We start from the raw sequence: 67,091 nt of genomic DNA on the forward strand, positions 1-67,091 counted from the left end.
GTTTTCCCTGCGGGCCTCTTTGGAGCAAACTTCCTGCAGCTCTGTGGCCTGAGAATATTTTCTTTCCCCTCGAGTTTGGGTGTGGTTTGACTACAGGCTCCCGGGTCCAACTCCGCCAACACTGTTCCACTTCTCGCATCCAGAATTGTTGCTGAGACCCTGGGTATCAGCCTGATTTGTGCTCTTTGGTGGGGAATCTTCTTCTCTTTTTTTTGGAAACATCTAGAATTTTCTTTTTGTCTCCAATATTTGGAAACAAAAACATGCCTGGACACCCCTTCCTCTCCCATCCACGTCTGAGCCCATGAATTCTCCCAACACAGATTCTGAAAAGGTCTCCTCTTTACGTTTTCAAATGCCCCCCCCCACCTCCCAGCCCAGAACTCCTATGTCCCAGGGTTGGCATCTCCACTCTGTCCTCTGTGTCCCTCAGCTTTTCTTGTATACTTTCAATCTCATCTCGCCATGGTTTCCTGCTGCCCCTCGGATGCTTTCTTAGCCCTACAGCCCGCCCGTGGGTTCAGCTGTATCCATCCTGCTATTTGTCTTATCTGTCGTGTGATTTATTTCCACAATCACAGTTGTCAAACCCAACATTTCCGCGAGGTTCTTTCTTTCTCAATTTGCTGCTCGCTTCTTTCTTTCTCAATTTGCTGCTCGCTTCGTATCGTTGCTCTCCTCCTTTATCCACTTGAGTAGATCTATCCCATTCGCTCCACTTTAATCTTATGCTTATGTCACACTCTTGGTCCACCTGTTCCAATCATAGTGCCTGACACCGCGGACGTTGCTGGGTAGCCGGCGTCCCTTCCCGGTGAGAACTCGTGTTCTGGTTCTGGTTCTGCAGGGCTGCACCCGCTGCTTGTAATTCCCAGCGCCCAAGGAGGACAAGTGACGTGCCTCCCTGGGACGCTGTGATTTACAATAGAAACATATACATATTTAATCTTAATCCCCATTTCCGGCATTTCTAGAGCTCCTAAAACCCTTGGCATTTCCTAAGTGAAGAGCGTGGTCAAGGTGTCTTCTGTTGTGTGAATGAGGTGACCTTGGAAACGCCTGAGGGTGGGGACTGGTTGCCAGGAGAACCAATCACGTGATGACAGGGCTGGAACTGTCGGTCCCACCCACCCGACCTCTGGGGAGGAGAGAGGGGCTGGAGGTGGAGCCAACAATCAGTGGCCAATGTTTTAATCAATTGCACCCATGCAAGAAGCCTCCATGAGACCACAGAAGGAAAAGGTTTGGAGGGCTTCCTGGCTGGTGAACCCGTGGAGAATCGGGGAGAGGGGCTCATTCGGAGGAAGCCTGGAGCTCCTCGTACTTTCCCCACGCCTCGCCCCAGGCATCTCGTGCACCTGGCTCTTCCTGAGTTATATCCTTTTATAACAAACTGGTGATCTAGTGAGTAAACTGTTTCCCTGAGTTCTATGAGCAGCTCTAGCAAATTAATGGAACCCAAGGAGGGGGTCGTGGGAACCGCTGGTCTAGCCAGTCGGTCACAACCTGGACTCAAGACTGGGGTCTGAAGTGGGGGGAGGGGGCAGTCCTGTGGGGCTGAACTTTAACCTGTAGGATCTGACACTGTTTCCAGGTCTTGTCAGAATCGAGTTGAATTGTAGGACACCTGGCTGGTGTGGAGAAGTTGTTTGGTGTGGGGAAAAAACTCACAAGGGAATTGATGTCAGAATCATACTCCCCCCGTACCTGTTCTTCCAGGAAGCCCTCTGTCAGCGCCTGGTCTTCCCCCACCCCCCACCCAAGTGCTCATCAATCCCTCCCACCAGCATGTGTGCACCTGCCACGCCCACCCTGCAGCCTGGCCGTGGCTGCCCCCTACCGCGTCCACCCCATTGAAGATGACCTCCATCTCAGGGGTTTCCCTGGGGTCTTGCTGGGTTTTTACGGTTCCATAGAGCCATCATTGCCTGCCCTCTGTGGTTTCCTGAGCTTGATTGGGGAGGAGCCCATACGAACCACGAATCCAGACAGGATGGGGAAGACAGGCCCCAGGGGGGACCTGCATGGGAAGACTGTGGACCCCCAAATCCCTGCTCCCCCTCTTGTGCTGTATGAAGCTTCGCCAGGTGACGATGTCTTAGCCTCTGCAGAGCAGGCACCTGTGGCTGGTTAAAGGGAGACCTGCCCGGACAGGATAGCGTGGATGAGGTCATCCCCCCCACCCTGGGGCAGGGCACCCAGGGGAGAGAGAAGGGGGCCCACTGAGGGGGTCTAATGCCCAGGGGGGCTGGGACCACCCCCTCCCAACACACACGTGTGCAGAGACACACACACACACACACACACACATACACATGCACTCACAACCTTCACACCCTCCTCCTGCTCCCATCGCTGGGCATTTTCCACAGTGGGATTAATGGGGAGATCTGCGAGGGAATCCAGGGCAGGGAGGGGCCAAGGTACTCATTAGCCTCAATAAATAAATAAGAGCCCAAGTGCTTAACAGAAGGCGTTTTCACTTCTCAGCCTGACCACAGCAGCAAGCCTGCTGCAGGCAGGTGCGTTCGCTCTCAGGTTCTCCAGCGGCTGGCACACAGGCCCGGTTCCGGGCTCCCCCCAGAATCAGGCCCCGCCTCCGAGGCCAGCACTGCTCGGGGGGCTGTGCAGGAGAGAAGCCTGGGCTTGGAAGGACTGAGCTGGCAGAACTGCGCGGGTTGCACCTGGGGACACCTGGGGAGGGAGGTGAGAAGGAGCTCAGGACTCCCCTGCAGGAACCCCCACCACCAGGGCAGGGGAGCAGGGCCGCCCGCCTCGCGGGCCCTGGCCCGGTGCCTGAGTGTTGTGGGCTGAATCGTGTGCCCCCCAACTTCACTGGTGAAGCCCCGCCCCCAGTGTGACTGTATTTGGAGATGGGGCCTATGAGGTCGGAAGGGTGGGTCCCGATTCCACAGGGCTGGTGTCCTCATAAAAGGAGCAAACACCAAGCTCGAAATCTCTCCCCCGTGTGCGCGGTGAGAAGGCGGCCGCCTGCCGCCCAAGGAAAGAGGCCTTCCCAGAGAAATAAACGGCTGTGGACTAAGCCACGCAGTCCGTGAGGTTTTGGCAGACACGTCCCTGAGGCCAGCAGCAGCCCCCGGGACTCGGCACTGCGCTCGCCCCCAGACTAAGCTCCTCTCCCCCGAGTCGGCCCACCCTGCCTGCCACAGGCCGTGAGGCCGGTTAGAGGTGCCGCCAGCCCGGAAGCCGTGCAGCCCCAGCTGGATCCTGGGAGCAGCTGACACTTGGCCGGCAGCTCAGAAGGAAGTGCCCCGCCCCCCCCCCAGGAATGCAGCCTTTCTCCCCTCCCGCCTCCACTGCAGGGCAGAAGATGCCTCTGGTGCAAAGGTCTTCTGTCCCTCTGGCCAGGTGACCCCAAGCTGACACGGGAGCCGACGGGGGGGGGGGGGGGGGGGGGGGTAGCCTCGGGCCGGGCGGGCCCCTCCCGCTGCAGAGCCCCTCCCGCTCCCCAGGCCAGGCCGCAGGGCCCAGAGGCGGGGATGATGTGGACACGCCTCCCTGAGGACCCGGCTGCAAACACAGCTTCTCTGAGCCATGTTTACCCACAGTTCACCTTAGGCCAGAACGAGGCACCGGGGATTCTGAGGAGGTGGAAACATTCCTTGTTCTGGGTGAGGGTTACACGGGCTATTTATTCTCATACTTCATCAAACTGCACACTTTGGGTCTACACATTCTACTGTATGTAACTCACACTTCAAAAACACAGAATCAAAAAATAGTCATTATTCAAAAAATCAGAAAACACAGACAACCAGAAGATACTAAATAACTGCACCCTGAGTCCACGGCTGTGAGAGCAGGTGCGCGGGCCCCGCCAGACACCCCTCCTTCAACCCCGTGGCGACGTGTCACGAAGCCTTCAGACCACACACGGACTTGGATCCTGCAAACGTCTATCACTAGTAAAGCCCCAGCGTGTTTCCACTACATCTGCCACCATACTTTTAACGACTACACGACTTCACACTCTGCATAAACCAAAATTTTTTTTCAACAAGTTACCTATTGTTCTACAGTTTTTCTTTCAACATCCGAAGTAGTACTGCCGTAAACATCCTGGCAGCTTGATCTCTGAGCACATTCTAAATTCTTGCCTTGAGATAAAGTCCCAGGATTGGTATTGCTGGGACAAAAGGCACTCGCATTTTTTTTTTTTAATATTTATTTTATTGGGACTTCCCTGATGAAGCAATGGTTAAGAGTCCGCCTACCAATGCAGGGGACACGGGTTCAAGCCCTGGTCCGGGAAGATCCCACATGTCGCGGAGCAACTAAGCCCGTGTGCCACAACTACTGAGCCTGCGCTCTAGAGCCTGTGAACCACAACTACGGAGCCCATGTGCTACAACTACTGAAGCCCGCACACCTAGAGCCCGTGCTCTGCAACAAGAGAAGCCACCGCACTAAGTAGCCCGCACACCTCAACGAAGAGTAGCCCCTGCTTGCAGCAACTAGAGAAAGCCCATGCGCAGCAACAAAGACCCAATGCAGCCAAAAATAAATAAATAAATAAATCTATTTTAAAATATTTATTTATTTAGGTGCGCTGGGTCTTAGTTGAGGCAGGCAGGCTCCCAAGTTGCGGCATGCATGTGGGATCTAGTTCCCTGACCAGGGATTGAACCTGGGCCCCCTGCATTGGGAGAACCACTGCGCCACCCGGGAAGTCCCAGCACTTGCATTTTAAAGGTTTCTTTTTTGGTTAAATACCAACTGGAAAGCAGAGGTTTGGACAGCGCTTTTTTGTGTTGTTGTTTTTTTTTTTTTTGGTCTGATCTCTCATTTGATCTTTACAAACCGAAGGAGGCTGAGCCTAGAGGGAGCATCGGAAACACTCCACTTTGGATTTGAGGCTAAATGACAGGAAGCAGACCAGAACGGAAATAACAAGTGTAAAAATAATTATTGGACGTCCACTTCTGAGGAGGAAAGGGTGGATCCCACACGGAAGGCCATCAGTCCTGAAGACAGCCACTGAGAGCGGCCGGACACATTACCAAAATCCTGCTGCGGAGGTCAGAGAGCTGTGGTGCCCTGAGGACTTAGGGAGCTGAAACTCTGGGGACGGGAGAGCTGTCCAGATGGGCAGATGGTCACAGCCGTCTTGTCCCCTGGGGACACTTGTCGGTCTGGGCGCTGGGCCGAGGACTGGGCTTGGCCCCAGCAGCTGCAGAGAAGAGGAATCAGCAAAGTTTTGCACAGTCCCAGGAGCAAAAGTGGCCAAATTAGAGAATTCAGAGGCCTTAAATACACCGCTGGCCTCCCACCCCCACTACAAAACATTTGTAAGGTCGTGGTGCTGTATTCGGCCGGAGGCTGACCTGCAAGCTCTCAGGTGAATCTCTGAAGAGACCGGTCCCCAAACCAGACAAGCCCCTTCCAGCCCCAGGTCATTCCTGATCGGGCTGTGGGATCTGCCCTCCTCCAGCCCTGTAACTGCCTGAGGGTTTGCTCCCAGTAATGGCCAGGCGGCTCCAACTGGACCAACTCTTGCACAGGTAACAACTACGATTGCTGGATACAAAGACAACTGTCTGACAGCACCGGAGAGCAGCCAGGACCAGACAGAGGCTGTAGGGGATGGACACAGGGGAGAAGGGAACAGCTGGGGTTCCCGTGTTCCGAGGGCAGCCCCGTCTGGGCCGCACAGGGTAGCTAAAACCATGATGGAACATGCGGTCTTACTGACGTGAAGAACCAGAGGACAGAGTTTGGGGTGACCAGAGCAGCTAGAAAGTGAGGGGAAATCCCAGAAAAGAGAGAGCCACAGGACTTCCCTGGTGGCGCAGTGGTTAAGAGTCTGCTTGCCAATGCAGGGGACACGGGTCCGAGCCCTGGTCTGGGAAGATCCCACATGCCACAGAGCAACTAAGCCCACACGCCACAACTACTGAGCCTGCGCTCGAGAGCCCGCGAGCCACAACTACTGAACCCATGTGCCACAACTACTGAAGCCTGCGCACCTAGAGCCCGTGCTCTGCAACAAGTAAGAAGCCCGTGCACCGCAACAAAGAGTAGCCCCCGCTCTCCCGCGCTCGGCAACAAAGACCCAACGCAGCCAAAAATTAATTAATTAATTAATTAATTAATTAATTTTTTTAAAAAAGAGAGAGAGAGCCACAGACAGGAAGCCCCAAATACTCCATAATAAACTCATCTCAAACCTCTGGCTGGTCTGTGAGCTGTGCTTGCACAGGACGGATTCCAAACAGCTCTGCGAACAGAACAGAGATCTTACCCACCAACCACCACGGGGGAGGCGGTGTGTACGGTTTGAGTTCAGTTGAGTTAACCACGGAATAGAACAAACAAAAAAATTAATAATCCTAAAGAGAACACAGCAGAATCCAGAGTCCCTAAAACAATGCGCAGGGGAGGAAACCATAAAACCAATACACATGCAAAGAAGCAGGACAGTGTGACTGAGACTCAAGAAAAAGAACTGATGGAAGTCAGGAGACAAAGGAATATATCATTAAGGTGCTGAAAGGAAAGAAAACAGCCAACCTAAAATTCTGCACCCTTCAAAAATATCCTTCCAAGATGAAAATGAAACCAAGACTTCAGAGAAACAGAGACTTCCCTGGTGGCACAGTGGTTAAGACTCCGCGCTCCCAAAGCAGGGGGTCCGGGTTCAATCCCTGGTCAGGCAACTAGATTCCACATGCTGCAACTAAGAGTTCGCATGCCACAACTAAGGAGTCCACGTGCCGCAACTGAGACCTGGCGCAGCCAAATAAAAATAAATAAAAACTAAGTATTTAAAAAAAAAAAAAACCTGAGAAGATTTTTTTTTAAAAAAAGACTTCAGAGAAACAAAAACTAAAACTATTCATCTTTGCCAGATCTGCATTAAAAGGAATATTAAAGGAAATTTACTTAGGCAAAAGGAAAAGGATCCCAGATGTAAACATGAAAATGTAGGAAAAAAATAAAGAATACCAAAAAGGATAAAATTTGTGGGCAAATTGAAATGACTATAGACTGCAAAACAATACTCATAATGTCTTTTTTTTTTAAATACATTTGTTTGTTTATTTATTTATTTGGCTGCGTTGGGTTTTCGTTGCTGCGCGCGGGCTTTTCTCCAGTTGCAGCAAGTGTTGTTGAGGTGCACGGGCTTCTCATTGCGGTGGCTTCTCTTGTTGTGGAGTATGGGCTGTAGGCGCGTGGGCTTCAGTAGTCGTGGCATGCTGTCTCAGTAGTTGTGGCTCGTGGGTTCTAGAGTGCAGGCTCAGTAGTTGTGGGCCACGGGCTTAGTTGCTCTGTGGCATGTGGGGTCTTCCCGGAGCAGGGCTCGAACCCGTGTCCCCTGCATTGGCAGGCAGATTCTTAACCACTGCACCACCAGGGAAGTCCCTCATAATATCTTATAGAATTTAAAAATATAAGTAAAGCTACATGCATAACAATAAAGGTGGGGGATATTTGCAATAATGTGCAGCAAACCACCAAAGACTTAATGTCCAGAACATATACATACATAAAGAACATGTACAAAGCAACAAGTAAAGGACAGACAACTCCATAGAAAAATAGGTGAAAAGACCTGAACGAACACTTCACAGAAGAGGAGAGTCAAGAGATCAGTAAACATATAAAAAGTGACCCAATTTCATTAACCGTCATGGAAATGCAAATTAAAATCACAATGGAATATCACAAACCTGCAGAGTGGTCAACGTGATATAGATGAAAACTTCCAATTACAGTAAGTCCCCTACATACAAACAAGTTCCTTTCCGAGAGCGCATTCATAAGTCCAATTTGTTCGTAAGTCCAACAAAGTTAGCTTGGGTACCCAACTAACACAATCGGCTATATAGTACTGTACTGCAGTAGGTTTATAATACTTTTCACACAAATAATACCTAAAAAACAAACAAAAAATAACAAAAACATTTTTAATCTTACAGTAGAGTACCTTGAAAAGTACAGTAGTACAGCACCACAGCGGGCATACTGGGGCACGTTTGCATCTTTGAAAGTTCTCAACTTGAAGGTTCGTATGGAGGGGACTTACTGTATGGGCAAGGATGTGGAGTAAGCAGAACTCATGATCACTGGTGACAGTAAAAGCCGGTGTGGCCACTTAGGAAAACTGCACCTACACAGACACACACCTAAGATTTACCCAGCAGAAGGGTCCGGACTAAAGACAGGTGCTTGAGTGTTCAGAGCAACAAAAGAGGCCGAAGCTGGAACCCCTGCAGTGCCCATCAGCCTTAAAACGGGACAGGTGGACAAATCCGGGGCCATGCACGGGGGAAATGGCATTCATCAAGGGGGCCAAGAGCGACCCTCCCACACCTGGTTCTGAGTCCAGTAAAGGGAAAGCAACCAAACCCAGTAACTCATGGCCCTCCCTGGGTGGGGTGCTGATGGGAGGAGGGGTGAGGGGCGCTTTGAGGGGGGCTGGGATGGTCCCCTTGATCTGCATGTGGTTATGGGTGAGTTCAGGGTGTGTGAAAATTCATCGAGCCCTGCTTACGTTGGAGCACTTTCCTGTGCGTCTATTACACACGGAAGTAGAGAGAGGAGTGGGTGTGGGCAGAAGCCGGGGAGGTGCCTCCCCGTGTGTTCCTAGGGGCTCAGTACCTCTGGATCGCTGTCAATTTCGTGGTTACGTAAACATAAGGACGCCCAGATTTTAAAGCATGACTATGGAAAACATGCAGATCTTTTAGGAACCAGTCTCTTTTGTTGTCATAAAATATATATTTGAAATTCAGCAACTCCTTCCATTTAAATCCAAATAAAGTTTGACATTTTATTTTAGAGTAAAGCACTATAGTATTAGCTCAAGCTGCTTTTCAGCTATTTCCAACCCTCTTCCCTCTATGTATTTGTGAAGCAAGATGTCTGGGTTAGGGTGGGGCAATTGAACGATGGTTACCTCTTAGTGATGGGATTTCAACTGACTTTTACAGACTTCCTTTTCCGTCATTTTTTGCATTAATAGATATTTTAATAATAAGCATTTTTCAAGATGATAAAACTGCTCTTTTGTGCCCCTGGTTTAGCCACTCCTAGCTGGGTAACCTTGAGGAGGTTTCTTAACCTCTCTGAGCCTCTCTATTTACAACTTTAAAATGTAGATAATAATATTACCAAGTTCATAGGTTTTTGTAAGAATTATATTAGATCATTTTTCAAAGCACCCATAGGGTAGGAGAGGCCCGTAAGACACAGCAGCTGCTGCTGTTGTCACCAGGCGTGAATAGGGGATGAAACAACAAACAGACTTGGCCTTTCCTGCAAGGAGATTATAGACCAGCAGCACGAGATGAGGCAAACACCCAAGCCCAGCCCAATTCACCACCTGCTGCCCTGGGGGTGGCCAGCGAGCAGGTGTGAAGGGCAGAGAAACAGGGCCAGGAGGGAATGGAGGGGTGGGCCAGGGCCGGGGTGGGGTTGAGGGGCGGCAGGCCTCCTGAGGGCCCCGTGACCACACGGAGACAGCATCCGACCCCAGGGGCACGGAGCACTCAGTGCCGGGCGGGGCCCCAAGACCAGAAAGTCAGGAATACCTGGAGCCAGATTCTCCCAGCCTGAAAGACAGGTGGGTGTCCTGTGTTTCTCTTTACAGTAGCTGGCAACACTACTCAAGGGTGATGCTGTGCTTTTGCTCCCCTGGTATCACCAGTACTAACCCCATGCCCAGCAGATGGCAGGCTTTCAATACATGTTCGGTAGATGGATGGATGGTGGGTGGATGGATGGATGAAGAGATAGAAGAACAGATGGATGGATGGATAGATGGATGGGTGTTGGATTCTGTGAAGGTTTTAACACTCATCAGCCTTAGGTATCTCACGACAGAGCCAGGACAGGAGCAAAGGAAGTGCTTGCTGACGCGCAGACCCCCAGCTCCAGCACATCTCACTATCTCTGGTACCGTCCTTCTCAGCTTCTGTATGTGTAAATGGGAAGGCTCTGTCGTGCCCCAGACAAGAAGAAGCCAGTGTGCCAGGGCATAGGCTGCGTGTTCCTGACACGGGGAGGTGGGTAACATGACTTGCCGGCCGGCTTCAAAGCCCTGCTGAGATCCCCGACTTCCCAGCCTCGACCTTCACACAAAGGTGACCAGGACCAAGGAGCTGCTCCCAGACGGCCGACCACGCCCATGGCCATGGCCAAGCCCGCCTGTGTCTCCCGGCAGCCCTCCAGAGGCCCCCTCAGTCCTGGTGTCCGGGAGGATACACCTCTCCCGCCTCGGGGTCGGGAACCGAGTCGAGAGACCCACCTCCTCCTGTCGGGAAGGACCCGCGCCAGGTGTGTCTTGCTAACCAGCTACGCCTCCCCTCTTTTGGAGAGCTGCCCCCCGTAAACCCAGGCACTGGAGAAAAGGCCTCCCATTCACAGCACCTTGTCTCCCCTCCCCCCAGCCCACCCCAGACTGTCCATCCCCAGGATTCTTCCTCCAAGGGCCCCAGGCAAGGACTAGTGGGCGGCAGCTACCGGAGGACTGTCACCAGCCTGGGGGGGACAAGGCTGGCGGGGCAAAGCTGAGCCAGCGGATGGAGAGGCGCTCCTGACCCGCGCACCCCTGCCCTTGTGGCTCCCGTCCGTCAACTCCTCTTTCTCTCCTCCACCAGCTTGGGGTTCTGACCCTGGCAACCAAAAGGCTCTTGACCACTTCCGCATCCCTGGACACGGACCACAACAGGCCCCGGCGCTGCCCCTCCCCAGGACGGGGCCCAGCCCAGCAGCGCCTCTCCCGGCCTTTGGGGTCGAGGACACCATTCCCATCTGGTGGCTTCCTGCTGACTGTGACCCGCGTCAGGCGCAGCAAGGACCGTAATGAACATCCTCTGCCCTGCCAGTCCCATTCCAGACAGGAAACCCGAAGCTCAGAGAGGTGAATGCCTCTAGGAAGGGGTGCCGCACCCGTGTCTGCTCGAGGGGGCGCACAGCGCAAGGCAGGCTGAAGCTCAGCTCTCAGGCGTTAGCATCTAGGTAAGCTCTCACGGGACAGGTTTCACTGCTAAGATACGCCTAATGCTCCACACCTTAGAACCCACTGATCCAGCCCAGCTCCTGTTTTTGCAGCTGCAGAGAGACCTGCAGTGAGACCAGGGCTCCAGGAGCCCCTTCCCCTCTCAGGCCTCAGCTGCCCCATCTGCACGGAACATGACAAGGGGAATCTGTCATAATTCCAGGAGGGCGGGAAGGCAGTGCGGCCTAAGGGGGTGCCCCAGTCAGAAAGGGCATCCCCTCCACCCACCCAGCCCCAGGGGGAGGGGCTGCCACAGAGGCCAGAGGAGAGGCTGCAGAGCCACCCCACTCACACCCAGCCCCCACCTGCAGAGCTGCCAGGGCGGTGGTCCCAGGGATGTGTGGAGTGGGAGGCTTGGGGCTGCTCAAAGGCTCTGAGCCAAGGCTTCCCAGCCTGGGGGACGGGGGACATCTGGTCAGGGGTGGGGGCAGGGCACTTGGCGCCCTGCACCGGGCTGTGCTCAGGAGAGCCCTGCAGGCTCTGGGGTCCCTGAACTGGGGTGAGGGAGTCCCCGAAAAGACCCTTCACGGGAGCGCCTGGTGTGGCCTGGGTTTGCTATGCTGAGCATCAGACGCCCCTCCCTGTTGACTTGCGGGGTCCCTCTGGGGGTTGAGGCAGAGCTGCTTTGGGAAAGAGCCTCCACCTCCACCCCAGTCCTCCCCAGGGACAGACAGGGAAGAAGGGTCCAGGTGCGGCCCCCCTCCCCCTCCCCCTGCAGCCCTGCCCCCTGCCCTCTCCTCTCCGCCCCACCCCCACCCCTACCCCCACCCCGCATCTCCTCCTCCTCCTCCTGAGGAGCCAGATGGTGGTGGAAGCAGCCTCTCATTTTCCGGAGCATGACTCAGATGCAGTTGCCTTCTCAGCCCCACACAGCAGCCTGCAGCCTGCCCTCCCCCACCCCAGCAGGGGCCCAGGGGCTCCCAGGCCCCCCCCAGACTCCACCTGGGGGCTGCAGGGCGGAGGAGCTGGAAAATCTCTGCCAGGGCCCCCACCCCAGGCCCAGGGGCGGGGAAGAGCTGCGTGTCCCCCCAACCTGGGCTGACCCTGCGGAGGCCTCTCCCGCCCCCCTCACCCTCTGGCACCCGCACCCTACGCCCAGGCAGTAGGGAGACCGGCGTGTTCCGGGCCCCCCTAGGTGTCTGAGGCGGGGGGAAGCTTGGGGGGAGTGGGGCAGTGGAGGGGCCTGGACTGGACCAGGTGCCTGGGCCGAGCTCCGGTACTCAGGGACACTGCCCTGGCCCAGCGGATGGCTGAGGGGAGGGGGAGGGGAGGGCCGGCAGGGAGTCCCAAGCGAGGACTAGAGAAGTCTCCAGATGCAAGAAGTCTGACCTGCAGGGGTCCACGCGGAAGCAGGCAGGCTGGCCTCCTCCGGGAGAATGTGGGTCAGAGGGGAGCAGACGTCACCCAGGAATCCCCTTGGGACATTAACTGCTCTGAGCGCGGGACAGCATCCCCCTCCCCCCACCAAGTCCTCCCCCTGGAAGCCCCCAAAGACACTCTTGGGTGGGAGCCCGGAAACCTCTGGGCCACCACTGGGACCCCCGCCAGCTCAGGGCCCTTCCAGGGCAGGGCTGGGCCTCCTCGTCTCATCTGCCCACCTGGCTGCCCACTGCACGTTCTGGGGCCCTGGGTACTGGCCCGCATCCACCAATGAGTGAACCACGAATCCAGGCCACACTGAGCCACCCAGAGAAAGCCAGAGGGAAACCCAGCTCCCAGGGTCCCGGGCCTGGTGTGTTTCTGTCGCTCTGATGGTTTTAAGTCCAGGACCTGCCAAGGGCTGTGGGAGAGCCGGCCACCCCTGCAGGGGTTTCTGGCCTTTCTCTAGGCGGTCACGGGGTGAGCGGGGACTGAGGCCCCGGGGGAAGGCAGCACCATAGTCGAGACAGGCTCCCAAGTGTCCCCAACCTTTGTAAATTGCCAGCTGTCCCCATAGGCCTAAGCTTACATCATCCTCAGTGAATACCAAGGGCCTGGCAGCCTTCACCACTGGGCACCTGCGTCCGTTCCTCGCCCCCCCACCCCGGAAAACTGACCTCTCAACAGGCTCCCACATGCGCACTCATGTCTAACCCCCACCAGACCTGCCAGTGCGGCCCCTGCGTCACAGCCTCGCCTGGCCCTGCCCCCCACCGTCTGTCCCTACACCAGGGGGATCTTTCACGCCATAAGTCAGGGTGCCCCACGCCCACCCCTGCTTAAACCCCTTTGACTTCTTCCCCGATCTCAGAGTAAAACCTACTCTCCTCGCCCTGCATAATATTCGCACTGATTCTTGCCCCTCCCTCCTCCTGGTGTGTCCGAAGGAACTTTCCCTGCCCCCAACAAAGTGGCCCAGCACCACCACCCCTGGACTTTGGCCAGGTCACTGAAGGGCTGCCGGCAGCTCAGCCCCATCTCCCACCCACACCTCATGACACTCAGCTCCATGCGCAGACGGTAGGGGGACAGCTCAGAGGACCCCATTCAAGCCTCCGTAGCCCCAGGCGGGGGACCCCCAGCTCCAAGCAGCAGAAACAGGATCTGGGCCCAGGCTGTCTGGCTACAGGGTCCCTGGGCTGGACCACTGGGCCACACTGCCCACAGGGGTGTACCTGGCCTCCAGCAGGATCCTCCCTACACGGGCCACAACAGGCTCAGAGCTCTGGAATTTGGCCTGTGGGCGGCGCACAGGGCCCTGCTGGGCAGTGGCGAGGCTGCACCCATCCCCCAGGGCCTCTGCACGCCCCCAACCTAGGCGGAGCCTGCCCCTCCCCCAACTCGCCCCTCCCCCCTCAGCTGCTGTTCCAGGTGATGCAGGCCTGAGGCAGCGGCTTCAGGAGAAGGGCGTGGCCACTTCTTTGCCAACACGAGGTGGCGGGGTGGGCGGGCGGGGGCTGAAGCGCCCAGGCTCTGTTAGCTGGCATCAGCAGGGACCCCTGGCCAGGACTGAACCAACCACACCGTTGCCCCTTCCCAGAGCCCTGGAGGCCTCTCCCGGGGAAAACGTACATACATACAAAGCCCACCCTGGGCGGCAGGTGGGGCCGGACCAGCGACAGCCCAGCCCGTGGAAGAGGAGCCAGAGACAGTGAGGTGGGTTCTCCCAGGGAGGAGCTCTCTGGGCTCATCGGCCACATGACCCCCAACCCATACCCAGCTACCTGCCCATCACCCAGCGCCCTCCGAGCCAGGCCCCGTGCTGGGCACAGGAGCAAATGAGGAAACGGAGCTGTGCCTTGGGGGGTGCGGGGTGGGAGGGCAGCAGGTGGGGGCGGGGATCCACAGACGCATCGCGGGAAAAAATAGCGCCGGGGTTAGGGCCTCCCAAAAGCTAAAGCAGGCAGGGGGCATCTCGCTGCCTCTCCTCCGCCCCTTACCGGCTGGTGACTCTGGATCTTAAGAATGTATTCAGTGTTCAATAAGGAAACTGATCCAATTTAAAAAGAAAGAAAAGAAAATCCCTAGAGAGCCATCAAGAGAAAGCTTGTCCCTCGCCTTCGTGGCACCAGATGCGGTGCTGGTTGCGCCCCAGCTGGGCTCGCGTGGCCTGGGGAGGGTCGGGTAGGACTCATTGTGGAGGGGCCCCGGCTTAGCACCCGGCACCCCGCGCGCCCCGACGTGCGCGCCCACGGAGCCTCCCACCCCAGGGCGCTCAAGGAGCAATCCGCCGTCCCTAACCGCGGTGCAGTTACCACCCGCTAGAGGCGGTGCTGAGTCCCCGCGCCGCTCCTCAAATTAGAACTTGATTTCTAGTTAATTTCAAGAAAAAAAAATATGGCCAAAGTAATTAAGGTACTGATGGATGAAAGGAAACGGTGACGCCGCCTGGGACGGCCACAGAGGGCCTCCCTGGGGAGGGGCGGGGTGCCGAGCCCCGGGAGGCTGGAGGACGCGCAGGGCACGGAGAGCCTGGCGGGGTCCTGAGCTGCACCGCGGAGTGGGGCCCGTCTGGGGCCCATTCTGAGGCACGCCGCAGAGACAGGGCGGGCGGAGCTGGCGGTGGGGTAGGGGCTGGAGCTCACTCGTACCTCCCACATGCCCACACACCGGGCACTCCAGGGCCGCCGGCACCCTGACTCTCAGCCACGCCCCGCCTGGAACTCACAATCCAATCAGGGACACGGATGACGCCCACACGGGCCTGTGCAAGGGGAGCAGAGGTCAAAGCTTCCTGGGAGAGAGGGGAACGCAGTGATTCTTCCTGGGGCCGGAAGGGCGTGGAGAGGTGGAGCGTCCCCGTGGAGGGGGTCCTTGTGCGGGGCCAGGGGAAGTGCCCGGGGAGTGGGGGTGGGGGACGAGGGCAATGGGCGGCAGCCCGTGCAGAGCCCACGGCCTGTGCAGAGGGACGGGAAAGACCGCGAGGTCTTGGGCTAGGAATTGGCAAGCCAGACCGGTGTATGCGGAAGAACCGTATTCGGGTTTTGGTTTTGGGGTTATTTTTAACCCTTAAACCTCCCCACCGGGCTGGAGGAGAAAAGGAGAGTTGTGATGTGGTCAGGAAGGTGCTGAGCAGCAGACAGCTAGGGGGTGGGGGCGGGAGGGGCTGGGGCAGAGCCCTGTCCTGGGGGCTGAGGGAGTGGAGCCCCGCCGCTGGGGGGTGGGGGGCCACAGGAGCCCCTTCCTCCATCCCCGCCTGAAATCTGTGAACTCTTCCTCCCCGGGAAAGCTCAGATGCCAGCGGGTTCTTTTCCACACAGGAGAGGCTGGGAGCCTAATTCAAGGATGGCTGGGAGCCGAATGGAGCCGGTTTTCCTGGGAGAAGCAGGGGACTGCCGCGTGGGGGTGCCTGGAGGCCGGAGCCCTGGGGGGTGGGACACAGTGAGGCAGGTGCGCCAGGACAAAACCTCCAAGACCTGGAAGGCCCAGGCTTGGCGCTGTGCCTCTGAGAAACACAGCCCAGTGGCCAAAACCAGCAGCAAGGATTCCAGCCTTGATTTCCATCTCTCAGCAAACACCAGGGGGGACCCAATTCTTCAGCCTAAATGCCCTGTCCCCTCCCTTCCCAAGTCACCTCTGCCCCTCAGAGCCCTGCCTCTTTAGAGGGGAGAAGGGAGACCCGCCTTCTGAGTTTGCAGCTTCAAGGCCAAGGGCAAGGTGAGTCGAAAACTGCTACCTGGACGGAGACACTGGGTTTGGGGCAGGGTGGGTCTCAGGCACCTCCTCACCGTCGAAGCCCTAAGGAGGCCCCTGGGATTCCCGCGGGTGTGCCCGCCGGCAGCCTCCCTCTGCAGCACTCCCAGAGCCAGGGCTGCACGGCCCAGTGGTCTCTTGCCTCTTTCCCTGAAGAACCTTTATCCTGAGTTAAAGATGCTTTCCCCCCGCCCCATATAAAGAAGTCAGCGCTGAGCTGCTGTGTGCCCCCGTCACACTGGGTTATCTCTGCAGAACCAAGGAGAAAACCACTGTCCCAGCTAGACCTTCACTGGGTAGCTGAGGCAACGAAGGGAGTCCAGGAGGCGAGGGACAGTCCAAGTCTTGGTGGGTCAGCAGAGGCCCCAGGCCCGCCCCTCTCCGCTCTGCAGGCTGCATCTCTGGGCATGGCCCCGGCACTCCCCAGGGATGGCCACTCACTGCCCTAGGGGACTGCAGGACCACTGGCCCAGCTGCTCAGAGAGGCACCAGAGGGGAGGTGGCTACGGACAGAGAGACCAGGAGCCCGGAGGTCGGCCAGCTCCGCCGACACCTCCGCCCCTCTGCATCGTGGCTTCCTTGGCTGGACGGGCCTGCAGACGCGGGGAGGTCCGTGCGGGAGCCCATGGGCCTCTTGCCCCGATGCGGAAGCCACACGCCGTCTCGGCCAGCCCCAGGACGCAGCGGTTCTGGTCTGTAGAGTCGCCACAAACACTGAATATTGGAGAACTGAGCCATCACCCCAGGCGGAGCCCAGGGTCAGGGTCCCACCAGCCTCGGGCCACATTCTTTCAGCCAGCTGATACATAATCTTGTTCTACGTATTCTTGCATTCCTGTTTAAAGACACCGTACTTGGTACGACTGTATTGTTGGTTCACGAGCGTTGAACCCGCTGCGCTGCCCTGTAGCTCACGTGGACGGTGTGGTCCTCAGACACAGGCGGTTTCTCTGTGAGGCACGTCCAACCTCCCTGTGCTAAGGGCCACTGGACGCACTTCAGGGCTGTGCTGGGGGCCGCTTTAAACGGGAATCTCCTCCCGAAAAAGCACAAAAATGTGGAAAACTGAACACTAAATTGGCCGTGTTTGCAGCAGGCGATTAAACGAGAAGGCACAGAGCATCACCTCGTCCGACCTCAGCTGGGGACTCACAGTTTTTGCCGGTCTACACATGTCAGCAAAAGACTGCAAAACAAGTAGTGATTTTAGGGTCACAAATAGATTTTAGCGAGTAGGCAAGTTCCCAAATACAGATCTGCAAATGATGAGATCTCCTGAGCGTGTGACCGCTACTCAGAGGAAGAGGCTAGAGGTTACTAACCCACCCGAGCCTCTGACTGACCGGCCCGCCCACTGTCCCTTCTGAGAATCTGGTCCCGAGTCCCACCTCCCCTCCCCAGACCAGGGATGGGCCCTGACTGACGTCACCTTCTGCCACGAGGGGGTGTTGAGGCTACAGTGGCCAAAGCTGCCAGGCTACAGAGGAAAGGCGCTGAAGGAGAGGCAGGGGTGCTGAGGGGAGCGGGGCCCAGGGCCGGAGCCTGCAGCTGCTGCCGCATTACAGCCCACCTTTCTGGAGGTGGCCAGAGTGGTCAGGTTCCTGTCAACAAGCACAGGGGCAGAACGGTTGCCCGAGGAGCCATAGCTGCTCTGTAGCAGAGCTAGGTACCCCAGGTCTTACTCACCAGGTAGACCTAGTCCTGCAGTGGATGAGTGGATGGATGGATGAGTGAGTGAGTGGGTGCATGGGTGGGTGGGTGGAAGGAAGGATGGGAAGATGGATGGATGGGTGGGTGGGTGTAATGGATGGATGGTGGGTGAGTGGATGGGTAGATGGATGGATGGGTGGTAGATGGGTAGGTGGACGGGTGAATAGGTAGATGGGTGGTTAGGTAGGTAGGTGGGTGGGTGGGTGAATGGATGGGGGGCACACTTCTGCTGACTTTATTCTGTAGCAGTATCAGGGGTCACATCAGGGCACCCCAACAGGATAAAAAAGGAAAAACATTTCAAAAGGCAAATGGTAAAAAGCATTTTGGGTGCTGAACTGACACAGGAAATGAAACCCAAGGCCAGGCAGCTGCTTGGGGTCCCCGGGTGGGCCCCAGGCTCCCCTCTTGGCCCACAAGTGCCCGCTCACTACACTCAGGTCTGTCCTGGCATCAAACATAGGGCTGGAAGACCTGTCTCTGAGAAATTCCCGTGCCCGCCCGGCTGCTCCCAGAGCTCACGTGTCAGCGCCCAAAGCCTGTTCTGCCCCCTCATCCCAAGCTCTGTTTTCTGCATCCCAGCAGGAGGCAGTGCCAGGCTCTCCACAGGCCCAGGCACGGTGCCGTGGGTGCGGGCTCTTTGCGGGTCAGTCTCAGGCCTGCGCGAGTGCCACTGTGGGTGTATGCTGGAGGGGGCCGGGTGCGGTGAACGGACCTGACCCTCGGGTAGGGCCTCTACCATTGGCGCCATCCAGGACACCCGCCAGACCGGGAGAGTCGGGACTGTGCCCACCTGCCCCAGGCTGGAGCACAAGGGAGAAAGCCCTGGGCAGGAGCCAGCTCTGGGGGCAAGAGAGCTTCCCTCTCTTCCGTCAGGGGAGGGGTCCTCATGCCTGAGTGCGCCACAGAAGGGCTGACCCAGTGGCCGAGCCGTAGATCCCTGGCCAAAGCCAGGCCTCCCGCTTCAGCCGCTGGGAGAGGCTCAGGATTCTGCCTGCTCCCCGCCCCAGCTGGTAAGAGCTGGGGGTCCAGGGCACGGGAGGCCCCGCCCGACGCTGCTCTCCCAGCTGGGTCACCCTCGCCAGCCCAGCCTGAAGGCTGGAAAGTCACTCCCCACCTTCCTCCCCTGCGCTTCTCCATCCACTGGATCCACAGACACACCCACTGACCACAGCCGGCTGCAGCCAGGAGCCAGGTTCGGGAAGCGGTGAGTCAGCGACTGGTGTCACCCCCAGAGGTGCCAACTGCTGGGATCCAGGAGGGCATGGAGGGGCCTGAAATCCAGCTCAGGGAGGATAGGAAGGCTTCCAGGAGGAAGCCACACCTGCTCTATGGGAGGGTCAAGGAGAGGGGCTGGGAGCCAGTCGGGGCGCTGGCCGGCCCTCGGAGCAAGGACTCGCGCATTACAAGAACAGCAGAGTCCGGGCAGCTTCCCGTCAGGGAGTGGCCTCCACGGTCACACGTCCCTTGGCTGGAGGGCGTCCAGGAGCCAGCGCGCCCTCCTTGGCGGCTCACCTGGGCACGCCCAGCCCTCAGAGGCCTTCGTTCCACACCGGCGTGTTGCCAGAAGCTGCTCCCTCACTGGGGCCGAGCCAAGGAGACTTCCAGGGGCTGTACACGCTGCTCTTATCCCCACCCGACGGGGGCAGGCTGGGCGCCAGAGGGCGTGTGGTTGGCCCCAGGGAGAAGCAGGAGCGAGGTTGTGAAGCCGCCTGGACCCGGCGCTGTTCCCTCTGCCCTGAGCGGCCCGTCATGAGCCCTCTCCACCCACACTGCCCCCACCATGGCCCAGACACGGCAGGTCTCGGGAGAGATTTGGCAAGATAAAACCAACAGTGGAGACACGTCACCACGTGTGCTCATCTCACCTGGTAACCTTTAGACGTAATTGTCAATGTTTTACAGATGGGGGAACTGCGGCTCGGCAGTGCACGTCAAGCCCGAGCCTGAGGTTCAAGCCCGAGCCTGAGGTCACACCCTAACCGTGCAGGACCCTCAGGCCTGCTGCCTGCACCACCCAGCAGGGTCCAGGCTGCCCAGAGACCACCCAGACCCCGTCTCTGCTGGGGATCAGGGAGCACTGCTGGAAGGGGTCCACACCGTCCGGCCCGGTTGATCGGGACACTCTCCATCCCGGAAGACCCGGAAGACCAGTCTCCCATGAGGGAGCCTCAGGCGTCAGGACGTGCGATCGGCGGGCCCAAGGGGGGCTCCCACTCGGGGCGCAGTGAGTGGACCTGCAGGGGGTTTGTGGGGGGAGGAGGAGCAGTGGAGCCCAGGGAGGGGGCGGGCAGTGAGGGCTGAGGCGGGGAGACCACTTCCAGATGTTTCCCAGGACGCCCCCACCCCTTCCCCGCTCTGTGTGTCTCACCCCCCAGCGCCACCCCGGCCCACGAACAGCGACACTGGCAGGGCCGGGAACGAGTCGAGCCGCGGCGGAGGCGGGCCGGGTATTTATAGACGCGGGGAGATTCCCTCGGCGCCCCAGCCCGCCGGGCAGGAGTGGGCGGGGCCTCTCCCGGGACCCCCACCGCAGACTCCGCCCCCGGCTGCCGCCCGCTCCCCACGTGGCCGCCGGCGGGCGGGGCTGGGCGGTGCCTCTTCTTCCTCCCGCGCGCCCAGCGGAGCCGGAGCTCGAGCTGTGCGGAGCCCCGCTGTGCGCCGGCGGTCCGCGGTTCCTGACCCGGCTCCTGACCCGCCGCGGACCGAGCGCTGGCCTAATATACCCGCCCTCCGCCGCCGTCCCCTCCCGGTAAGTCCGCGCCCTCTGGGCCGGCCAGGAGCCGCGGGGAAACTGAGTCCGGGCCGTGGGGGCGCTTGGGGCCGGGGAGTGGGGTTGGGGGAGCGGCGCGTGCGCCCGGGGTGGCGGCCAGCAGCCCCGCGGCGCAGGGCGGCGGGATCCCGGCGCCCGGGCGGGGACCCCGCGGCGCCCCGGCCCCGCCGGCTCGCGCCCCACCCCGGACTGCCGGCCCCGGCGCGGAGACGCCGCCCGAGCGCGCGCTGCCCTCGAGTGGTGGGCCGAGGGTCGGCCGGGCCTCCGCCGTGCCCGGTGCCGGCAGAATTTACCCGCCTCACGGCTACTACACCCTGATTATGAATCAGCCACAGTTGGGGAAATAAACTTCAACTTCGCGTCCGCCGCCCCGGTGGCACCACAAGGCATGCGGCGGCCTGCGGCCCCGCCTGGGCTGCTGGGTCTGTAGCCGCCTGGATGCGGGTGGGCGCACACGGGGCCCTGGCACCCCCATAGGCAGGCCTTGGGGGAGCGAGCCCCGTCACCGCTCTGGGTTTCTCCAGAATGGGGCTGGCAGTCTGGCCCTGTGCTCCTCCGGTCCCACTTCTGGGCCCCTTTCCTGGGGAGGAACCCGAGGGTGGCCATAGCCTCAGGAGGGACTCCGTGCTTCCACCAACCCTGGGGGCTCCTGGGGAGACACGAAGGGAGACTGTCTGCCTGGCCTCCTGAGCCTCTGTGACCCAGGGCCCCAGGCTGCGTGGTGGCCGGCCTCAGTTGTGACCGCAGCTTTAGTGCCCCACCCCAGCTGGACACACACACCAGGAGTCAGAGCACCTAAGGTGGCCATGACCCTGCCCCAGCTGGGAATCAGGAACAAGGCCAGAGGTCAGGCGCACCCATGAAGGAGCTGGAGTTGGGAAGTCCCCTCCCCACCAGCCCCGCCCCCTTCTCCCTCTGGCAGTGGGAACGGGCCAGGACTCTGGCCTTCTCTGGGCCTCTGTCTCCCCACCTGCACCCTGAAGGGTGGGGACAGTTGCTCAGGCGTGAACCTCCTCTGTCGCCCAGCAGTGAAGGAGCTGGGGACCCAGAACAAAGCCCCAGACCCCGTCATGGTGCTTCCCAGGGTGGCGGGCTTTGGGTAGTGCACGCCGCAGCTCTCTCGTAGCAGCTGTGGATGGGCGTTTGGTTCCAGGTCTGGAGTCTGAGACTTCACACTGTCCCCACCCCTTTGCAGGCCGGCATCAACTTTCTGCTCAAAGAGCCAGGTTGGTGCGGTAGGCCCGTCCCGACCGCTGCCCAGGCCCACCCTCCCGTCTCTTCCACAAGAGTTCCCGGCCCCCAGCTCAGGGCTGACAGGTCATCGGGGCGGGTGGGCAGGTGGGGGGGGGCACTGCCAGGGGACGTGAACCCAGGTGACCGGGTGGGGCTGCCCGTCCCGTGACCCATCCAGGCCGCAAGTCCGTTGAGGCTCTGCTCCTTGGCGGCAAAGAGTTAACCGTCAGGTGGGGGCCCCCGCTTTGTGGAGGTGCTGACAGGCTGTCGCAGCTAATTGCACACACTTCACATTTGGGACCTGGAAGCTGTACCCTGAATAGATTCCGTTTGCCTTTCATCAAAGTGCAGTTGTTTTCCAGGTTGGAAAAGTTAGTGGTTTGTGGGACTGCAGGAGGGATGGATGGTAACTGGATGACGATGGGGCACCGCCCTGGGTGCAGGTGTGACCAGCTGGCCCGGCTTGGACCCTGGCGGGGGGCTTTCCCTGAGGTGAGCTCGAGCCCCTGGCTTTTGAGGGCACCCAGAGGCCAAGTCCCCCCACGGTCTGAGGGTCTGTGGGCTGAATGAATGAAGGAGAGGAGGACCGAGTGAACTAGCCCGCCACGTTCCCACCGTGATCTCTGACCCTCACGCCGTCCCTGGGTAAGGGTGGGTCCTGGGATTCATGTCTGTTTCACGGGAAGAGGAGACTGAGACACGGGGTGGTTGGGTGACAGAACCAGTGCTGCCCTCCTGGCAAGAGATGTCTGTAAAGCCCCTACTGTGTGCGTCAGCGCTCATGCTCCCCTCACCGCTGTGGTGGCCAGAGCGTGGCATCCACCACTCTGGGCACGCGGGAGGTGCTGCCCCGGGGGCCGGGGGAGAACTGGCCGGCCCCCGGGGAGCACTTGGAGGCCAGGGCTGTCCCCCTGCCCCTCATCACCGCCGCAGTTCCCACGGGAAGAGCAAGCACGTGGGTGCAGCAGCCTCTGGGTTCCAGGCCTGATGCCCTAGGAGTTAGGAGAGCTTTGTCCTGGCCAAGCAGCGCCCCCTGCCCCTGGCCCCCAATGCGGGGAGGGGGTGCCGGCGCACCCTCAGGGCGCCCACCTGTGTGAGTGCAGAGCAGAGCAGCCAGCACAGACAGACAGCTGCCCGGGAGCCCGGGAGCCGCCGGCCCATCAGGGCAGTGGACCCTCCTGGCAGTGGCCGGGGGTGGGAGGGGCGGAAGCAGTCGCGGGTGCGTGAGTGACGAAAAAGCCCCTCTCCCTGAGCTGTCTAAAACAGAAGGGCAAAGGGCCGAGGCCGCTTTCCTCTTCCGCCTGCCCTTCCTGCCCCATCGCAGCCCCCTCCCCCGCTGCAGCTTTCCCAGCTGCGCCTCCTGGGTGCCCTGGGCAGGGGCCCCTGCTCACGGGCTGCCAGAGCACCCTCCGCCCCCCCCATCCTGTGAGCTGGGCCCAGTGGGAAGGGAGGGGGAGGGAGGGGCAGGGCGGACTGGAGGACCGCCGGCTCCCACGAGGTCGTGCCTGGGCCCACCCGATCGGGAAGGCGGAGGCCTCCCTGGGAAGGGGGGCAAGGCCAGCGCTGCTGGAGGCCCGGCCGGCCGGGGCCATTGAGCGTGGCCCTCCATGGGCGGGAGGCACACGCCTGGGGAGGTGCAGGCTGTTTCTGCTTCCTGTTCTGCAGCTGGTGCCACCGAGGCCTAGCATCGAAGGGGGCACTGCGGCGGGAGGGGGCACTGCGGCGGGAGGGGGCCAGGGCGGGGGCGGGCCGGGCGGCCCACTCGGGCCGCACCACAGCGCTGGGCCGTGGTTTCCCCGCGTTACCTCTGAGACCCCGCTCGGCTGTGTGAGCAGAGGCCGGCCCCGGCCCCCCGCTGTGCCAGACACTGCCGGTCCCCCCACCCCACACGCGTGCACGCAGTCCCAGCAGACCCGGCTGGTGGGGCGGGGCTTCTCCGTCCCTGAGCCTGGCCTTGGTCCTCGCCGAGCGCTGGTGGGTGTGGGCGTGCGTGCCAGCACGGGCCCTGCGCAGCTGGGTGAGAGCGCCTCAGTCTCCCCGTCCGGCCTGCTCCCGGCCCTCTGGGGCCCTGGGGTGTGGCCTCAGTGTGCAGCCTGCCTCTGCCACCATCCATGTCCCCGAGCCCACGTCCCCATTTCTGCTCCAAGTATGTACAGCTCGGCACTGCCGCCGGCACGCCGCAGCCGGGAAGCAGACATCTGCCCTTCACCCAGCCCCAGGGTGGGGAGGGGGTGCTGCCCGCCCCCCTTCCCGGCCTGGCTCCGCCGCCCCCCACGCACAGGCGCGAGCGGCCTGAGAACGCCAGCCCCGCGTGCCCAGATCGGATGCTGCGCTCTGGGGACATCCATGGCCCCTGCCTGGTGTTTCCGGCCTATCCACCCAGGGGCTGGGCCAGGCCGTGCAGATGGAGGCAGAGCAGTCGGGGCTGCCTGTGGAAGGTGGCAGAGTGATGGGAGGGACGGCCGGGACACAGGCCCAGGGGTAGGACCTAGGAGGTCACCTCTGAGAGGAGGAGGGGAGCCGCCTGGGAGGGGCCTTAATGGCCAGGCAGGGCTGGCGCCTGTGCAGATGGTACTGGCCCAGCCAACCCACGGTCCCTGGACGACATTCTGGCCGTTTTGCAGATGAGAAAACCAAGTCCAGGATGGGCCTGGCCCCTCGGTGCCTGGCAAGGAACAGCACACAGCATCTGTGCCCGATGCCCAGGATCCCACTTGCCCGGTAGCGCCAGGCTCCTGGCGCCGGCCCTCCGGGGCGGGTGGCCCGGGGATGCTGAGCCGGGGCTGCAGAAGAGGCACGCTCCGTTCCAGCTCGGTGTCGGCCACGGCAGCCTGGCCGAGGCGACGTCACGCGCAGTGGACTGTTAGGCAGCGGGGCACAACACTGCCTGGCAGTAATGGGCCCGCTTTGCAGATGGCATCCGTGGCTCTGTCGGCAGACTGGGGTGGGGAGGTGGCACCGACATGCTCATGCCTGTGAGAGGACAGAATCCAGGGCCCAGCAAGTCCTGTGTGTTGCCCAAGGGGCACGGCCGGTCAGCAGCAGAGCCTGGTCTCAGCTAGAACCTGAGCGGTCCCCTGCCCCCAGGCCCCGGCTGCAGCCCTTGGCAGTGCCAGGCTGCGCAGGCTGGGCCCCTCCCCGCCACAATCTGCTGCTTTGTTCTCCCTACTCTGGGCAGGCAGCCTGGAATGGGGATGCAAGACAGGCGGGGGTGGGTGGGGGTGGGGGCCCCCTGGGGCAGGCGGTGGGTGGCCTTCACGTCCCACCCCAAGGCCCTGAGGCCTAGACAAGTACAGGGCGATCAGGGCCTGAAGCTGGCCTACCCCTTCCCTTCCCTGGACACCGAGGGTCCTCCTCCCTGCTGGGAGAGGCCTTTCCTGAGGGCAGCAGGGGGCCGGGGGGAGGGACACGGGGCTTCCTGGAGGAGGCTGCTTGGGGCTCTGTCTGCTCTTGGGGGAGAGAACCCACGCGGAGGGGACGCTGGTGGCGAGCCTGAGGGCTGCGTGCGGCCCAGCGGAGCCCTACGGGTGGAAGCTGTGGCCAGACGCCCCCTTGCCACCCGCGGGGCCACCAAGTTCCTCGCCCTCGCTCACTCCCTAACCGCGGGTCTGCACGCATCACTTCCCTCAAGTGTTCGTTGTCAGAGCTGACTCAGCTCCAGAAGGCGGCAGTGGCCTCTGTCACCGTTGGCCCCTGAGCCGCTCCCCTCCCTCCCGGCCTGGGATCCCCCAGAACCTGGACCAGAGCCCTGAGACTGGCAGATGTGGCCCGGCCCTCTGGGAGCTCCCCATTGGCTCTGCTTGTGTGCAACTGGGGAGGCCGAGGCCCAGCGACCAGGTGACAGCGGGAGGCGAGGACAGACCCGGTTCCTGTGAGCCTGCAGGGCAGGTGGAAGCGAAAGCCTGGCTTCCTGGTGTGGGCGCCTCCACCCTTCCTGTCCTCTCCCTGCACCCGAGCTGGCCCATCCCCAGGGAATGGGGCTCCCAGATCACCCCCAGCCCCTTCCCAGAAGCCCAGACACCCACAGTGCCCAGCTCAGGGCTGCACTGCGGGGACCCTCCTCCCAGTGAGCCCGGGGTAGGGCAGCACCACCCACCCCCCTCCGGCAGGCGTTCCCTGTTCACCGGAGTCAGTTCCCTGCACCAGGGCCCCCCTGTGTGGCTCCCACCAGCTTCTACTCCTAGCGAGGAGGGTGTGAGCAGGCCATGTCGGTCGTGACTCCAACCTGCTCCAGATCCTTGGGCACAGTGGGCCGCCCGGGCCCCCGGCCCTTCTCCACTAGCTAACCGTACAGGAGACCCAGCTCCCAGGTCCGTCCCTTCACCCCTGGTGACCTGAGCTGGGGGTGGACCTGCTCTAAGCCCAGCTCCCTCTGTGAGATGCTGCTGGTCTCCTGCCGTCTTGCTTGCTCTGTCCCTTTATGATTATGAAAATGACCACATTCGCCGTGGGTGCATCACCTCTTGGTGTTCGGCGCGTGTCTTGCGCGACACGTCACAGTTCACGTGGTCGGGATGCCACACAGTGCGCCTGGCATCCTGGTTGTCATCTCTGGGTTTTAATTTGGTGCTGCTGCGAATGTCTTGGCGCGCACCCACCTCCCAGCGGGCCCCTCTGTCCCGCCGCTGGATGCAGTGAGGGCTCCGGAGGCAGGGGCCTCACACCCCATCCTGGAGACGGCAGGTGGGGCGGGCAGGAGGGCTCCTTGGACGGGAGACGGGCCAGGGAACCGTGAGGACCCTGCGCACTCCACGCCCAGGGACGGGCAGGCGATGGGTGGACACCCAGTCCCTTCCCCGAGGCCCACTGTGCACAGGACCCCCTACCTGGGATGAGCCCACACGAGGTCACCCACACAGTTGAGTCGAGGCACCCTGAGGGCTCGGGGCCTGGCGAAGATGACACAGAGGCGCCAAGATTCTGGAAAGGAGGGGTAACGAGGTCATGGCAGGGCAGCCTCAGCTCCCCCTCCTACCCAGCAGGGCCCGGGCTGCCCCTGAGCTCCAGGGAGCTGCCGGGAATGTAATCCAAGAGTTGCCAGGCAGTGGAAAAATTTGGGTTCTTGTAGGAGCTAAAAATACAGTGTGGCAGCCCCTGCCTCCCAGTTCCGGAACCCCCCTCCTGCCGTTTTACGCCCACCCCGGGGGAAGACAAGCTAACTCTTTGCACCCGCCCCCGCCCTCGCTGGCTCTGGGCCCAGAAGCACCCCAGCCCCTTTGCTGATGCTGGCAGGGCTACCCCAAAGCTGTCTCCCCAGCCTCAGGCAGCCGGTCCCCCTCACCGGCGCCTTCCTTAGCCCTGGCCCCCGCCCCGGCCCCAGAGTCCCTCCGCCTGCCCTTGCAGGGATTGAGGAACAGAAGGCCTCACCCACCTCCACGAGGTGCCAAGTGCTTAGCCCGGAGTCTGGGCTTCCCCACCCTACCACGCTGCTCAAAGCCCGATGGACCCGTGCAGGGCCTCCCAGCAGCCGTGCCCAGGACACAGCTCAGTGCCCAGTGCCTGCCTGGACCGGCTCGCCCTCTCTGGCTCAGTTTCTCCATCTGCAGGGGCTGGTCTGGGAGGTCTGGGAGGCCAGCTTTGACCCTACCCCCGCCATACGCACACACTCAGTTTGACGACTGCCAAGCAGGGGCGGTGGCTTCCCGAGAGTCTGCACAGCTGCCCAGGCATGAGGGTGCCCAGGTGGAGGTGCCAGCGTCACCGTGTCAGGCTGGCCAGGTGCAGGAGGAGAGCCAGATGGCATCTGCGTGGGCTGGGCGAGTGCCCATGAGCAGGACACCCAGATCGGTGGGCTGACCCTAGGAAAGCTCAGAGGAGACCCTACCTTCTGGAGTTCCCGTCCTAAGGGGAAGGCGTGACCCCGTCCAAGTGGAAACCCCACGTTAATGGAAGAAAAAAGGTGAACGTTAAAGATCCACGGGCAACATCTCACTAATGTCAGAGCCTCAGGGTCTCCCTCTGCAAAGGGTCACTGCCCCTGTAGTTTTGGTGCAGGGGTGGGGTGAACTGCTTGGAGGACAGATGGGGGTGCTTCAGCGCCCCGACCCTTCAGTTGCCAAGGGACGGGGGCTGGCCTGAGCCACTTGAACTTGGACCCCTGGGAGCCCCAGGTGGTCGTGCTCTTCTTAAGTCTGCCGTGCTGGCTGCAAAAAAAGGTCTGCCATTCCAAATTCCTGTGCAGGCCCTGCCCTGGGCAGGCTGGCCACACCCCTCATCTGGGGGGGCCTGCAGAACTGGGAACACCTTCCTGAGCTTGGGGCCCTGCCCCCGCCCAGAGCAGGCCGGCCCCGCCCCGCCCTGGCGAGACTAAGCTGGGGTGGGCCAGGGCTGAGCAGAGCCTGAGGGCAGAGAGGCAGGCAGCCACGGACAGGGTGACAAGAGCCGGGAGAGCCCTGCGCGCTCGCTCTGCCCACTGGGTCCAGCTTCTGCACGGAAACCCACTGCAGCCCCCTGAGACACTTGACAGACGGAGAACAGAGGGGCAGAGTAACTTCCCTGGGCGCACAGCCGGTGAGCCCGGGAAGCGGGCACCAGCCTCCCACCACGCTCCCTCCCGCGCAGTGTCCCGGGTGTTGTCAGGAAGGGCCGTCCCCGCAGCCTGTGCTCCTGAGAGCAGTAGAGGTTGATTTCCTGCGGTGCTCCCTTTGGAAGTGCTCGGCCACCACCCAGACGGGAGCAGGCAAAGGCTGTTTATTCCAGGCTGCTGCAGCCAGGGAGTCTGCGGGCTGCTTACTACAGATGTGGAACGTTACATACGCACATACCCGTCTGCATACGTGTTATGTAATATATGTTAACATGGTAAAATATTTTCTGTGTACAGAAAGCTTCTTTACAGGAAAAAGGGGGCCTTGGTCATGATGGGGGCTGCGGGACTGGGGAAGCTGGACGGCCCGTAAGACGCGGGGCGCCCACGTGATGGCTGGGAGCACATCTGGTTTTCCCCAGCTGGTCCTCAGTTGGAAGCGAGGACAAAAACAATGGAAGGCATGGGTTACTGATCAAGTCCCGGCTGTGGGGTGATGTCACAGGGCGGTTGTAGAGCTTCCTGGGCTGTCACTAGAGCTAGAGGCCTGACTTCCTGCAGGTCTGGCGCAGAGGGCGCGGGCTGCTTCCTGTGATGGTGGCTGGGTGTCCAGGGCTGGTGGCCGCAGCTGTGGCTCAGAGCTCCGTGTTTGTAGATGATCTGGTCGTGGTCCATTTACGTCGTCAGTCTTTATCCTGAAAAGCAGTTGGAACATTTCTAGGAAGATGTCCTTGGCCCAGGGCCTGCCGGCCCCGGATGATGTTGGGCAGCCTGGTGGGTGTCACAGAGGGAGAAAAGCCGCCCCACCTAAGCCTCTGGGTCCCTAGCCAAGCTCGCTCTCCCAGCTGGATGCCCTGTGCTCACTGGGCCGCAGCCAGCCGAGCCCTGAGCACCTTCGCTGCCCCGCACGGCGCCTGGGGCAGAGCTCGGTGCCAGGGCACATGGCATAGGATCCTTCGTGGACCGGTGGCGGGCAGGGCTGGTCGCCTGCTGTGCTTCCCCTCCCGCAGACCCAGGGCTCCCACGTGGGGGGTCTTTCAGGACAGCAAGCCGGTGGGCCCGGGAACTGGGTGTGTACTGGGAGGACGGGGCAGCACCAGGAAGGGTGGTGCTGGTGACGTGGGCTGCCTCCGCATCCAGGGACCCCTGGGGCTCTTGGCTGGCGAGGACACGTGGAGGCCAGAGTGCTGGCCTGGGAGAGTTCGCACTCTGTCCACTCAGCCTGTGCCAAGCAGCCCGGGACTCGGGCCAGTGGAGGCGGGGCGGGAAGGGAGGGTCGGTTCTGGGTCCTCCTCAAGCAGCAGCACCCACGGCGGGTGGCAGTGTGTGCGGAGGTCCGTCTGCCGTGCTCTTCACGATGCTGGTGGGAGTGGCCCCCTCCCCTCCACTGAGAGGCTGCCTGGGAGGGACCAGGGCCACGGCTGGTACCGGGCAGTTCAGTGGTCAGCAGCGATGAGACGCCAGGAGAGTGTGAGGGGCAGCCGGTGGCAGGGCCCGGAATCGATGGGCCAAGGCAGCCGGAAGGTCCTGCGAATCTGGGTGAGTGCCTGGGCGCCTGAGGCGGCCGGGCCTGGGAGGGTGCAGTCCCGGGGAGGGCTCCGGGTTCTCCACCCGGCCTGGCCCAGCACAGGACCCAGGCTGCGGGGGCCCCTGGGGGAGGGCCGAGGAGCACCCCGCAGGCCCCTCGCCTCCCACCCCTCAGGATGCTGCCGGCAGCCCGACGCTGGTCCAGGTGAGGAAACAGGCTCGGCCGGGGTCTGCTGGGGAGGGTCCGAGCTGGGGGCGCTGCGGGTCAGCCCTCTCTCCCCCCAGCCAGACTGCTTCCCGGAAGGACCCCATGGGCCCCGCCGGGCAGGTGGGCAGGTGGAGGGTGAAGGGTGGGGGGAGGGTGCTGGACTCCTGGTGCAGACCCACTGCAGACAGAGGAGGGGCTGCTGAAACTCCAGGAGGCCTCTGGCTGTTCTCTGTGCTCCGGGCAGGCGGGGGCGAGGGGGGTGGTTCCGGAAGCTTGAGGGAGGATGCCCAAGACCCTCACCCAGGCGGAGGGGGAGCGGGACCTCCGAGAGTGACAGCAGCGAGCGCTGGGGACCGCGAGCCCCGCCGGGGACAGGCACCTGGGCTCTTGGCCCCCTTCAGCCTGTCTCCTGTGACCTCAGGCGGCCCCGCGGGTCTCCCCGCTAAATTGCCAGGGCAGCCCTTAGGGTGACGCTGCCCTGGCCATCCAGCATCTCGAGGGCCTCAGGCCGCCCTCTGGGGTCCAACCTCAGCTCTGCCGTTTCCATCCATGGGGCCATGGGCACGTCATCTGCTTTCCCTGGGTGCCGCCTCCGTGTCCCCTCCTGTGAAGTGGGGGCGTAGGAGGCCAGGGTCGGGGCGGGCAGTGCTGACACCAGGCCCTGGGCATGAGGCACAGTGGTGTTGCCGTGCCCTGCCCCTGAGGCCTCCCTCCACGCTGCCCTTCTCACACGCTAAATATAAGACCAAGCCATACATGGTGGCAGAAGAGCCTGGACTGCCCCTGACCTCTGGGGGCCGGTCCCAGGGTCTGTGGTTGGGGACAGCGTCACAGCCCGGGGCCCCAGGGAGGGGGCTCGCTGGGTGTGATGACGACACAGAGGCACAGCCCGCCTGTCCCGCTGTTCTGCTTTGGGAAGGGCACGTCTGGGGGTCATTCTGGGCTGGGCCACACCCTCGGCCTCCGGGGGATGTTCTCTGGGCAGCGATCATACCTCCTGCGGCATCCGGGTCAGTCTCCGAGAGCCACAGGCCTGGGGGACACTGGTCCTCCACTGCACGCAGGTTGACAGAGTGAGGCCCACAGAAACTGGGGCCTGGCAGGGCTGCTCCCCACAGGGCCCTGGTCTTGCCCAGAATTGGGTGGGCGGTGGACATGACCCTCGAGTCAGCCCCCCTCCCCAGGCACATTCCCGATGCTGTGGGCAGGCTAGAAATGACCAGGGTCTGGAGTTGTCCCCGCCCACCCTATTGTCCGCATCTGATTCTGTCCGCTGGGCAGGGGAAGCACCCTGGGGGACAAGGGAGCCCCGGAGACGCCGTTTCTGCCGCCTGATCACCGCTGGGTCAGTGGTATTCCTGCCAGTGTAGCCTTCTGGGGTCCTGGTGCCTTCAGCGAGGACAGCGGTGCTGCCTCCTCGGTTGCCATGATGATTGAGACAGGGGTGGGTGTAAGCAGAGCCTGGCACAGGGGAAGCCAGGGGGCAGTGGCAGCCCTGGTGGGACGAGGGTTTGCCAGTAGTGTGTCCCCCGGGCAGGCCTGGGCATCAGCAAGAAACGCAGTGAGTCCCCAGTTGGCAGGTGGAGGCTCGGAGCAGGGGACGTTGCCTCCACTGAGCAGCCAGGGGCCAAGCTGGGCCGTGGCTCCCCTCCGGGCTGACACCCCTCTCCTCTGGCCCCGCAGTTCAGCAAGATGTCGGTGAAGGAGGGCACGCAGCGCAAGTGGGCAGCGCTGAAGGAGAAGCTGGGGCCTCAGGACTCGGACCCCACGGAGGCCAACCTGGAGAGCGCTGAGCCCGAGCTGTGCATCCGGCTCCTGCAGATGCCCTCCGTGGTCAACTACTCGGGGCTGCGCAAGCGGCTGGAGAGCAGCGACGGTGGCTGGATGGTGCAGTTCCTGGAGCTGAGCGGCTTGGACCTCCTGCTCGAGGCCCTGGCGCGCCTGTCGGGCCGCGGCGTGGCCCGCATCGCCGACGCCCTGCTGCAGCTCACCTGCATCAGTTGCGTGCGCGCCGTCATGAACTCCCAGGAGGGCATCCAGTACATCCTCAGCAACCAGGCCTACGTGCGCCAGCTCTCCCAGGGTGAGGCTCCGGGCTGGGAAAGGCGGTGGGAGGGCTGGGGCACAGGAAGAGAGAGCTTGGCCTGGCAGCCAGGGAGGACTTCCTGGAGGAGGAACCAGTTTCCCATCTTCCCAAGTCTGAAGCCTCCAGGTCACCTTGGAGCTGTGAACTTCTACCAGCTGCACCTAGTTGCCCCCTCTGTTCTGTGACTTTGCCCGGCTTTTCCACCTAGCCCTGTGCTCGTTTGGGCCCTGCCCCCTCCCCAGTCTCTGGCCTCCGGGCCCCTGTCCACACCGTGGCAGCTGGAGTCACCTGGGTCAGAAACACACGTGCACCTGAGGGGCCCGCTTCCACTCCGCCTGGCTCCGAGCTCCTCGGCCGTAGCCAGGCCTCAGCCCTTCAGGTCTGCGGCCCCTGCCAGTGACACCATCCTCCACCTCCACGCCCCCTCCCTGCCCCCATCCCTGCTCTGGCCACCTGGGGCTTTTCCTTCCCCAGCTGCCGGCCCCCAGTCTCCACCCCCTGCTCAGGCTGCTGTGCCCTCGTGTGCCTGCCAAGTCCTGCCCGCCCTTCAAGTTCTGGCTCACTGTCACCTCTTTTAGGAAGTCTCCCCGGACTGCAGCCAGACTTAGTCCTCAACCCTCGGGTGCGACCGCAAGTGGCCCTTGGTGGACAGTGGCCCCTGCGTGCTCTTTGCCTGCCAGGCTGTGCTGCTCCCACTGATGCGTGGGGCTCCGGGGCGGGCAGGGCCCGTGAGGGGGAGCGAACCAGAGGCCACCCGGCCCAGGCCCGGCTGTTGCCGTCTGTGGAGTCCTTTGTGCCTTAGTCTCAGCAGGGCCGGCCGAGAGACACCCCCAAAACTTTCCCAGCTCCGGGAATGCAGTGGGAGGCAGGGGTGCATGGGGACAAGGAGGCATCGCAGGCTGTGTCTGCCGTAAACACAGTTGGTCTAAGTTTGGAGAAAACACGGGCTCAGCCCTGGGAGGGCTGCCAATGTTGGCCTTGGGCCCGGAGCCCTCAGAGACCCCCCCCTTAGACCTGAGGGCCAGCGGGAGTCGACCCCGGGTGACTGGAGCTGTGCCTGCCCCCACACCTCTCCCCGTGGCCCTGGGGACGGTCAGCGCGTCTGGAGAGGCCAGCGCCTGATGTGGGCGGTGGGCCAATACAGGGCGCCCCCTGGCCTCTGCCAGCCAGGCACTTGGCAGCTAAAGTGTGGGAGCCCGGGGTGGGCGGTGGGCACAGGCGGGGGAAGGGCGGGACTGGGAGGAGGAGGACCCCGGGCTGGGGGGTCGGTGGGCCCCCCTGAGAGGCCCCCTGCCCTTGGCAGCTCTGGACACATCCAACGTGATGGTCAAGAAGCAGGTGCTGGAGCTGCTAGCGGCCCTGTGCGTCTACTCACCGGAGGGCCACGCCCTGACCCTGGACGCCCTGGACCATTACAAGGTGAGCGCTGGGTGGCTGGCGCCTGGGTGGGGCCTGGGGGCGCACTGACCCCTGCCCACCCTGCAGACGGTGTGCAGCCAGCAGTACCGCTTCAGCATCATCATGAACGAGCTCTCGGACAGCGACAACGTGCCCTACGTGGCCACCCTGCTCAGCGTGGTCAACGCCATCATCCTGGGCCCCGAGGACGTCCGTGCCCGCGCCCAGCTGCGCAGCGAGTTCATTGGTAACCCTGCCCGGACCTCCACCACTGGGCCCCTGGCCACCCAGCCCGCGCTGCCCCCTTCTGGGGAGACGCCCCATGCCCTCCACTCCAGGGCCCCAGAGACAGGCTCTGCATGGGCCTGGGAAGCCTCCTGCCCCCACCTGCTCCCTTCGGTGGGCCCAGGGCCTCAGGACCCCTGGGTGTTAGCCCTGGAGGGCTCTCTGGGCAAGGCTGCTGGGCAGTGGAGGGAGGTGGGTCCTCTGACGTCCAGTTCCAGCCCTGCTGGCTGTGCCAGTGACCGTTTACTGGGGACCACTGTGCGTCCAGTGTGGTCTCCCCCGAGAGCCCTGTATCCCCGGTGTCCCGAGGGAACGGGCCGGGTGCTTCGGGTGGTAGGAGTGAGCCCAGGGAAAGGGTGGAGGTGAAGGTGTCAAAGATGCGAGTGGCCCAGGGTGGGCGGCCCGGGCAGCGCCTGTGAGGCTCACCCGCCTGTCCGCTCCCAGGGCTGCAGCTGCTGGACGCTCTGACGCGGCTACGGTGAGTCCCCACTCTGCTCCCCGGAGCCAGGGCCCCCTCCCCCCGGGCCCCAGGCAGCACCTCCAGATGGGCAGGGAGGGGGCTTCCTGGAGTAGCCCCACCCCTCCTGGGGCCAGGTCCCAGGGAGGACCCAGCTTGCCATCCCTAGCGCTGCTGGACAGGCCACTCTGCAGAATTTCCCGCCCAGGGTCTCGGGAGCTGCCCCGAGAAACTAAGTTACCAGGTAGGGTACAGGACGCCCACTTAAACTGGATTGTAGGTAGACAACAGATCGCTTTGTTAGTGTAAGTGTGTCCCACTTATTGCACGGACGTACTTGTGCTAAATACCGTCCAGCGTTTATCTGAAATTCAAATTTAAATGCATATCTAGAAACCCGTGTAGCTGAGAACCCCGTCCCAGGCCTTATCAGGACCACTCTCCAGGGTGGGGCCTCCGCCCCCAGGGAAGTGGGCAAGGGGCAACCCCAGGAGCAGGAGCCCTAGCTGGTGCGACTGGTGCTGCGCTGGCCTCGGGCAGAGGTCTGCTGGGCGCTGAGGGTGCGGCTCGTTGGCCAGGCTGAGGACAGGCCTGTGCTGGGCTCAGTGAACGCACAGCCCCCCGCTCAGGCCAGAGCCCCGCGCCTGATCGCAGAGGCCGGGTGGACCCCTCGGGGGCGGCCTTGGTGCCGCTCTCCAGCACCCAGAGGAGGGCCTGCCCTCCCTACTGTGCCCGCCGCAGCACGGCCCCTCCATCTCTCCCTGCGAGTGTGAGAACACGCGCTTGCCGGCCCGACAGACCACGCTGCCCCCGGCCACGGCGGCCACCTACAGGCCGCGGGCCCTGCTTGGGGTTGTCTGCACGCCTGTCCCGGGGGGGAAGCTGGGGGAGCAGCCCGCTGAGCCCGCCCGTGCCCCACCCACCCTCCCGCCTCAGAGACCTGGAGGACGAGGACCTGCTAATCCAGCTGGAGGCCTTCAGGGAGGCCAAGGCCGAGGACGAGGAGGAACTGCTGCGGGTCTTCGGGGGCATCGACATCAACAGCCACCAGGAGGTCTTCGCCTCCCTCTTCCACAAGGTGGGCCGGGGCCGGGGCAGCCCCTCCCGGGACTGTCTTGGGGGAGGGGCCGGTGGGCTCAGGGCTCGGAAGTGGCCTCCTGTCCTGCCCTGGGCACACCCTGCCCTGCTGGGGCCGGGGGGCGCCACATCTGTAGCTGAGGGGGCTGGGGGGCTGGAGCCCGCTGCCTGGGGCCGGCTCTGGTCTGTCCCCCGCCAGAGCCAGGGCCCCAGGACGCAGGAGGACAGGCTAGGCTGCGCTGTCCTGGGCCCAGCCGCCCGGCCACCGTGAGGGGTACCCAGGGGACTTTGGGACCAGCGAGAGTCGGGGGGCCGGGTTCTGGTCCAGCTCAGCCCCTCCCTTCACCGAACCCAGCAGCTCTCAGCCAGGGGCCAGTGTCCCCAGGGGCGTCCAGAAACATCTGGAGACGTCTGGGGTGGTCACAACTGAGCAGGGGTGCTGCTGGCTTCGAGTGGGTGGAGACCAGGGATGCGGCTGAACGTCCCGCGGGGCACGGACCGCCCGCACACGGTGCCCCGACCCCAGGTGTCACAGCGTGCCCGTCAGGGAACCCTGACTCAGGCGCCTCGCCAGGGCCCCCGTGGGGCGTAGAGGGGTGACCGGGTGGGCACTCCTGGCGAGGCGATGGCTGTGACCCCTGCTCCTCGCCCACCCCGCCCAGGTGAGCTGCTCCCCAGCGTCTGCCCACCTGCTGTCTGTGCTGCAGGGCCTCCTGCATCTGGAGCCCACCGTCCGCTCCAGCCAGCTGCTCTGGGAGGCCCTGGAGAGCCTGGTGAACCGGGCTGTGCTCCTGGCCAGTGACAGTGAGTGGGTGGGATGGGGCGGGGGAGGGGGAGGGGGCCCCGTGCCCTTAGCCCCCGCCCGCGTCCCCCTCCCTGACCCCAGCCTGGTGGGCAGACACTGGGTTCTTAGCCTGTGGGGGGAGGGGGCCAGCCTCGGTCCTTAACCCGCCCCTGCCCGAGGGCGGGGCTGCACCTTTCCGGATGCCCCTACCCTGACCTGGATGTCCCCACCCCAGCCCAGGAGTGCGCCCTGGAGGAGATGGTCGAGCGGCTCCTGTCCTTCAAGGGGTGGCCCCGCCCGCGCTCCCTGGACAAGGCCCACAAGGGCGTCCAGGTCAACCTGGGCCAGAGTCAAAGGGGCAGCTCCCCCCAGAACGCCGGTGCCCCGCCGGTGGGGGTCGGGGGCCAGCAGCCAGCGGCAGCCCTCGCTGGCCGGCACGTCGCCAGCGTCCAGGGCGAGAGTGGCAGGATGGCCCCACAGCCCACAGCTCCGGAGCAGCTGGAGCCCACCCCGCCCCCAGCTGCACCCCCCCTCCCTGGCACCGCAACCTGGCCCCCGCCCCCGCCCCCGCCCCCGCCGCCTCCTCCACCCCCGCCCCTGCCAAGCCTGGGGGCCGCGTTCCCCTCACCCCCACCTCCCCCACTGCCTGGCCCTAGTGGGACCATACCCCCCCCGCCTCCACTCCCAGGCCTGGGGTGCCCGCCCCCGCCCCCGCCCCCGCCCCCGCCCCCGCCGGACACCTCCAGGCCCCCTGCAGCGGGCGGCGCGGAGGAGATCATCGTGGCCCACGTGGGCCACAGCCTGGGCTCCGCCTGGGTCCCCAGCCACCGGCGGGTGCAGCCCCCCACCCTGCGCATGAAGAAGCTGAATTGGCAGAAGCTGCCGTCCACCGTGGTCCGAGGTGAGTCCAAGCCCCCAGGTGGCTTCCCTCTGAGGGCAGGGGCTCGGCTGCCATGGGGGGCAGCCGGGGCAGGAACAGGTCAGGGGGCACCTCTAAGGCCCCTCTCCTCCCACAGCTGCAGGCCAGTGTGTGTCTCTGATGCTGCCCAGGGGCTGAGGGTGCTGATGGCTCAGAGAAGGTCAAGGCTAAGGCTGGCTGGCGGCCAGGTCACCTGCCAGCCTGGACGCAGGCCCCCCATGCAGCCACACCCACATACGTGGCATGACAGCAGCTGGAGGGTTTCCTTTGCCAGGCATTTATTAAGTGCCTGCTGTATGCTTGCCCTGGGCTGGGCCCCAGGCAGGGCATCCCTGCCAGCCCTCCAAGGCCCGGGCCAGCTGCACCCCAGACTCCCGGGGTGGGTGTGAGCCTGACCAGCGGCCCCTTGCCCGCAGAGCGCAGCTCCATGTGGGCGTCACTGAGCAGCCCGGACGCTGAGGTGGTGGAGCCTGACTTCTCCAGCCTCGAGCGGCTCTTCTCCTTCCCCGTGGCCAAGCCCAAGGAACAAGCAGTGGCCCCAGCCAGGAAGGAGCCCAAGGAGGTAGGGAGGGGACCGGGGCTTAGACAGGGCTCCGTGGCCGCCCTCCAGGTACTGACGGGTCACGGATCACTTTTCCAGATCACTTTTCTGGACTCCAAGAAGAGCCTGAGCCTCAACATCTTCCTGAAGCAGTTTAAATGGTGAGCTGCGGGGATCTGAGAGCAGCTGGTGTCGCAGAGCCGGCCCCTCCCGCACAGCCCCGGTCAGACTCCCAGGCCCCGCCTGACCCGGCCCCCCATCTTGGGCTCAGCAGTGCCCTCTGCAGGCCACCCTGGGAAGTTCACATCCCATCCCTGGGGCTAGAGACAGCGGGGGTAATAGCCACAGAGGACCCCAGCTGGGGGCTCTGGAGACCACCAGTCCAGACTCCCTGGGGAAAATGAGACCCAGAGAGTGGTGGGGACCCCATAAGTCACAGACAGGCGGTGGCCAAGCCAGGCCGAGGACCTGGCCCAGGCTCCCAGCCCTTGAGTCCTTCCCTGCAGCAGGTGTCCTGCCCGGGAGCTCACTGAGTACCGCTGAGCCATCCCGCCTGTGTCCTGAGCAGCCCCCTGGAAGGAGGAGGAAGAGGGTGCTCTGGCAGATGGGGAGTGTTCTATTCAGCCCCCAGCCTCATTACTGTGTGACCCCGGGCAGGTGGCTTGCCTTCTCTGTGCCCCGCAGCCCTGGCCCCTGCGATCTCCTAGGTGTGGGAGGCAACCCGGGTATGACCAGCAGAGGTGTCGTGGGCCAAAGGCCGTCCCAGGCTGGCAGGGTCCCGAGGAGGCCAAGTGGGGTGCCTCGTGTGACCACCCCCATCCTCTCACCCCGCCAGCTCCAACGAGGAGCTCACCGCTATGATCCGGGCTGGGGACACCAGCAAGTTTGACGTGGAGGTCCTCAGGCAGCTCCTCAAGCTCCTCCCCGAGAAGCACGAGGTAAGTGGGCCCGAGAGGTGTGTGTCGGGGCACCCAAGGGGCCTGCAGCTCCACCCAGAGCTGCGCCCGGGGAGCGGGCGCCTCAGCGAGCCGCCGCAGGGCTCCTGGGTGAGCACGCGTGGGCCTCCTATTGCAGATTGAAAACCTGCGCTCCTTCACAGAGGATCGGGCCAGGCTGGCCAGCGCTGACCAGTTCTACCTACTCCTGCTGGGCATCCCCTGGTGAGCTCGGCAGCCCCGGACCCGAGGGCCTGCCCGCGGGGGGTGGGGGTGGGGATTGAGGGCGGGAGCTGGGCCCAGACCCAGAGGAGAGAGCAGGGCTGTGTAGACCCGTCCCCAGGGTTCCATGAAGAGCAGTACAGATATCACTGGTGCTACCCCCAACCGTGGGGCCCTTCGAGGGGACCCTGTGGGCCGGGGCCTTTCTCCAGGCCAGCGACGGCATTGGGGGTGGGCAGTGGGCAGGGCTGTGTGGCCTCCAGCAGGCAGGCCCAGGCCCCCTATGTGACCCCCGGGAACGCCCCTGTTCTAGGAGGGAGGGGTGCCCCACAGGGGAGCGACTGCCCTCATCTTCGGCAGCCGGGGGCTTGTCCAGAGCACCCTTCCTGGGCCCACCCCAGTCCTGCTGAATCCCACCTGGGGCCTGGCCCGGGAAGGTGCGTGCTGAACAGGGCCAAGCCGTGGGACCACCCCCCACCAGCTCTGTGCCGAGAGGACCCTGCGGGCCCAGGGCAGGTGGGTGGGGGCCCCCGGTCCCTGAGCTCCTGCTCTGCCGCCCCAGCTACCAGCTCCGGGTCGAGTGCATGCTGCTGTGCGAGGGTACGGCCGTTGTGCTGGACATGGTGCGGCCCAAGGCCCAGCTGCTGCTCGCCGCCTGCGAGAGTGAGTGGGGCACCAGGCTGGGGGTGGGCAGGCCCTGGAGGGCGCCCCTCGGGCCGCAGAGGCGCCTGGGGGTGCCAACCTTCCCCTCCCTGTAGACCACCGCCCCATCTTGAAGCCTGAGCCGTGCACGCCTGCACGCGTGCCCATGCCGACACACGTACGTGCACACACACGCACACCGCTTTCCCTGAGCGAGGAGTCCCGGGCAGGGACACGGACGGGCCTGACGACCGAGGCGTGGCTCGGTTCCGCTGGGGTCGCACGCCGGGCGGGGATGTCCCCTGTCGTCTTGGCCACAGACCTGAGAGCCAGGGTGGCTGCAGGTTCCAGAAGGTTCCCCTCAGTGTCCTCGCGCCCAGAACGGGGGCAGTGGTCACCTGCCCCCTTGTCGCTCCTGCTTCCCGAGCCTCCAGGCTTGCTTTCGGTCAGGGTTCCGCTGCCCTGCCCCCTCCCTCGTGCCCTGGAGCCTAGCGGGGAGGCGGGGGCAGGCAGTGAAGGGACGCCATCCTGCAGGCCTGCTCGCCAGCCACCGGCTGCCCGTCTTCTGCCTGCTGATCCTGAAAATCGGGAACTTCCTCAACTACGTGAGTGGGCAGCGCACAGCCCGCCCTTGCTCCCTGATCCCCGCCTGGCCCCGGGCCCCGGCCAAGAGGCTCCCTTGCCGCCCTCGCAGGGCGGACACACCGGGGACGCTGACGGCTTCAGGATGAGCACGCTGCCGAAGCTCGCGGAGACCAAGGCCCAGCAGAGCCGCGTCACGCTGCTGCACCACGTGCTGCAGGTGCCCGCGGGCCCGGGGGGCCTTCAGGAGGGTGCCCACGCCCCACTCTGCCCGCAGCCCCTCTGGGCTCCCATTCGAGCCCCTGGTCTCCCCTTCACACCGCTGCACCCCCCGCAGTCCTCACCCACTCCAACTGGCCTCCGTCCCTCCCCAGACCCCAAGGAGAGCGAAACTGGCGGAATCCGGCCAGGCCCGAGGGGAGGCCTTGGAGGCCCAGGGTGCCGAGGGCTTTCTGAGGGCCGTGAACCACAGCTACTGAGGGTGGGGGGTTGCAGGGTGGCCTTAGCGGGTCTCACCGGACACGTCGTGTTGCAGGAGGTGGAGGAGAGCCACCCGGACCTCCTGCAGCTGCCCCAGGACTTGGAGCTGCCCTCCCGAGCGGCAGGGTAGGTACCTCCTGCCCTGCCCCCCACTGCCCGCTCCCCAGCCAGTGGGGCAGCTGGACTAGGCTGGGTCGCACGCTGCGGCGCCACCCCGGGCCCCCAGGATCTGCTGCCTGATAGACACTCGCTCTCACCCTGGGCAAGACCTCGTGTCCACCGTGGCCTGTGCCCGTGTGGCCTAGAGGAAGAAACTGAGGCCTAGGATGACGGGGAGCGACCTGGCTACGGTCACGCCGGGAGCTGGCCTGACACGCTCTCTTTACGAGGTTAACCTTCAAGACAAGGCCGTGCCACCCCATGGTACAAGGAGGGAAACTGAGGCCTGGGGAAGCAGGGCCGGGTCCATGGGGTCACATAGCCCAGGTGCAGCTCTGGGAGGGCAGCCTGGGCCATCCGCCTCCAGGGTCCACACTCCCAGCACAGGCCCTGCCCAGCACCACGCCACCGTGGAAGGTCCTCTGGTCCTGGGGCTGCTGAGCCTTGTGGAGGGTCAGGCAAGGAGGACAGGCTGATCCGCAGGGGTTACTGTCCTAACGCCACAGGCGCAGCACCTTCTAGGGTGGGCCCTTCATCCCGACACCACTCAGCCCACCTGAAAGCTCTGACGAGTTTCTGGCAGCCAATGGGCGTGCAGTCCGGGGTCCCACTGTCCCTGAGGGTGTGCAGTCCGGGGGTCCCACTGTCCCTGAGGCTGTGCAGTCTGGGGTCCCCGCTGTCCCTGAGGCTGTGCAGTCCTGGGGTCCCCACTGTCCCTGAGGCTGTGCAGTCCTGGGGTCCCCACTGTCCCTGAGGGTGTGCAGTCCTGGGGTCCCCACTGTCCCTGAGGGTGTGCAGTCCGGGGGTCCCCGCTGTCCCTGAGGCTCTGCAGTCCGGGGGTCCCCACTGTCCCTGAGGGTGTGCAGTCCTGGGGTCCCCGCTGTCCCAGCAAGCCTGGACACCAGCTGTCACCTGACCTTACCGGCCCTCTGACACCTTCAGGATAAACCTTGAGATCATCCACTCGGAGTGCAGCGCTAACCTGAAGAAGCTTCTGGAGATGGAACGGAAGGTGTCTTCCTCCATCCCGGAGGTGCAGGAGCAGTACTCCCAACGCCTCCAGGCAAGTGCTGGGCGGGTGGGGCCCTGGGCAGGGAGCAGCTGCCCGGTGGTCTCTGGGGAGGTGGGCCCCTCCGGCGTTGGGGAGTCTGCCAGGCCTGGGGTCTGTAAGGTAGGCTGGCGAGTCGGGCGGGGGGCAGGTGAGCGTGGGGAGGAGAGAGCCAGAGTGAGAGACCACCCCCCCTGGAGGGCGGCCCCCTGTTCCTGGTCCCTGATCCTGGGGCTGCAGTGCTCAGACCCTCGGTCCTGCTCAGAGACCACGATGCCTGCAGGGCCTGTGCCAGTGGCCATCCTCCTGCGGCCATGGGCCCCACCCCGCCCTCCCTGGGGCTGCAGCCTGGGCATCTCCCTGTGACAGCAGGCGGTGCCCTGCGTGGGCCCCTCCGGGCCATGACCCTGCCCCTGTGCCTGCAGGCCAGCATCACGGCCTCCCAGGAGGTGGAGGAGGTATTCCAGGCCATCAAGCAGAAGCAGCTGGAGCTGGCCGCCTACCTGTGTGAGGACGCCCAGCAGCTGTCCCTGGAGGACACGCTCAGCACCATGAAGGCCTTCCGGGACCTCTTCATCCGCACCCTGAAGGTGGGCCCCGCCGTTGCCGGGGAGGGCAGGCGGAGTGGGGGTGATGGAGGGCGGGGGTCACGGGCCGCGCCCTGAAGGTGGGCCCCCGCAGCTGCCGGGGAGGGCAGGCGGAATGGGGGTGATGGAGGGCCGGGGTCACGGGCCACGGCTGTCCCGCAGGAGAACAAGGACCGGAAGGAACAGGCGGCCAGGGCTGAGAGGAGGAGGCAGCAGCTGGCGCAGGAGGAGGAGGCCCGGAGGCTGCGGGGCGAGGACGGGAAGCCTGGTGAGGCCGGGCCTGGGGCAGCAGGGACAGGCCACAGGGGGGCGGGGCACCGGGTCTGGGCCGTGGCCACTCCTCCTTCCTTGCAAGTCTGGCAGCACTACATCCCCTCCTCTGGGGTGAGTCCCCAGGTGGGCTCCAGGGACCCTCTGAGCCACGTCTCTGGGTTTCTCAGTCAGGCAGGGAGGCGGGAAGCAGGAAGAGGTGTGTGTCATCGACGCCTTGCTGGCTGACATCAGGAAGGGCTTCCAGCTGCGCAAGACGGCCCGTGGCCGAGGGGACACCGAGGTGGCCAGCAGGGCGGCTGCCGCAGACCCCCCAAGGAGCAAGGCACCTGGTGAGACCCTCCCCCACCTCCCCGTCACCATTTGCTTCCCGCCACCCCCGCGCTATGCCATCCTTGCAGCCCAGCGCCTCCCTTCCTCCGAGAAGCCCTCCTTGATTTCACAGGAGAGCCCGCTCCTCTCCCCTGCTGCCCTGAGATAAGGGCCAGCTCACCCCCATGATGCTTCCGCATGTCTCTGCTGCAAGAGGGCTCCCCGGCTGGTGTGACAGTCGTCCATCCAGCCCCCAGGCCGGCAGAAGAGTCGGGCCAATGGGCCCGCTGACAGATGCCCTGGGGCTCAGAGGGGCTCTGTGGTGGTGGAGGAGGCAGGCATGAGGCCCTGGGGTGGGACTCTCCACTCTTGAGGAGGCTGCCTTGGACTCCTTGGGGACTCTGGGGGCGGGGGTGACATGTGCCATCGCCTCGGAGCCCAGCGACCCCTGCTCTCCCCCACTGTGGACAGACCGTGGACATAAAGGCCCGGGCCTGCCCTGTGGGAACCCACAGTCGGCCACCAGGAAAAGCTTCCCGGGGAGGGGGCTTTGCAGGGTGGGTGGTATTCGACTTGGGCAGGCCCTGGGGATCGGGATCACTGAGGCACCCCTGCCCTCCGCTGATGTGTACTCCATCCACAGCGGCCACCAGGGACCCCGTGGGAGGCACCAGCCTGCCCACCTCTGAGTCTGGTCCCGACGCTGCAGCGGCCAAGGAGCCCCGCGGCTGGGCTCTCGTGGATGCCGCCCCCAGCAGCGCCCAGCCCACTGGAGACTCATCAGAGAAGGGTGGTCCTGGGTCCCTGGAGAGGCGTTCTTCCTGGTACGTGGATGCCAGTGATGTCCTGGCCACCGAGGACCCCCTGGGCCCCCAGCCCTCTGCAGGGGCCTGGCCATTGGTGCCGGGAGACACTCAGGCCCTGAAGCCCCTCAACTTCTCCAGTGACAAGCCCTCCACAGCAATGGGTTTGAGCCAAGACACCGAGGAACCCACGGCCCCTCCGGGCACCCGCCAGGCCGAGGCTGACACCACACGCGAGGGCGCGGAGGACGCAGGTGCCCACGGCCGCGGTGCTGGCCTCCCTGCTGCAGGCCGTGGCGGGGACGGAGACGAAGATGAGGAACGCACGGCCCCAGACTCCGCTCTGGACACCTCCCTGGACAGGTCCTTCTCCGAGGATGCCGTGACTGACTCGTCGGGCTCTGGCACCCTCCCCAGGGCCCAGGGCCGGACGTCAAAGGGCACGGGCAAGCGAAGGAAGAAGCGCCCCTCCAGGAGCCAGGAAGGTAACTTGGGGCTCCCCCGTCCCTCCTTGTACCCCGAGCAGGGGTACCGGGCGGGCGAGTCGGCAGGGCTCGGGGCATCGGCGTGTGGTTGGAGCTCATTCGTCACACGCCAGGGCCCTGGAGCTCTCCCTGCGGCCGGCCGCTGCCACCCGTTCCCCCCAGCGTGGGCGATTCCCGGGGCATCTCCGTGTCCTGCCAGAGAGGAGGTGGCGGCGCCTCTGCACCGGGAGGGGCAGCCTTGGGGGCCCCTCCCAGCCACCACACCTCTAACCCACTGGCCCCTGCCTTACGTAGGCCACGTCCAGCAGGGTGCGGCGCGGGGCCTGGGGTGCGGCTCTTTCGGCGTAGCGTCCACGCGGCCCCAGCCCCGGCTCTAAGTTCAGGGTCGCTCGTGAGGGGCGAGCTGTTGAGCGCGTTTCTTTTATTTGGAAGCAGAGGTTGACCTTGACCCTGACGATAATAAAACAAAAAGACTCTGTGTGATCCAGTAAGGTACGTACCAGCCTGGCGCTCAGCACTAACGGTGGCGGCAGAGGCAGGGCCCGCGCCCGGCCCTCCTGGGCACTAACCCAGCTCCCCAGCCCTCCAGCCGGCGTCCCCCGGGCCGCGGTGTGGGGCCCTCCCGGTGCCCGGCTTCCCCTCCCTCTCGGAGAAGGGCGGGAGCCGTGCCTCGCCTAGCTGGGGCAAGTGCGACCTCGGAGCCTCCGCCGGGCCGACGGGGTGGACGGGGCCAGCCGGGGTGCCCTCAGGGAGCAGGGCTCCAGGGCCTGGAGGGTGGGGACGGCGTGGCCCTCGGCCCGGCCGGGCAGGCTGAGGTCGCCCTGCCGGAGCCTCGTGCTAGCTCCCGACCCCCAGCCTTCACTTCCCCCGAGTCTGTCCACAGGGCACCTGGCCCTCCTCTGGCCCTGGCTCCAGCCACACGCATCCCCGGGGAGGCTGTGAGGGACAGGGAAGACCCTGGCGGCTGCTGCCAGGGACAGGCAGGCCACCGGCCCCTGTGGGGATGCACAGGAATCCTCTCCCTGGAGGCAGTGGGTCTGTGGGCACCTCCTGGGACCCCCGCGAGGGGGTGGGACAGTCAGGGTCTTTGACGAGGCTCACAGCTGCAACCAGAGTAACGGGCCTGGGTCCCACGGCGTCCCGGCCTGTGCTGTGGGCCGTGATCTGGTGCAGGGCCCCAGAGCCCTGCCCGGGTGGGAGCTCTGTAGGGGGGCGCCCTCGGGTCCTCACGCACCTCCTGCCCGATGTGCCCGGGGCTTGGACAGGGCATCGAGGTGAGGTCGGGCTGGTGCCAGAGCCCAGGGCAGGGGTTGGTCCAGTGCAGCTGTGACCTAGTTCATCCTCACTGCCGGGCTCAGCCTTCACCCTGCGCTCCGGGGGTTTGCCCCCCGGCGGTTCTGAGCTGGGCTCTCTGCTTTCACGAGGGCACCCGCCTGTCCCTCAGGGCCAGGATTTGTCCTTGCAGCCCCAGCTGCTGGCCCTAGGCGTGGGGGACGTTGGAGGGTGCAGTCTGTGGGTTTGGGACAGCGACCGTGTGTGGCCACTGTCTGGTGAGAGGTCGCTGTACCCAGAGCAGGGTCTGCGCTCCCCGAGTTCCCCCCTACCCCACCCGCGGCCAGGCCTGGGGCTCCCAGTCTGCAGGCTCGTGGGCCCCGTCATCCAGTGTTAGGACGGGAGGAAGAACCCCTACCCTCCTCGTCTCCCCAACTTCTCATTTGGAGAAGAACTTCAACTGGACAGAAAATTTGCAAGGAGGTCCCAGTGAACACCACCTACCCTGTACCCTGAAATTACAAAAATGTGGAAAACATAGGAGAATTGCTGACATCTGCTGCATTGCTCCCCCCACGCCCCGCAGCTTTACGGACCGATTTGAGAGTTGCTTATAGCCATCAGGATACTTTGTGCCGGGGTTTGTCCCCGGGGCGCCCAGGTCAGGGCTGTTCTCCCGCACACCCGGACGCCGAGCTGTCTTCACCTGCAGCCCCAGCCGGGGTGACCCCTGGCCCCAGTCCTCCTGTCGCAGTCGTTGCTTTGCTTTTCTGGAAACAAAGTCCTGCCCAGGACCACACGTCCATCCCCTTTTGCATAACACCGAAGACACGAAGTCACTTTGGAGGTGTCCTGTTTGTCCCCCACCTGGGTCCAGGTTGCGTTTAGGGCAGGAATCCTACACCCATGACGTGAGTCCTCCCCCAGAGCATTGCAGGAGGGGCTCAGGGGCCCGTTTGTCCCGGTGTCGGTGGCATTGACGCCGACCCAGACGTGTTATGGTGGTGATTCTGGCAGAGCCCCGCTGCACAAGTACTGTTTTCACTCTGATTAGTAAGCAGCCGGTGGGTGATGCCCGGGGTGACGGCTCCCAGTTTGCACCAGCATTTCTGTTCTGTCGTGCCTTCCACAAACTTCTCTTCTGCCATCTTTCAATCGTGCAAGTGTCGAGTGTGGGTGGTCTGTTCCGTCCTCCGTCCTGTGCCGCGATGCTCCCGTGGCCACGGGAAGAGTGGGAGGAGAGGCGTCAGGTTGCCTCCGCCGGCTCCCGCGGTCCTTTCCTGGGTGCAGCGCCACCCCAGCTCCCTCTGCCCGCCCCGCCCGGCCCGGGCCCGCCTGACTGTTCGTCCTGGGCCTGCGGCGGGGCTGGGACTGGAGCCATCGTGTGAGTGGCTCTGATCTCTGCTTCCGCCCCACTCGTTTTCCTGGCCCATCTCTTTTGAGCTCTGGTCCCCAGGCCCCACGCCGCCGCCTGGCTCCGGGGTGCTGTGGGAGCAGGGCACCTGGGGGGAACAGCCAGGCGAGGGCCCCCGGACTACAGAGCACGGAGGGCACTGGGTGGGCACAGGGCCGGCAGGGGGCAGGAGCCATAGGTGTAGGGCCCAGTGCCCTGAGGACGGAGCTGCAGAAAGACACGGCAGGAGACGTCCACATGAGGGGCCGCTGGGGAAGTGACTGGGGCCTCCAGGGAGAGCTGGTGACAGTGGGGACCTGTGAGCGTAGACGGAGTGAGACTCGGGGAGACCCCGCCTGCCTGGTGATGAAACGTGCTTTGTGAAACCCAGTCTGGACAGGTGGACGAGCCACCTTGCCAGGGGTCAGCTGGCACCTGCTTCCTGTGTGAGCCTCGCTGCTCCAGAGAAAGGGCCTGCGGTCAGAGTGGACCTGGGGACACGCGGTGCAGCCCACTGGGCAGGGGTCACCAGGGGGCAGCAGGAGCCTGGGGACCCGATGCGGGCCCCCTGCCACTGCCCACAGCAAGGCTGCTCCTGACCGAGTTCTTTCCTCTCCCTCCCCGCAGGCCTCAGGCCCCGGCCCAGAACCAAGTGAGAGGACCCGCAGCAGGACCGCTGGACGTGCTGCCGAGCAGGGCTCCTCCGGGGCCAGGCTGGGACCGGCCCCCGGGAAACCAAAACTCTGTGCCTTACCCAGCCAGTGCCGCGGTCTCCCGGAGCCCTGGCAGGGGCTTGTGGCTGGGACCCCAACGGGCACTGGGGCCCGGCCCCCCTGGCGCCTTCCTGGCCCGCCTGAATGCCCCCAGCCCCTCGCCGTTTGCTTTCCAAACGCCGATGCCCAGCCCCAACCCCACACCGCATGCACCACGGCACCCGCCCACAGCCTGCAGGGGGCAGGGTCCGGTGGCTGCGGGCCCGGGCACCGCTGAGCTTGTGACCTGGCACCCAGCTGCTTCTGGGGACAGGCCCTCACAGACCCCCTCCCCCTGAAGCTGCGGTTAGCCGGGGGGTGGGGGTGGGGGTGGGGGGGTGGGGAGCCCCAGCGCCACAGCTCATCCCCCCAGCCCACTCAGTTGGTCTGAAGCAGTCGTGTTTAACTGAAATGGGATTGTTGATGGGTTTCTACAGTTCTGTGGTGGCCGAGTCGGGGACAGGTAGGTGGGTGAGAGGACGCCAGGGCCTTTGGGTAGAGGCAGGCTGTCTGGCAGTGCATGGGAGGGCCAGCGTCCCTCTACTCAGCAGGGGGGGACCCCATGGAGCTGACACCCATCCTAGCATCTCCAGCCCTGAGGTGGGGAGGGGTCTGCCCTTGTGGCCACAGCTGGGACCTGGTCCCCTCGTCGACAACACGACCCGCCCTGCGAACTGCTGCTCCCACCCCCAGACCCGGCTGGGCTGAGGGGAGGCCAGGGTCCAGGCCTAGGGGACCGGACGGATCTAGCCAGAGGGGCTGCCGCCTCTCGTCTCTGACCCCATGGGCCCCCTGCCTGCACTGCACCCCCGCCCACCCCCCCACCGTGTGCTGCTGAGATGGAGGAACTTCGGCCAATAAAGAGCAAAGCTTGCCCAGCACGTGACTACATTGTATTCAGAAACCGTGGGTGAATGTGGTTTGATCACAATGGCTGTGATGATGTGGGTGGGTGGATGGATGGATGGATGATGGACAGACGGGTGGGTGGGTGGATGGATGGACAGATGCGTAGATGGAGGAAGGGAAGGACAGACGGGGGGAGCGAGAGGGTGGGTAGATGGGGGTATGGCTGCATTAGCACGTAGGCGGCTGTGTGCATGGCTGGACAGGTGGATGGATCGCGGGAGGGGTGGGCCTGAGGGGCCCTGCCTGCTCCCAGAGGGGCCCTGCCTGCTCCCACAGAGCCCCGAGAATAGGGACAAGGGCAGGACAGTGGTGAGATGAGCACAGCTCTATAGGGCTGTAATTTACTGACATAAACCTCCCCTTCTATGTGTGTGATTCAGCTACCTTTCCAGCAGATTTACAAGATGCTGCAATCATCACCGTGGTCCGCTTTTAGTATATTTCCATCATGCCCCCAAAGTCCCCGCACTCCCGATGTGGCAGATCCCCCTTTCCCCAACCCCAGCAACCACTAAAGTGCCTTCTGTCGCTACGGATTGGTTTTCCGTGGCTATTTCATGTAAGTGGGATCAGACAGTAAGTGGCCTTCTGTGACCGGCTTAGCATGTTTTGGAGATTTGGCCGGGCTGTAGTGTGTCAGGACTGCATTCTTTCGTGTGGCTGAAGAAGGTTCTGTGGCCAGACCACGTTTTGTTCACCCGTTCACCTGTCGGTGGATGTTCGGGTGGTCTCCCCGTGAGGCTTTGTGAGCGGTGCTGCCCTGAACACGTGTGTGCTGCCCGTGTGTTTTCATTTCTCGGGGATAGATCCCTAAAACGAGAGTGGCTGGGTCGTATGCCAAATTTATGTTCAACTTTTTAAGAAATTGCCAAACTGTTTCCCAAAGCGGCTGTACCAGTTTTCACTCCTGCCGGTGCACTGTTTCAAGTTCCAGGGGCACCTGTGTCCTGGGGCACCACGTATGATGTGAGGTGAGGTCCCTTGATGTGTGGCCCCAGAGAGTGGGAACCCTGGGCAGCCGAGCCTGTGTGCTTCTGCAGGGGGTTGTTCTAATTTGGGCTGGGCCATGTGATTGGCAGGGCCCCAGCTGCTGGGCCTGGACAGGGCTGTTTATAGAAAAGCCTGACTCCCCCCAGGCCTGCTGGCTATTTATAGACCCGGGCTTGGGGGAGTTTGTGCCCCGGCCAGCGTCTGGCCCTGCAGAGCCCGTCTGAACCCCCATGGTGTCCCCTTGGCCCCCCTGAGCCTCCATCTCACACCTGCTGGCCCAGAGTCCCGGCCTCCTGCAGGAAGGGCTCGGAGCCAGCAGTCCCCGCCTGGGGCCTTCAGCACCACCCAGTGGTGGACAGAGGGAAGCATCACCACCGCCCCCCTTTGACGTGACTCCAGCAAATCCCTCTCCAGGGCTCCTGGTGGCCATCCTAAAGCTCAACTCCTGCATCCGGAGACAACAAAGAAATCTCCCAGAACTCCTTTGGTCCCTCCCGCTACAATCCCGCCTCTTCCTTGTCGACACAGCCAGCCTCCCATGCCCTCACTCCCTGAAACACTCTGCCCCCCCCTGGCCACAGCCCCCCCTTGCCAGCCCACGGTTCGCCCCATCCTCAGCCTCCTCAGCCCTCGGTGGCTTCAGAGCCTGGCACCCGGCCCTCCTGACCCTGCTCCAGCCGATTCCCAGGGCTGGCAGCCCACAGAAGGGTGGGGGGAGGGAGGGGTGCTGCCCACCCCCACTCCATCACTGTCATCCAGAGAGGCCTCACACCCTGCCTGTAACCCCTGGTGTCCCCATGTGAGAGAAGAGGGACTGGGGCACAGAGGGGCCACGAGACCTGCCTAGGGTCGGAGCCAGGGCTCTGGCCAGGAGCCCAGGGGGCTGGAGGATGCGGGGCGGGGGGAAGGGGGGCGGAGGAGCCGGAGAGCAGTGCCAGGGCTGGAATCACTAACTCTCCAGGAGTCTGTGACAAGCCCAGGGTCCACTCCCTTGCTGCTGGGGAGTATCTGGCCCCCTGCCTCTGGCTCGGGAGCCCAGGGAGCTCAGTGGCCCTCTGAGCCCTGGGCAGAGGCCAGCGCACAGGCTCCAGGCCCCTCTGCACCGAGAGTCCCCCCAGGGAAGGAACCAGGGGCACTGGCTCCCAGCCCCGGGGCAGGGGCCTACCAGGACACTCCTAACCCCAGGGGCCCATCCCTCGCCCCTTCTCCGACCCGTAGGGCCAGTCATGTCCAAGCCCAAGTCCACTTAGGGTGTGTGTGTGGCAGGGTAGAGCGGGCGTTCACTCAGCTGGGAACACAGGAGCCCAGCAGACCATGGGGCGCCCTCTGTGGGCACCCAGTCCCTGCACAGCCTGGGGCAGGGTGGAGGTCTGGTGGGGCCTCTTCGACACCCCGGCCCAGCGCGGTTGGTGAGCACACTGGCCGCTTCAGTGCCCAACCAGGTGACCTGACAGCACCGTCCCTTCTCCTTGGACTCAGGGCCCTGAGACCCGAGGGCAGCCGGGCTCCTGGATTTAGCCCGCCTGTGATACCAGGGTGCCCAGTGCCAGACTCCGGGGCCCCTGCCCATGTGGGAGGGCGACAGGAGGGGGGACGTTGGTGGGGGAGACACTCTGTCCTCTCTCTGCGCCCACCAGAGGGCGCCCGCGCCAGTCTGGAGAACCCGGGTTCACCGCGGGGCAGGTGCGCACCCCGAACACCCCGAGTGGGGCGCAAAGACGCAGCTCCCCTTTGGAAAACCGCACCCCCGCCCTGGAGGGGACCCCCGCGGTTTCTGGAACGCCGAGGTCCTGGACCTAGCGGGGCCGGGGGTGGGGGGGGGAGAGGTGGGTCGCGGCGTCCAGGCCTCGCCTCGGGGAAGGCGAGCGCGATCGCCCCCAAGAGCATTCCCGGGGCTCCCCCGGCCTGGCCGCGTGGAGGGACCCCGAAGTGCGCCCTCGGGCCTTGCGCCCCCCAACCCCTGGCCGGGCCCGCGGCCCCACCCGGCTGCCGGGTGGTTGCGGAGGCGGGACCCGGCGGCCGGGAGGTCACGGCGGCGCGTCACGGCGCCCGAGAGCCCGCCCCCGGCCCCGCCCCCCGGCCCCGCCCCCGGCCGGTTCCTTTTAATGGCGCGGCGCACTGGTGCAGCGGGCTCTCGGGCGGCCCAGCGCAGCGGACGAGCCGAGCCAGCATGTCGGGGACCCGAGCCTCCAACGACCGGCCCCCCGCCGCAGGCGGCGTCAAGCGGGGGCGGCTGCAGCACGAGGCGGCGACCACCGGCTCCCGGGTGACCGTGGTGCTGGGCGCGCAGTGGGGGGACGAGGGCAAAGGCAAGGTGGTGGACCTGCTGGCCACGGACGCCGACATCATCAGCCGCTGCCAGGTGCGGGCCGGGTGCCGGGTTCCTCCCCCAGCGAGCCCCCCTCCCCTCCCCTCGGACCCAGACAGACCCTCTCCTCCCTGCCGTCCAGCCCTCCCGGGACACGCCTCTTGGACGCCTCCCCTCCCGGGACACCCTTCCCAGCCACCACCCCCGCCCACTCACACGCACACACCACCCACTCACAACCCCCTGCCACTCATGGGAGCACACATTTCCCTCCCCCACTGCCTCCCCCAGGGACCCCGCCTTCCCCACCAGCCCCACCCCCCAGGGCAGTGGGCCAGGGGCAGAGCTATAAATACAAGTCGCTGAGTTGGGGACACCGGATCCTCAGGGGGTGGGGTGTGCCGTGGGTGTGACACTGGGCCCTGCAGTGTGGGGGGCGGGGACCCCAGCTGCCCAGTGGTTTGAGGGCCCCGGAGACACCCTCCCTTCCTGGTTCTGTCTGGGCCTGGGACAGGGCTGGCTGACCACAAGGGGTCAGTGCACGCTGAGGAGGCTGAGCGCCCAGAGCCCAGAGGGGGAGCGAGCAAGGCCCCCCTGAGAGGGGTGGCCCTGGAGGGTCAGCCAAGCGGAGGCAGAGGCCAGGGCAGGACAGCGGGCCAGGTCCTGAAGGCAGGCAGAGCAGGCACAAGGGGGAGAGGGAGGAACCTCGGACTTACGGCCAGGGTGACCCAGGGGCTGGCAGTGCCAGCCAGGAGGCCGGACGCAAGCTCTGTCCCCTGAGGGCCCAGGGCGGGGCCTCTGCCGGCTGCGGGCTGCTCTCTGCACCCCGTCTGTCCTGACTGCCACCGGGCAGTCCCTTGGGGCCCCGTGCCATGCTTGCTGCTATGGGCTGACTTACAGCTTGGGGCGCAGAGGGGTCAGCTTTGGGGTGCGTGCATTGGCGCTGCCAGGGTTTGCAGCCACGGGCGGGAGTGCTGCCAAAAATGAGGAAGGGATGCCCTCTGAGCTCCTCCTCCCTGGCTCTGTGGCCTCATTCCTGAGCTGCCGCCAGGTGGCTCGGGGCTCAGCCGCCCCAGGGGAGACCAACATTGCCGGGCTTGGGGAAGACGCTGCCATCTGGACCACTCCTGCCCGACGCAGACAGTGGGTTCCTGGAAAGTGCTTTCTGGGGTGGTGACAAGTCTCCCACCCTCTCTCTGCCCTAAGCCACGGCGAGCAAGTCCACTCCTCTCCCCTGGACCCTGCGGCCGGGCGCGTGGTCCATGCCCACTGCCCTCCTTCCCCAGCTCAGGGCATCCCCTCCTGGGGCCTGTCTGCTCCAGCAGTGATGCCCAGGGCCCTCCGTGTGACCTGCCAGCTCTGGTCAGCCTCGCCCACCCGCCTGTGGCCGTCTCCCGTCCTCGAAGTGACCTCGGGGCTTTGCAGGTACCCGTGAGAGCCCTCATCTTGAAGCCACCAGATGTCCTGGCTGTGGAGATGGTTCTGGAATGAGGCCCTCCCTGCTCTACCACCTGGGTCAGCAGGCCAGGCCCTGCCCTCTTCCGTCGCTGGACAGGACCAGCCAAGGGCAGAGCAGGCTGGAACGCCCCACCCACCTGGGGGGCCCCCTAGGCACCCTCTCCCCCACCCATATTCTCCAACTGACATCAGTACATTTCCACCTGCAGGCCTCTGCTCTGCAACACGTGGGAATAATTCCCAGCTGTCCTGGGAGCCCACTGTGGCTTCTCCTCTCCAGCCTCCAAACAAGCTGGTGAGGCGGAGCCTCAGAGAAGTTGAGCGGTTGGAATAAGCAGCACTTACGGGCCCTCACGTGTGCCACACCCGCATGGCAACAGCGCCAGGCATCAGGGGCTGGCACGGGGAGGGTCCAGCCCATGCTCCGGGAAGGCTGCTTTTACTTAGAGCGTGTAGGCGTGAAGCCCGGAGTCGTAGCCTTCACACCGCACCTTGACCCCAGGAGCTGGTCCGAGCTCGGGAGCGAGGGGCCAGGGCAGCTGGCGGTGGAGTCGCGTGCAGTGGGTGGGCTGGGCTGGGCTGGGGCCCGTCTGGGTGGCTGCCCTGGTCCCGGCTCTGGTCTTGCCTCTGCTCACCCTCTGCCACCAGCAGGCCTGTCTTCCGTCTTGGCTCTGGCACACGTGGGAAGTCCTTTGGTGGCCTTTGGCCACCTGGCTCACCTGGACTCACTTTCCGCCTGCCCAGAGGCGGCCTGGGGCCAGAGCCACCCATGCCCCCAGCTGCCATCCTCATTTCTTCCCATCTCAGGGGTTTGGGGCCTGTGGTCAACAAGCACCCCAAGACCCCCAAGACCTTCCTTACGGTCCAGAGACTCAGGCCTTAGGCCCCTCCTGCTGTTTTCTTTGACTCTAGGACCCGTTTCCTGGCAGCCTCCCCTCTCCCTGAATAGAGGGTGTGCAGCCCTGCCCTTCACCACCAGCAGCCCTTCTGCAGCCTGGGTCCCCGGTCTGCCCCAGGGCTGGCTCCCTTCTCTCCTCATTCCCAGCCCAGCCCCTTGGGCTCAGGGATGGCCACACAGCCTCCCCCTTTCCTCTCTCTGGTTCAGGTCCTGCCACGGCGCTGCTACGAAGACCCCAGAGCCCATCCGTTAGCAGCCTCCCCGCGCTGGCATCTCATGCTCTCTCGGCCGCTCGGGCTCCGCTCACTCCCTGGGAGTCCCCGCACCTCCGCTGGGCTCCCGCTTTCCATGTCTGCTGAGCGTCCTTCCTGCTGTTTGACGTTGCCCCCGCCGGCCCCCCCCCGCACCCCGCTGCCCCCTCACCCCCGCCCCTCCCCCCGCACCCCCCCCACCCCCCCGCCTCCGTGGTGTAGATAGGAGCCTAAGAGCCCACACACCTGGCCTGGCCGTCGGGCCTCGGTGCCAGCCCTCCTTCCATTCCCAGAGTTGCCTTCGTCAGGCTTTGGGCCCCCGCCCAGGACCCCGAGGCCTTCACGTGCACTGGGCAGGGTTTCAGATTCCCCTCCTTCCAAGGGCAGTAAGACGGCTGGGCACAAGGGCGCGGGCGGGTTTCCCTGGGGGAGCACCGTCAGTTCCCAGGGAGCTGTGGCGATGGGCATGGTGGTCTCACTCGTTGGGGGCCGCGTCCTGCGGCTTGTTGGTGCTCTGGGTCCGCTCTCCCCGGGGGAGGCGACTGAGAAATGCCTCACCTGGAGCCCCAGGCCAGTCCAGGAGCCTCCGATGGGGAGGGAGAGTGGGGAAAATTCCTGGTGGTGTTCCAGAAGCAGCCCCCCTTCCACGTGTACACCCTCCGATGACACTGGCCCCCCAGCAGCGGCTCCAGGGGGAGGGTCTCCGCAGGGTCGCCCAATCCCTCGTGGCTGTGGGAACGTCCACGTGGAGCCCACGCCCTCCTCCCTCCAGGCCTCACCCCAGTGCCTCATGGGACAGAGTAGCTCTGTTTGGGATGAGTGAATGAGTGGGTGAACGAATGAACGGCAGGAGCCTGCCAGCAGAGCAGACACACAGAAGGAGCTGACGGCTGCCTGGGCGCGGGCACTCCGTGGTTTCACCCCGGCCCTGGTGGGGGTGGGGCAGTGCACAAGGGTCTCGAGCCGCAGAGCTGGCCCCTTGCTGCGTGCTGTGCTGTGCGCGCCCCTGATAAAACCCGCAGCTCCTGCGCTGCCCAGAGGCCTCCGCCCCCGCCCACGGCCACACCCGGGGGCGCGGGAGCAGCTTCACAGCCTCTGAGACGCCGTCGCCCCGCACTCAACCTCTCTGCTGTCTGTGCACTCTTGCCTGGCCCCCAGAGAGGGTGGGCTGGAAGGACACCTGCAGAGGCAAGCAGGGTCAGGGCTGGTCAGATTCCCCGGCGGGTTGGCCTTGGCCCCATTGCTGCGTCCCTGAGCGTGAGAGCCCCCCTCTCTGAGATCCCTGCTGCCAGGGAGGCACCTGGCAGGAGCATCCGCCAGGGAGTCTGAGTGACCGGCCAGGCCACAGGGGTGGCTTCAGCATCCCTGGGGACTCAGAGCTGTGCCTGACCCGAAGCTGCATCACGGAGGGGAGAACCTGGAGGCTGGCAGAGCCCTGAGGGTCCCCCTGGGGCACAGGAGAGGGGCGAGGCCAGCTCCAGCTCACTCTTGCGGGGCCCCGGGGAAGGAGCTTCCAGAACCTGCCCACCCAGGGACGGGGAGGCAGAGCACCACCCAGGAGCGAAGGCCCTGCAGAGGCAGCCGGGCTGGGCCTGGGACCTGGACCGGCCCCCCCTCCAAGTGGTTTTCCAAACCAGGCCCCGCATGGACTGCCGGCCCCCCGCCCAGCTCTCCCCGGGCCTGCAGGGCTGGAGCCTTAGGAGGGCAGGTGGGGTGTCGCTGCCCCGACCTCAGCCCCTGACTCTGTGCGGCCAGGAGCGGGCAGACGGGGGTCTCTCTGGGACGGTCACCTGGACCTCTGCAGAGCTGCTGGGAGGTGCGCGCCGCGGGTCGGCAGACCCTGGGCTCAGCGTCCAGGGCTGGCTCACGCCCCTGGGAGTGGACTGCGGCCTGGTGCCTGGGCCCTGCAGCCGGCGGGGGTCATCTGCCGCCCACAGGCCCACGGGGGCCTGCGCCTGTTCCTAGGCGCTGGTGTTTACCCCAAACAAATGTGGCGCGTGCTCAGGCCAGCTGGCGTTGGCACTGGGCACTTGAGAGCAGGGGAGGGAGGCGGGCCGTCTGGGCCCCCACCAAGGCAGGCAGGATGCGGCTAGCGGGGGATGTCTGGCATACGGGGAGAGCATCTGCAAGCTGCCATCTGGTCTAGCCTGGGCTCTGCTGCAAACTCCCTTCTGGGGACCTCAGTTTCCCCATCTGTCAAAGGAGGCCATGCACGCCGGGCTGCCCCACCTACGGTGGGAAACCTGCCCCTGGGTGTGAACTCCGCAGAGAACCTCGTGTGAGGGGACTCACGGCACGTGTACCGAGGCAAGGGCAGAGCGAGGACCGGGGTCTCGGGGGGGGGCACAGTTGACCCCCAAACCCGGGGCCCGTCAGTCACGGTGACTCAGATGGTCAAGGCTGAGCCCACCGCCCTACTCCCCGCCCCCCACACCTCGTCAGCATCAGCTCCCTTCCCTCCCACAGCCCCTCTGGGGTCCCTTCCCTGTCTCCCTCCGTGGCGGCCCCCCCGGGTTCACCCCCCAGCGCAGTCTGCATCCGAGCCCCCTGTGGCCTGACACCGCCTGCCCGCCCTTGCTCGCAGGGCACCCCCTCCTTGGCCCCCAGCCCCCCTGCGTCGTGTCCTTTGTCCTTCTGCTTCCCCTGTCATTTGCTCAGAGCCTGCGCTCAGTTCCCGCAGCCAACCACCTGGCTCGGGGCACCTGGGGAGGCGGCAGGCTGGCCTCCAGCCGTCGTCGGCCTTCGGGGGGCGGCTGAGCCGTGGGGCTTGGCACCGTCGCGCGCAGGGCCTCGGGGATGCACAGCAGGATCGCAGTGACCCCAGGAGTCAGTTAGAGGCAAACCCACCCCAGTCATCCAACCCCCGTGTCAGGCCAGACAGGCCTCCCTGCGTGCGTTTGACAAGCGGAACGCTAGGGTGTCTGGGGACCCCCGTGGAAGGGGCTTCTAGCCGGGCCGTGGTGGGGCCGTCTGGCACAGATCGTGGCCAAGCCCCAGGGCGGGAGGGGTATTGTGGGTGAGGTTGGGCTCTGGCCCCGTTGCTTAAATTCCCCGGGGGTGCAGTGAGGTCCAGGAGGAAGAGGCCCTGGCCAGGTCTCCTGGCGCCTGCGCCCCCTGCCTGGGCCATTTCGGTGGGAGGGGCCGGGAGACGTGTGAGTTTCATCCATCCCCAGCCTGAGGAGCAGGTGCTCCTGGCGGGAGGAGGCCGCCCTCCTTCAGCCCTGCCTGGACGGGGCAAGGAGAGGCCTCGCACGGGGGAGCCCCACCCTGCCGGGCCCTGCGGAGGGGGGCTGAAGCCCTCACAGCCAGCAGCCACGGCCCCCGCCACAAGGCTGGAGGACAGCGGGGCGTGGAGGGTGGAGGCCCAGCCGTGGAGAGCCTCCGCGGATAAGCGATAAGCGTGTGCTTCTGCAGGAGATTCAGCCGGGAAGGTGGAGCTGGGCCGGGCTCCGAGGCTCTGGGGGCAGAGCGGGCCCCACAGGGCAGGCCCACAGCCTCTGACGCCACCCGGAATGTGCCCCTCCCCAGGCCCTGCTCACTGGCTCTGGCGACCCACGTGCTGGGGCCCGCGCTGTCCGCTAGTGGCCGGAACTGGGACAGGAGGCCGGTGTCCCTCAAGGGCGGGGCCTTCCCCTCCTCCCCAGACTCAGCCCCGCCAGCCTCAGAGTGGTTTTTTCCTCTTTATTCTTAGATGGGAGACACAGGCCCCAGGGAGGGTGCCTGCTGAGAGGGTGAGGGGCCCTGGCCCTGCTGGCCCGTGCCAGCACCCAGTCCCCTCACCCGGCCCCAGAAGGGCTGTGCTGCGTGGCCCGCCCTCTGCTTCCCCAGAGCTCGGGCTGTGTGGCAGCAAGGGCCTTGGGGGCCTGAGTTTGCTCCCCGGGATGGTTGGGCCCCCTCATTCCTGCATCAGAGGACAGACCCCCAGAGGGACTCATGGGCAGGGCAGGCAGGGCTCTGAGTGTGTCCGCACTAGCCAGCCTCCCTGGAGCATCAGCACATGACGGTCCTGGGTGTGGGCCAGCCCCTCTCTTGGACCCAGTCCCCTGGCCAGGCCCCTTCACCCCGTCCCAGGAGCAGGGCCCTAACCCAGCACCCCAGATGTGCATCAGAGCCGACCACTGGACCAAACTCCCCAAATCCGAGCGTGGACGGCATCTCACACTCCTTGGGGGACAAGACCACCACCCCGGGCAGCCCAGAGGGGGCTCCTGAGCGCCTGCATTTAGAGCTGCCTGGAGTGAGGCCGGTTACCGGGCAGGCCTTCCCAGGGTGGGTCCAAGCCCCCGGGCTCCTGGATGCTGAGCCGGTTTGTTTTCTGTTCCCAGGGGGGCAACAATGCTGGCCACACCGTGGTGGTGGACGGCAAGGAGTACGACTTCCACCTGCTGCCCAGCGGCATCATCAACACCAAGGCCATGTCCTTCATTGGTGAGTGACCGCCCCGCCCCACCCCTGCCTGGGATCCTGAGCATGTGAGCAGGAGAGACCTGGGACGTCATCCAGCCCGAGGGCCCGCTGTGAGGCCTGGACGCCGCCGGAGAGCTGGGCTGGACCCCCGCACCTCCCCCCGCCCTGACCAGCGTGAGGAGCAGGTGCTCCCGACCAGGAGGGAATGACCTGCTCAGCCGGGGCCTCGGCGCTGGGCCGGGAGGTTCCAGGCCCCAGCCTCAAGCGGGAGCCCTCGCAGAGGCCTCTGATGCGGGACCTGTCCTCAGAGCCCCTCCCAGAGCCCAGGACCCCACCCAGCCTGGGCCAGAGGGAGGGAGAGTGCAGGAGGCTCCGCTGAGGGCTCAGACTCCCGCAGCGCGTGTGTACAGGCCTGTGTGCCTGTGTGTGAGTGAGCGCACGTGCGAGTGTGCATGTGTATGAGTCTGCAGGCGTAGGTGCATGAGTGTGAGCATGTGCGTGCGTGCAGGTGTTGTGTGTGTGTGCTCTTGTGCATGTCCTTAAGCGAGCGTGCGAGCGGCTCGGGCCTGGCTCCCTGCTGCGTGGCTGGAGCCGGGTCTGCGCCGGAAGCTGTTCCTGGCCTGCTCGGGCCCCTCTGCGGTCGCCTCCCCTCGGCCCCTTCCCATTGCCTTCTGCTGCCCACCCCACCGTGCGACACGCTCTGGCAGCTTCTGGTACTTTTCCTTCTGGCTCTTTCCACGACTTGGCAGGCCCACACTCGTGACTTATCTGCCCCGCCCCCTCCCTGGCTGGGAAGCCGGGAAGCAGGGGTGGCGCGGCAGGTGTGCGCCCGGTGGTGGCAGGGGGTCTGCCCCTGCGCGTGAGCCCAGGGGCACGGCGGCGGAGGGGCCGCAGGGGCAGTGGGCAGTCCGGCTGAGCAGGAGGAAAGGGTCTCCCGGAGCCTCCTCCGTGGGTGCGGACCGGGCCCCAGCAGTGGGTGAGGACGGGGCGGTGAGGACGCCAGCTCACCCGGGACCCCACGCCCAGGGGCTGGGGCTCTGCTGCAGGAAGCTTGTCAGCGCCAGCCTCGGTTGCTGGGCCCCGGGCCCCTCTGGGAGGGAAACGAGGCCAAGGAGGCACCGCTCGGCCAGGGGGCGCTCTGCCCAGTCCCCGAGGAGCTGGGGGTGGGTGGGGGCCGGCGGTCACCGGGGAGCATGGGCAGGGGCTCAGCTCGGCGGTCAGCGCGGCCAGACGGCGACGGCGGCGGGAAGCCCCTTCGCAAGGGCAGAACGAGCTGGCACTCACACAGCTGCCCCCCCAGCCCGGGTCACTCCTCCAGGCCCTGCCACGTGGCCATTTCAGGACTCGTGGCATTTAGGTGACCTTTTGTGCTCGGGGTGGCTTGCACCGTCTCTGAGTCACTCCCGTCTGGACCCACGTCCCGTCTCCCTCGGCCAGTCCCGGTGCTCAGGGGACGGGCTCCTCCCAGGAGGGCAGCGGGGGCCCTGCCCAGCTGGTTTTGGTCTTAGAGGGAGGGGCCAGCGTTGGCTTTAGCCTGGGCCCACGGTGACCTCGTGACCTTGGTGAGCCCCTTCCTCCCCTGGCCTCAACCTCCGCCCTCTGTAGACCCTACTTGGGTTTTCCGTGGATGGCGAAGCATGGCTCCCGCAGGGCCCTGCTTGGGTCCCAGGAACGGCTGGAGGCTGCGTTTCTCCGCACCTCCTGCTTCCCCATTTCCATGCCACTTAAGTAAAACACAACAGCTTTACTGAGGTATAATTTACGTACCGTGAAGTTCACCCCTGTGAGGGTACGATTGTACATCCATCCCGATTCAGTTCTAGAACATTGTCTTCCCCCTGAGGAGTCTCCCCTCCCCCCTCCCACCCCACCCCCGACAACCACTGATCTGCTGTCTCTGTAAATGCTTCATGATGGCTTTTGTTTTGCTTTGACCGTTTTCTTTATTGTGATAAAATGTACATAATATAAATTTACCACCTTAGCCATTTTTAACTGTACAGTTCGGTAGCGTTAAGTACATTCACGTTGTTGTGCAGCCTTCACCACCATCTGTCTGCAGAACTGTGTCATCTCCCTAAACAGAAACTCTGTCCCCATTAAATACTCACTCCCCCTTTCCCCCTCCAGCCCCTGCCCCCAGCATCCTACTTTCTGTCTCCACGAGTTTGACTTCTCTATGGACCTCATACACGGGGATCCTACAGAATGTGTCCTTCAGCGTCTGGCTTATTTCACTTTATATAGTGTCCTCGAGGTTCATCCATGTTGCCACCTGTGTCAGAATTTCCTTCCTTTTTAAGGCTGGATAATACCCCATCATGTGGATGAACCACATCCTTCTGTTGATGGACGCCTGGGTTGCTTCCCCATCTTAGCTATTTTGAACGATGCTGCAATGAACATGGGAGCACGAATTTCATGCTGTTTTTGTTTTTATTTATTTATTTTAAAAATAGGCTATTTTATTTTATTTTTTAAATTAACTTATTTATTTATTTTTGGCTGCGTTGGGTCTTCATTGCTGTGCGCAGGCTTCCTCTAGTTGCGGCGAGCGGGGGCTACTCTTCACTGCGGAGCGAGGGCTCTAGGCACACGGGCTTCAGCAGTTGTGGCGCATGGGCTCTAGAGAGCAGGCTCAGTAGTTGTGGTGCGTGGGCTCAGTAGTTGTGACTTGCGGGCTCTAGAGCACAGGCTCAGTAGTTGTGGCTCGTGGGCTCTAGAGCACAGGCTCAGTAGCTGTGGTGCACGGGCTTAGTTGCTCCGCGGCATGTGGGATCTTCCCCGACCAGGGCTCGAACTCGAGTCCCCTGCATTGGCAGGCGGATTCTTAACCATTAGGCCACCAGGGAAGTCCCTGTTTTTGTTTTTAGATTTTTTTTTTATGTGGACCACTTTTAAAGTCTTTATTGAATTTGTTAACAGTATTGCTTCTGTTTTATGTTTTGGTTTTTTGGTCATGAAGCACGTGGGATCTTAGCTCCCCGACCGGGGATTGAACCCGCACCCCCTGCTTTGGAAGGTGAAGTCTTAACCACTGGACCGCCAGGGAAGTCCCTGTGCTGTTTTAAACGCAAGTCCCCCGCGTCCGTGATCCGATTCAGTCTTGTGTCTGTGTGTTGCAGGCAACGGAGTGGTTGTCCACTTACCAGGCTTGTTCGAAGAAGCGGAAAAGAATGAGAAGAAAGGTAGGTCCGTGTCCCCGCAGACCCGCCCCGCCCAGGACACGTGCATGTTCCCAGCGGCCAAGTTGCCGGGTGGCTCGCCATGTGGTTTCTCCTGAGGGCGGCGGCCGGTGGGCAGGTGGGGCGGCCTCCACGGCTGGCACTCTGCCTGGGCCTGCAGGCTCTGCGTGTGCAGGAAGCCGGGAGCGGGCAGTCCAGAGGCCCAAACTCTGGCTTCAGGCCACAGCCTCAGTGTCGCAGGGGAGCTTTCATGCCACTGGGGACAGGTGGCACTGTCCAGGAAGGAGCCCTGGAACCTGGAAGGTGACCCTGATGTCCGGCTGAGGCTGGGGACCGTTGGGCCGACCATGCGAGCAGGGAAGAACGTGGTCCCTGGGGGCTGTTCAGGGGCAGGAGGCTGGCAGGCAGTGACCAAGGCCACCAGCCAGGCATCTGGGCAGGTGGGACCCCAGTGGCTGTTCAGAGGCACGCTGATGACACAGCAGCCCTGCGATGCCGTGGAGGAAGCGTAGCCTCGGCCTCAGGGCTCAGTGCAGGCATGGAAAGAGCGAGTGGGACCCTGGCCCTGGGACGCGGGCACCAGCAGGTGCCGGGACGGAGACCCCACAGGGAGACAGGCTCGCCCGTGGGGACGTGGGTGGACGTCCCCGGGGGAGGGCCCAGGACCCCCCCCCAGAGAGGCCACCATGGGGAGGGCCCGCCACTAACCGGAGGTGACTTTGTGGCCCGTGGCCGACCACGTGCTGTGTCCGCAGGCCTGAAGGACTGGGAGAAGAGGCTCATCATCTCTGACCGGGCCCACCTCGGTGAGTCTCAGGCCCTCCCTGCCCACCTGTGAGTGACGCCCCCATCCCCACCATGGCCTGGGGCTCCCCCAGGCCTTCTCCAAGGGCTTCCGGGGGTACCAGGTCGGGATCACTGCCCCCGCTGGCAGATGGGGAGATTGAGGCCCGGGGGACCCCAGTGCGTCCCCGGAGGCCCTGTAACCGTCTGTCTCTCCCGCTCGTGGTGCCCCCGCCGGCCCGGCCGGCAGTGTTCGATTTTCACCAGGCGGTGGATGGGCTCCAGGAGGTGCAGAGGCAGGCCCAGGAGGGCAAGAAGTGAGTAGTGCGTGCGCTCCGCGCGTGGCCCTCGAGTCCACGGATGGAGAGCTGGGGGCGTGTGGGTGGGGAGCGTGCGTCCACCCGAAGCCCCCGAGGACGGTGCCCGTCGGTTCACCCCAGGCCTCCCTGGCCCTGAAGCCCAAGCGAGCCGCCTCTCCCCGGGGCCGCGCCGTCCTCCCCGGCTGCCACCCCGCAGAGTGCCCGTGCTGTCTGTCGCCTGCTGCGCCCCCCGCCCCTGCTGGGATCGCAAGCCAGCCCTGACCACAGCTCCGTCACGGCACCCCGTCCTGCCCACCAGCTCTCGGGGGCCGTTCCCTGGTTCTCCAGAGATGTTTATTAGAAGGTGCCGGGGACGGTTCTCAAAGCCGGGGCAGGGATGCAGCAGCCCAGAGTACTGCCTCTCACACACACGTGCACACGCGCCTGCACTGCCCACATTCACACTCTGCACACGCTCGTCCACAGGTGCACACGTACATACACACGCATGTACCGCACACATCCACACACACACACGCCAGTGCACGCATGTCTGCACACAAATGTGCGTGCACCACATGCCCTCACACGCAACACACGCTCATACACAGACACACGTATGTGCGCACGTGTATGCGCTGCACACATTCACACGCTGCACGTGCTCATACACAGGTGCACACACGCTCCCATAGGAGCACGTGCACTCACACACGTGCACGCGCACACACGGGGCTTGGCCACACGCAGGTGGCAATGCTGAGCCTGGCTGGGCTGTGGCGGGCAGAGCGTACAGGCTGGGCACAGCTGGGCTCCACGCCCGGAGCAGCAGCCTCCGTGCCAGGCGAGAGGGAAGCCAGGGCAGAAGGCAGACGGGCCGGGGAGGGCACCACTGGGCACTGGGCCTCAGAGGTGGGGTAGGGGAGAGTCAGGGCTGGGACTCAGTCAGACCCGGGTGCCACCACCGCAGCCCTGGGTCCCTGGAAGCTGGCCACGTGAGGTTTCCCGTGGTTCTCATGGCCGTCCCAGACTCCCGGGTGCTGCTGCTGGGAGGGACCCTCAGATGTCACCCAGCTCGACCTTGATTTATGGGGCTGGAAACTGAGGCCTGAGGGGCTGGCCGGGGAACCCGCGTTCCCAGGCTCTGCCCCCAGGCCCCAGGCAGGCTGGCCTGGGCGACCCAAGCTCACAGCCTGTGGCCTGTCTTTTAGCATCGGCACCACCAGGAAGGGGATTGGACCGGCCTACTCGTCCAAAGCGGCCCGCACGGGCCTCCGCATCTGTGACCTCCTGTCGGACTTCGACGAATTCTCCACCCGGTACCTGACCTGTCCGTGACCCCAGGGGAGCCTGGCCAGGGAGGTGGGCGCAGGGCTCCAGGGGGCCGGGGGTCTCAGTCATTGTCGCTTCTGCAGATTCAAGAACCTGGCCCATCAGCACCAGTCCATGTTCCCCACTTTGGAAATAGACGTTGAAGGTCAACTCAAAAAGCTCAAGGTAGAGCTGGGTGCCTCGGAATCAGGGCAGACCCCACCGAGGGTCTGCGTCCCACCCGACTGCCCGTGCACATTCGTGCAGTGCACCTGTCGCGGGGCATTATCACAGGGTGCCTGGGCTTGGGGACTGCGGGCCTCCCAGGGGAACCCCCTGGCCAGCCGTGCTCACGGTGGTCTTCTCAGGAGGCCGGGGGCTCACCTGCTGGCCTGGCCCCTTGCCTCCTCTCTGAGGAAATTGCCCCAGATGTGCTGGGGGACGGAGGCCAACGCTGTCTGTCTGGGGCAGGAGCAGGCGGGAGACAGGACGATGTCAGCGCAGAGCCCTCCTGGAAGTTTCCAGGGGTGGGACCCCAGCTCCTCCAGCCTTGTCTGGGGCTGTAAATGTGACAGGGCGGGACGAGCGGGGATATTTGCAGATCGAGCCCCTCGCTGGGCGGGAATTTGCTGGAAAAGAGAGGCTGTGGGGAGGAGGCCAGAGCTGGGTGGACACCCTAGTTCCTGCATCCCCCCCTTCCCCCAGGGCTTCGTTGAGCGGATCCGACCCATGGTCCGAGACGGCGTTTACTTCATGTACGAGGCGCTCCACGGCGCCCCCAAGAAAATCCTCGTGGAAGGCGCCAACGCAGCCCTCCTCGACATTGACTTCGGTACGCCCCGGCCGCATCCCCACAAACCCCGCCTTTCAGAGACAGGCGTGGTGCGGCCTCCCTCCATGGCCACGCTGCCGGCTGTGCCCAGGAAACGCACCGCCCTCGTTTCCCTAACTTCAGCCGAGAGGGGAGAAGTGAGAAGCTGGGCTGGAGGTGCAGGAGGGAGGGCGAGAGAGACCGGCGGGGCCCCAGCTGCCCCACGTGGGCCTCCGTCCACCCTATCCCCGACCCAGGGACACACCAGCACCGAGGCCGCAAGGCGCGGGCAGGGGAGGCACGCACCGTCCAAACCCGAGTGACCCTCCCCCTCCCCTCCCCCACAGCTCACACCCACTGCGCCCTGTGCCGGCCACGCCCCCGGGAGGTCCCCCTGGAGACCCTGCCGAGGGGGACCCCTGGGCCCAGGCGATCTGCGGGCTGGTGGCCTAACTGGCTGTCTCGCAGGGACCTACCCCTTCGTGACGTCATCCAACTGCACGGTGGGCGGCGTGTGCACCGGCCTGGGCATCCCCCCCCAGAACATAGGCGAGGTCTACGGCGTGGTGAAGGCCTACACCACACGCGTGGGCATCGGCGCCTTCCCCACCGAGCAGATCAATGTGAGTCCCCAGCCCCATGGGACCGCGTGGGCACCTGGGGGAGGGGCCTGGGGAGGCTAGCGAGACGCAGGAGGCTGCCGCTCCAGCCCCGTCCCGCGCTGTGGCCGTGGCCGTGGCCGTGCACAGTGGAGCCCCTCGGCTCGGGAAGGGCACCGAGAGCTGTCTCTCTGCTCCATCCTCGGGGGCACAGGCCACCTTCGTCCTTGGGGGCCTGAGCCCGCTTGGGTTTTGGTCTCAGCCAAGCTAGAGCAGGGCCAGAAGCACCGCCCCCGCCCCGCGCAGCAGACTGCTCTCCAGCCTCGTGGGTGTTTCTGGAAGCTCAGGACACTGCCGGCCTTCCTCTCACCTGGCCTGTGCCCTCATGGCCGGCGAGCACCCGAGACTCTTGTCCTGGGCAGATGTCCGAGAGCCAGAGTGGGAAGGGGCTTGAATGAGGCGCAACGATAGGGATAGGGACCCCTGAGAAATAAACACACACCTGCCCGAGGCTCAGCTGCAGGGCCAGGTCAATCCACCCTCACCTGCCCACGAGGCCCAGAAGGAGGCGCTGGTCGGCGCGGCCCAACCTGTGGGGGCCTCAGCTGGGGCAGGTGTGCCAGGGACCAGGGAAGCAGGCGTGAGGAGGGGGTGATCGTCCGGGGCTGCAGGAGGGTCGGAGGGGAGGGCAGAGGAGATCGTGAGTGCCAGGCAGCCGGGCACAGGCTCCCTATCCCATGGCACTGGGGCCCTCTCTGTCCCCATGCAGGAAATCGGGGACCTGCTGCAGAGCCGCGGCCATGAGTGGGGTGTGACCACGGGCAGGAAGAGACGCTGTGGCTGGCTGGACCTGATGATCCTCAGATACGCCCACATGGTCAACGGATTCACCGCGTAAGTGGCACTCCTGGCACGTCTGCTACTGAGCCCACCCGGGTGCCCGTCCACCCCGGGGTCCGTCCCTGAGTCCCCAGACACCATGGGAGCAGGGAAGCTGGGCATCGGGGCCCAGGGCCACCGTCTCCCCACACAGGGTGATGTCACCCGAGGGAGACCCTTCTCCACGGCGAGGCCACAGTGGGGTGACGTGGAGGCCCATGCAGGGCACCTTGGAGCTGGCCCTGTGGCCAGCCCTGCATCTGCTCCTGAGCACAGACAGGGCTGGGGCCCCTCCCACGAGCTGGGCCAGCAGCAAACGCCATCACTTCAGTTCCCCCAAACCCCCAGGGTGACGCTGGGCTCCTAAGAAGGGGGCAGAACAAACCCCCAGCAGGAGAGGCC

General features: G+C 64.2%; 2 protein-coding genes and 1 long non-coding RNA gene across 9 annotated transcripts in view; all 3 read left to right on the forward strand.

Annotated features, from left to right (window-relative positions):
* The first annotated feature begins 15,184 nt into the window (after positions 1 to 15,184).
* LOC130707661 (uncharacterized) lies at positions 15,185 to 17,865 on the forward strand. Its single transcript, XR_009007665.1, has 3 exons — positions 15,185 to 15,230; positions 15,703 to 16,099; positions 16,292 to 17,865. It is a non-coding gene; the product is annotated as an uncharacterized LOC130707661 (long non-coding RNA).
* A 1,978-nt stretch (positions 17,866 to 19,843) lies between these two features.
* Positions 19,844 to 47,718, forward strand: INF2 (inverted formin 2). 5 transcript variants are annotated; one of them, XM_057543789.1, is made up of 24 exons: positions 20,238 to 20,597; positions 31,796 to 32,195; positions 33,502 to 33,617; positions 33,684 to 33,843; positions 34,326 to 34,359; positions 35,275 to 35,416; positions 36,078 to 36,219; positions 36,435 to 37,100; positions 37,535 to 37,680; positions 37,759 to 37,820; positions 38,495 to 38,597; positions 38,734 to 38,819; positions 39,379 to 39,479; positions 39,993 to 40,063; positions 40,153 to 40,260; positions 40,576 to 40,646; positions 41,622 to 41,742; positions 42,153 to 42,317; positions 42,477 to 42,582; positions 42,755 to 42,916; positions 43,540 to 43,720; positions 43,841 to 44,184; positions 44,620 to 44,676; positions 47,477 to 47,718. In XM_057543789.1, the coding sequence occupies exons 2-23, from the start codon at positions 31,805 to 31,807 to the stop codon at positions 44,673 to 44,675; spliced, it is 3,534 nt and encodes a 1,177-aa protein (XP_057399772.1). In that variant the 5' UTR covers positions 20,238 to 20,597; positions 31,796 to 31,804; the 3' UTR covers position 44,676; positions 47,477 to 47,718. The 5 variants fall into 5 exon arrangements, with proteins under 5 accessions (XP_057399774.1, XP_057399773.1, XP_057399775.1 ...); XM_057543791.1 differs by lacking the exons at positions 44,620 to 44,676; positions 47,477 to 47,718 and adding an exon at positions 19,844 to 20,072 and having other exon boundaries at positions 20,224 to 20,597; positions 42,759 to 42,916; positions 43,841 to 44,018; XM_057543792.1 differs by having other exon boundaries at positions 20,182 to 20,597; positions 43,540 to 44,184.
* Positions 47,719 to 51,611: 3,893 nt separating this feature from the next.
* ADSS1 (adenylosuccinate synthase 1) overlaps positions 51,612 to 67,091 on the forward strand; it is an 18,452-nt gene continuing 2,972 nt past the window's right edge. Inside the window, exons 1-10 of one of the 3 annotated variants that reach the window (XM_057544145.1) lie at positions 51,612 to 51,862; positions 58,741 to 58,843; positions 61,948 to 62,010; positions 62,763 to 62,813; positions 63,041 to 63,107; positions 64,301 to 64,408; positions 64,505 to 64,586; positions 65,106 to 65,232; positions 65,680 to 65,834; positions 66,580 to 66,704. In XM_057544145.1, the coding sequence (XP_057400128.1) occupies positions 51,671 to 51,862; positions 58,741 to 58,843; positions 61,948 to 62,010; positions 62,763 to 62,813; positions 63,041 to 63,107; positions 64,301 to 64,408; positions 64,505 to 64,586; positions 65,106 to 65,232; positions 65,680 to 65,834; positions 66,580 to 66,704 (1,073 nt within the window). In that variant the 5' untranslated portion in view covers positions 51,612 to 51,670. Of the gene's footprint in view, positions 51,863 to 58,397; positions 58,653 to 58,740; positions 58,844 to 61,947; positions 62,011 to 62,762; positions 62,814 to 63,040; positions 63,108 to 64,300; positions 64,409 to 64,504; positions 64,587 to 65,105; positions 65,233 to 65,679; positions 65,835 to 66,579; positions 66,705 to 67,091 lie in introns of those variants that run through there. The other 2 variants (XM_007176266.2, XM_057544144.1) reach the window with 2 other exon arrangements.

This window comes from Balaenoptera acutorostrata, chromosome 3, assembly GCF_949987535.1.
Source record: "Balaenoptera acutorostrata chromosome 3, mBalAcu1.1, whole genome shotgun sequence".
NCBI classification, from domain to species: Eukaryota; Metazoa; Chordata; class Mammalia; order Artiodactyla; family Balaenopteridae; genus Balaenoptera; species Balaenoptera acutorostrata.

Coding starts and splice junctions, on each gene's coding strand:
- INF2 (XM_057543790.1), top strand. CDS start 20,006: ATGAGGGAGCCTCAGGCGTCAGGACGTGCGATCGGCGGGCCCAAGGGG. Junction 32,196..33,501: donor CGTGCGCCAGCTCTCCCAGG/GTGAGGCTCCGG, acceptor TGCCCTTGGCAG/CTCTGGACACATCCAACGTG. Junction 42,917..43,539: donor CCCAAGGAGCAAGGCACCTG/GTGAGACCCTCC, acceptor CTCCATCCACAG/CGGCCACCAGGGACCCCGTG.